General features: G+C 36.4%; 1 pseudogene; it reads left to right on the top strand.

Annotated features, from left to right (window-relative positions):
* The first annotated feature begins 12,050 nt into the window (after positions 1 to 12,050).
* Positions 12,051 to 51,538, top strand: LOC149143381 (glutathione S-transferase U17-like; annotated as a pseudogene).
* Positions 51,539 to 72,089: the final 20,551 nt, after the last annotated feature.

The following is a 72,089-nucleotide window of genomic DNA, read 5'->3' as shown; positions in this document are numbered from 1 at the left end:
CCAATGCAGAGACGGAAAACATGTATTACATGGGCACAAAACGACCATGGCAGCCAAGGCCAGCAACCCAAGGTATGTTTCCAAATCAAAATTTGCAGTTTCCTATGAACGATCAAATGTATGCACAAAACTCATGGAATGTACCCATGCCATGGCAGCAACAAAACCAACCACAACACCAATGGAGACCATCTCAACAGTACTCCCAATCTTATCATACATATCCTCAATCATACCCACCTTACTCACAACCATATCAACAATACCAACAGCCGTATCCATCACATTCTCAACCATATCAGCAGTATCCTCAGCAAGTTGTCTATCAGCCCCAACCTCCTCAACAAGCTTTGCCTGCTCCTCCACCAATAAATGCACCACAGCTGCAATTTCCAGCTAACTCACAACCTCCCAGACCCACTCAAATTCCTGCTCAAACTATCCCAAATCCGAATAATAGAGCAGAGAGGCCAGCCTATAATGTAGAAGAAGGAATCTCATATTCCACACTGCCTTTGCAAAACATTAATTTGAGGTCTGGTATGGTGCTCAACAAAGATTCTCCAATAACAGATAATCAAGAAGAAAACTCAGAAAAGGAAAATGAAATGACAAATCCAACAAAACCAATCAATGATACCAAAGAGAAACAGATGCAACCACTGCATCCACCTTTTCCAGACCGATTGGTCCAAGTAAAACCACCACTGTCTATACCACAATTTGATGTCTTAGATGAGCTTAAAAATGTCTACATAAAAATCCCACTGCTGCAAGCTATCAAAGACATTCCTATCTATACCAAAGCCATCAAAGACATGTGCCTCAAGAAGCCTGCTAGGAAAAGGATTGATCCTCAAACCATTCATGTTTTAGGAAATTTAGCAGGCCTTATGACCAATACCATCTCCATGGAGAAGTATGTTGATCCTGGCATTCCCAAAGTGACCACCATCATTAACAACATACAGATTCCAAACACTTTGATAGATCTTGGAGCCGCAATCAATGTCATGACTCTTGAAACCATGAGAAGACTCCAGCTCATGAATTTGCAACATACCACGATTGTCCTTGAACTAGCTGATAGGTCCAAAGTCATTCCTGAAGGGATTTTGGAAGACATCATTGTCTCACTGGACTCTTGGGAGTATCCAATGGATTTCCTAGTCGTTCAACCCAAATCCAATTTAGGAGGACACCCTATCATTCTAGGTAGACCATGGTTAGCGACTGCTGATGCATTTATAGGATGTCGATAAGGAAACATGATCATTTCAAGGGGGACCGAAAGAAAACAACTCACCCTTTATCCATCGGCACAATCACCAGCAGTAACACATAATTTGTGGCTTGATGATAAATTTAATGATAAAGAAGAAGTACAATCTGTTTTTAGCATTGACCAAATCTATGATTTCCAGGAAGACAATAATGATTTGGTAGAATTATTCCTTTCTTAACCTGACATGTCTGAAAATTTGAGAAGTGAACAATATCATGCTGCAGATGTACTTCTGGCCCAAAGCTTTCAAGAAACATGCACCATCCAATCTTTGCAAACTAAATTTCACGACATTTTTCCAGTTCAATCCATCACCAATACACAGAGTCAGATCATAGAGATTAGTCCAGGGAAAACTCTGAACATAGGCAATCACCTAGACTCATCTCAACAAGAGAAACTGATTAAACTCTTGAGGAAATACCAAAAAGCCTTTGCTTGGGACTATACCGACATGCATGGGATTCACCCCGACACATGCACTCACCACATCTATATAGATAGCACCATTAAACCAGTGAGGCAACCACAGAGAAGAATGAACCCCATGCTCCAAGATATTGTCAGAGAGGAATTGCAAAAACTTTTGAGAGTTAATTTTATATATCCTATTTCTGACAGTCAGTGGGTATCCCCATTGGTTATAGTGCCCAAGAAAAATGGTAAGTGGCGCATTTGTGTTGATTACAGACAGCTGAACAAAGCAACGCTCAAAGACTATTTCCCACTGCCATTTATTGACCAAGTGTTAGACACCCTAGCTGGCAAATCATCATTTTCTTTTCTTGATGGTTTCAGTGGCTACAACCAGATCAGGATAGCCTCTGAAGACCAGGACAAAACCACATTCACCTGTCCTTGGGGAACCTATGCCTACAATGTTTTGCCATTTGGACTTTGTAACGCACCAGCTACATTTCAGAGAGCTGTGTTAGCTATTTTCGCTGATTTAATTCATGATTGTGTTGAAGTCTACATGGATGATTTTTTAGTATATGGCAATTCATTTGAACATGCATTAGAAAATCTTGAGAGAGTTTTGAAAAGATGTATTGAAGCTAACCTGTCCCTCAGCAATGAAAAGTGCTTTATGATGTTAAACGAAGGGATAGTGTTAGGCCACTATATTTCTTTTGAAGGCATCCAGGTTGACCCAGCCAAGATCCAGATCATGGCTGATTTGCCAATTCCACAGAATCAAAGAGAGGTAAGAAGTTTCCTTGGGTATGCAAGCTATTACCGCAGATTTATTGAAAATTTTAGTAAGATAGCTTTACCTTTGTTTAAACTTCTAACCAAAGATGTACTTTTCAACTGGAATGAGAACTGCCAACAAGCATTCGAACAGCTCAAAAAGAAGTTATCAACCGCACCAGTCTTGAGAGGGCCTAATTGGAGCCTACCATTTCATATCTTTACAGATGCATCCGACACTGCAATAGGTGCATCCTTAGGCCAAAAAGAGGAATCTTGTACTTATGCCATTTATTTCATTAGTAAAAATCTAACACCGGCAGAGTTAAACTACATAGTTACAGAAAAGGAAACACTTGCCATCATTTATGCTATGAATAAATTCCGACATTACATAACTGGTTATGAGGTATTTGTACATACTGATCATTCAGCCATTAGACATTTAATGAATAAACCAATAACTAGTGGCAGAGTTACCAGATGGTTACTATTGTTACAGGAATTTAACATCACAGTGTTAGATAGACCAGGCAAAGAGAACCAGGTGCCAGATTTTCTCTCTAGACTGCAAAATCCAGGGGAGGTTGTTCTAGTTGAATATTCTTTTCCAGATGAAAACTTATTTGCAATTTCCATAGTAACTCCTTGGTATGCTGATTTGGCCAATTATTTTTCTACAGGAAGGACACCTCCACACTTTACCGCAAAGGAAAGGAAGAGACTAGTCAAACAAAGTGCTAGATATTCATGGCTTAATGCCGATTTATTTTACACTGGTTATGATATGATTATTAGGAGATGTGTAAGAAATGATGAGGTAATTGATATTTTAAAATCTTGCCATGATGAACCGTGTGGTGGGCATTTTGCAGCGAAGCGGACAACATTCAAAGTTCTTACTCTTGGATACTACTGGCCATCCATTTTCAAGGATGCCAAGAAGTATGGAAAGAGTTGTGACAGCTGCCAAAGAATGGGCAGGCCCACAGCTACCGATGAGATGCCCCTTCAGCCCCAAGTTCACTTAGAGCCATTTGATAAGTGGGCTCTAGACTTTATAGGACCCATTAACCCAACCTCCAATGGTAAGAAGTACATCTTAGTATGTACTGATTACGTCACAAAGTGGGCTGAAGCAAAAGCACTGGTTAGAGCAACCGAACACACAGTAGTCAATTTCCTTTTTGAGGAGATTTTTGTGAGGTATGGGGTACCAAGGGAAATTGTGACTGATCAAGGTACCCAATTCACCTCAAAGCTAGTGAAGGACATCACAGACAAATGCCAAATCAAGCATAGGAAAAGTACCCCTTACCATCCACAGGCCAATGGGCAGGTGGAATCCACAAACAAAACTTTGGAGGGGATCATTACTAAAACTGTTGCAATGAACAGGAAAAACTTGGAAGAGAAGCTCAAAGATGCACTCTGGGCTTACAGGATTACCTGGAAAGATACTACAGGATTTACAACATATCAATTGGTGTACGGCAAAGAGGTAATGATTCCTATTGAGTTCCAAATACATACTTTTAAACTGGCTGCAGATTTACAAATTGATTTGGACCAAGCACAAAAAGAAAGAATTCAGCAGTTGAACCAGCTGCATGAAATGAGGCAGCAAGCAGAGGAAACCACAATCCTCATGCAAAAACAAAGGAAGCAGTGGCATGATGCACATATTAAGAAGAAGCAGTTTAAGGAAGGTGACTGGGCTTTACTTTTTGACTCAAAATTGAGAGATCATAAAGCCAAGTTCACCACCCATTGGATGGGCCCCTATGAAATTGTTTAGGCTTATGACAATGGTTCGGTCAAGCTCAAAACTATTGATGGAGAAGGTCACTCTTTCACAGTCAATGGTCATCGCCTAAAACTCTACACCAAGCCCATCAGCAAGCAAGATTTTCTCCATACACTATCTCAGCAAAGAGAGGTTGAGGTATTGCAGCCCTCAGCTGCAGTACCACTGCCTTAGTTTCATTTCCTTTCAATTTCAGAGTAAAAAAGAAATAAAAAAAGAAATAATAAAAAAAATTAATATACAATAAATAAAAAAATTATTAAAATATATATATATATATATATATATATATATATATATATATAAAATATAAAAAAATAATAATGGGTTAGATGTGAAAACCAGTCTCTGGCACACTCTAACCTCAAATTCCTACTTGAAAACCAGTCTCTGGCGGGTATGAATTCTCTTTCTTTTGTTTACTGTTTGATTTATCAGCTGAATCATGACTTGAGGACAAGTCAAAATTTTAGTCGGGGAGAGAGGCATCGGCACTTTATTCTTTTATCTCTCCATTGTAAATTCTTAAAGATTTCTTATTCTATATCTTCAATGTAAATTTCCAAAGCAGCTTGTTCCAGCATTCCAGACTTCAATAAATAAGTTGTTTTGTCATTGTTTTATCTCAGAGGGACCTGGTTATAAACATTATGCAGGGGGACCTGTTTTGTCCAGACAACTATGCTACCAACACCAGCAGTAAGGGACCTGTTTAAGACATTCAGAAGGGACCTGTTAAAGAAATTGACACCAAGGGCTACTTCAACAAAGTTTCATCAAGCTTCTACAAGGATTTGGGCACCAAGACTCCATCAAATGCCCAAGCTCAGTGAACCTGTATCAATATAAGGAGCTGCATGAACATTTTCAATCTTTCTCAAGGGACCTGTTATATCTTCAAATTTTTCTCAAAGGACCTGTGCATTCAATCTTCCTTAGAGGACCTGTTACAACAAGCAAAAGAACAGTCAAAAAGGGACTAGCTACTCAGCATGTCAATACAATAACGACCAACAAAAAGAGTAATATGTTTCTTGTTCTTAAACATTTAATTTCTTAGATTGATTTTTAATGTAACTTTGATGACTGTGAACTGTTATGATTGATTTCAAGGATATCTACATTTCCTATCATCCCTTATTCCACCGATTCTCATTATTCTCACACATTAACCTATTCATACATCCTACAGTCATACCAACATCCTCCATCTGACCGAATACCAACTGAAATGGGACACGTGGCGGATTGTGTTTTTAAATACAAGGGAAAGAGACAAATGTAAAGCGGCCTATCTATTTCATTCCACACAGCCAAATCATAACTCCACCACCCGACGTACCCAATGATTCAAGGGACTTCCCAAAACCATACCCAACATTATATATACATGCTCCCAGCGCTCATGTGGTGACATCTATGTAAGCGTACAGCTTGTGGTGACATCTAAGCGTACAACACTCCTCTGTTTTAAAATGAATGAATACGTTGTGAAGTGAGTACAGCCGGGTATCCATCATTTCCGCATTCGATTCCCATAACTTTCAAAGTAAAATCAGAAGTAGTGAGCGCCGAAAGAAGTATTATCATTTGGGTCGATTTACACAGTGAGGATTGAAGGCAGTGAGCGCCGAAAGAGGGAAGTATCACCACTCTGTTTCGATTCCCACCACAGTCATAAGACAATCGACCGGCTGAGCATCATCTTGAAGACTAAGGAAAGCGATACACCAGGTAACCAGTTTGAAATTTCTTTGTTAAAATTGTAAGAACATAAACAGAGAAGGGTTAGAAGCATGACCCTCTGTCACTATGACTAATAGGGTCGAACCGAGTGTGTTCGACAGTTCACAATATCATGAGGATTGCATTGAAATTCTTAGAGAAATACAGTGGTTACCATTTCTAGAGAAATTTCATGGAAGCAATGAGGAGGTTACCAAGCAATTTGCCTTTACCTTCAATGGAGAAAAAGCCCTTATAGGTAACTTCTCATTCAGGGTTTCAGAGGATACTATAGCTCAGGCAATAGGGATTAGTCCAGAAGGGGAGAAGTATTTTAAAACCAAGCAATTTAAGGAGAAATCGTGGACACAGTTTATGTCTAGATCTAGAGTCTCATCAGTGAACTGGAAGAAGGGTGTTCCAAGAAGTTGGTTGATGCATCCCTGGGATGAGATGGTCTACATCCTTCAAAAATTCATAACTTGTGAAGGACGCTACAATATTGTCTATCTATACCACATTAAACTACTCCTCCATTTGAAGAAACAATGTGTTATCAGTGTACCATATTTTCTGTTACAAAGCTTAACCAAGATGTCCAAGACTATCCAGAAGCAGAAGGGGAATGAAGACAAAAGCCTGTATCACTTTGGCTTAATTAAAATCCTTATTGAGCATGAATTGCAGAGAAGAGGGAAACCATGGAAAGAATTTCTAGCTGTTAATCAAATTAGAGATGAGGAAGATAAAGAAGAAGTGCAAGAGGACTCAGGGTTCATGAAGGACATTGATGAAGAAATCCCAGTATCCAAAACCAGCAAGGCACCTCTACCTGTGGGCAGCATAAAGACTAGGAACATGAGAAAGGAAGATGCTAAGAGGGCCGAAAAAGATAAAATTTTCACCACTTACTCACAAAGAACAAGGAGGACACCAAAAGCCCAGTTACAAGAGGACCAGCTTGAATCCAATGCACCTGCACAAATGGATGTTGAGAGTGGTGACCACTCACTACCAGGACCAGAAGTTGACATAGAGGTAGAGAGCAATAACAAGCAGGAGAAATGTTCACCACCTCCCATCAAGAGACAGAAGAAACTGGAAAAACAAATTGAAGAATTAAAGGAAGAGCTCATGGAGGCTAATATGCTAGAAAAGGTTATCAAAAGAGAAAATGAAATGCTCCGGGCGCATAGTAAAGAAACTCAGAAGAAGAATGAAAAGTTAAAGGAAAGAATCAGTGAACTGGAGGCTGAGCAAACTGAGATCTCTAACTGGGCCACTAAGTGGTACAATCAGAAGAAGACCCTCAAAGAAAAATACAAAAAGTTAAAACAGGAGCTCAAGGGTCAAAACGATAACCAGGTGAAAAAGAATGTGGACACATTGCTCAAGGCAGTGGAGATCCAGGCAGGGACAGACTTCAAGGGAAGCACTTCGGGGATAGCATGAGGACATGCTAATTCCTTAAGTCGGGGAGAGATGTTGGTATCATCCCAAGACCCCTTTTTCCTCCTAAATACATATCATTTACCCATTCCTTTTCATCATATATCCCTTAGAATCCTTGAAAATTAATTATTAATAGTCTTATAGTTATTAAAATGCATTGGAATTGATTTAGGGATTTTATGTTGAAGAATTAGAAGTTTTTGGTGAAATGGTTGCAGGAAGTTCCAACATCCTGTAATTAGCTCATTGTTTGACATGTGGCACAACAGCTGGGCGAGAATAGAAGGCATGGATGAAAAGTAGAATGTCCAAGCATGGACAAACACCTATCTTACAGCCGGATCGACTCTCCTACATGCGCGGTCAACTCAGGTCAAAGCATGGCACACTGGCGACAAAGGCAGAAACAGTAGCTCATTCTATCTTGATTTAGTTTTTGTTCTTTTTGATCAGTTAGGATAGAAAATTTTTGAAAAGCTTGATGTAATAAAAGCGGCAACAGCCAAATTCCGAATGTACATTCATTATCGAAATGACATGGTTATGTAAATACAGTCCGAGTAATGGATAGGAGGTTAATCGTTGTATCATTCTAAAAACTCTGTTTTGAAACTTAATACTAAGAACCAGTTACAGTTCCGATTTGTGCCTCATATATTGATTTGATAGCCGGTCGAATATAGTCGAGTGTACCTCTGGAACGCGGACGGGCCCTGCGTTCAACCGGTATACTGTTCTTTTCTATTTTATTTACACTTAGGTTATCATATGGTTTGATTTCGAGTTCAATAAGTCTTATATGGTTTGCACAGCAGTTAAAATTACTTGGGTTTCGATTTCCATAGCTTTTGACTTCCATTGAATGTATATGGTTTGCGTTTATGGTTGGTTTGCATTTATGGTAATGCTGAACAGTCATCACTGAGATCTGGAAGTGCGTCCTGTAAGGGATTCGATCCCTGTGTTGTTTCTTAAAAGCACCATCATAAACTCTGTTTTCATTTCACAATTCATTTATGATCTCTGTATATTTTGATATTGTATAAATGTTAGCGAATGTTGGGTGTTTACTGAACAAGGGTTTTATGTGTAATGTCTTTGTAAGGAGATTGAGATCATTGTTGCAGTGATACACAATGTTTAGTTTCAGTGTGTAATTTGGTAAATGCATTTAACGACAGCATTGTAATCAGTTATATTAGCAAGGTGACCTGAGTGTTTGGATGATAGGTGACATATCCCAGTCTTCCGTAAAGAAGCCCTGTGACCTACATCATAACCACTTAGTCAACAATCCTTTATGTCTATATACTTTAGACGCATGCCTCTAAGCTTACGCATCCTGGTCGATAATTAATATAGTCTAGTCTAGTACCCTAGCTAGAACACTACAGTGATCATGGTACGCACTTTCTGAATGAGACAATCAACGTGCTGATAGAGGAATTTCAGGTATATCACTAGAAGAGGACACCTTATCACCCGCAGGCTAACGAGATGGTGGAAACATTCAATAAAGTACTAGAGAATGCACAGACCAAGGTTTGCAATGCTCAGTAAATTGATTGGGACCTACACATACCCGCAGTACTATGGGCCTATCGGACGACATGCAAGAAGTTGACTGGACAAACACCCTTTAGGCTTGTATATGGTGTTTAAGTAGTGATTCCCATGGAATACATCGTGCCTTGTCTGCGTGTAGCGGCACTCATGGATATGACAGATCACAGAGCCCTGGAGGAGAGGCTCGTGTAGCTGGCTGAGCTTGAGGAAGAAATATTTTTTAGCTGGATTTCACCAACATGTCCAAAAGCAGTGCGAAAAAGCATGGCATGATCGGCACATTAAGCTACACACCTTTCAGGTAAATGACCTGGTTTTGTTATATGATATTAAGTTTGACAAATTTCCAGGGAAGTTCAGAATGCACTAGTTAGGGCCTTATGTCATCAAGCAGATTATCGATGGAGGAGCGGTCCAATTGGTTAATTGAATTGAGATCCCTTCCCAGGAAAGGTGAATTGTAGTTGCTTGAATCCATACATCAGTGGTCCAGCCATGTGACTATCTGAAGGTAGCACAATATTAGCGCTCCAGACAGCTGAAAGGAGGCGCGGTACTATAAACTACACTACCCGGGTTGGGGAGCTACACGACTGGAGGATTGTGTGAACCAAGGAAGTGTCACAGGGTTTGCAGCACTGCGAAGGGAACTGTGCTACCCAGGGAGAAATCCCATAGTTTGGATAGAAAGTGATCATTAAAGTCACTGTTCATGATTTGATGGTAGAAATGCGGCCAAATGGAGTGGGTAGCCAGCATTTAAGACAGAATTTATGGGCCAGATCCTTGAAAATCTGCTGCTAATCCAGCATTAATGAATTGACTTTGGGGGGAATGGTCGAATTTGAATTCAAACTGCCCTATAAATTACAAGTGGATGTCCAATGAAAAACACATGGCATTTTGAGAATTGAGTTGTTGAGCTCTCAAGAGCACATAAATCACAAACATTACGAACTTTTGATAGCCAGTTCAGTATTTGAGACATTACCGAAGGAGACATAGGAGTTCTTACAGAACATCATGTCGGTGCCCACAGAAGCTATAGATACTAAAGCAGAGGAGTCGGTGCCGGAAGTAGTTATGGAAGCCAAAGAAGCTCCTCCCGAAGTGGCCGAAGCATTAGTAGAAGTCACTAAATCCCCAAGGACGCTGAGACCAAAACCGACCCCAACCAAGGAGAGTGCAAAGGATAAAAAGGGTAAGAAGCGTGCAATACCGGTGTGCGCATCACCAAGAAGAAACCCGCCGAAGCCTACCACACAAGAGAAGGGAAAAGCCATCAATCTAGAACAAGAGGAGGAAGAAATTGATGACACCCTGATGGATGATGAGGATGTGGGGATATATGTGGAGGAAGTTGAAGCCCACGGTGCTGACCCTATGACCTGGTTTCTTGAGTATGTCCCTTCGTGCAAGGGTAAGACCAAGGTGCCGAAAGATATCGATAAGAGCAAGGTCCCCTTGCAAACCCCTATACTGCCAAATGAAATTGTCTTCGAAGGACCGTGCTTGGGACGGGTTCCTCTGCTAAAACTCGAAGACTGGGACTTGGTTGATCATGAGAAGTTCCCACACTTTGTAACCGAGCAACTGATGCATCACATTATTGATACAACCATAGGAATGACCACATTGGAGCCGCAGAGGTGGCTCGTAGGAGTAGACAAGGTAGGGTTTCTCAACTTGCTATGGGTGCCGCACTACAATCGCACCCTGGTTACTATATTGGTCATCAAGAAGCTACTATGCTTGGTGCATGATGGGTGTTTGTGGCTAGAGGAGCTGATACCCATCACTGACAGATTGATCCACAGGATCACGTGGTTTCCTTACACTGGAGAAAATTTGGCCATGATATTTGGTGGAAAAGTTGGTGGGGAGGCCCTCACGGCGGCCATGAAAGAGAAGTTTAAGTTGGTAAAGAATCTGCGTGGATATGCCATATCTAGCATCTATGACCCTGCTGTAAAGGTGGCTACGCAGATTCTAGTAGGGAAGGTAATGAGGAAGTGTTACGTTGATGAGGTGTCGGCACCTGTCATTCTGCTAGCAGCCCAGTGCACCGAAGGAGTTCAGTTCTATTGGGCAGACTATCTCCACGGTGAGTTCCTTACAAACTGCCGTGAAGCACAGGAGCTCAGCAAGACATTCCACTATGCGTGTCTCTTGCCGTCGATTATGCTAGTAGCATGAGAGCTGCCAGAGGATAGCCAATTCCCTTTGGTTGTGCCAGACCTACCAGAAGCAACGAAGTATGCTTCGCTATGGGCCACTAAGAATGCGCAACGAATTAAGGATAACAAGATCTTCTAGATCTCGATGGAGATGAACATCCGCATGGCCATCAATTGCAAACTGCGATTGTTTCCTACAGTGTATGCCAACCTACAAGGCTATGCAGAGTTTAAATTAGATTTTCACCATGTGTCCATCAGGGCACGGAAGGATGCTGCACAGAAATTGTATGACTTGCCTTATCTAGCAATGGATGACACCATTGATGCAGTACTTGATCAATGGCCCGTAGAGTGGCACACTACATCAGACTTGGTGGTGGGAGGGAGAAAGTTCACCACACAGAGAAAGAAGGAGGAGGCCAAGCTAAAGATGACGTAGCTGGCCAAAAAGAGAAAGAAGGAGGCCATTGACAAGGCCCAGGCGGAGCGCGATGCCGCTCAGAAGGCAGAGAAGAAAATAGGTGGAACAGAGTGAGGCTCTGACAAAGGCACGAGGTCGCCTTCACCTGGGACAGAGGAGGAGACGGACGAGCAGATAGAACATCACGATACGAACCCATAGGCGAGGTCTGCCCACATCAAGCGTCCAAGGGAGTAGGAGAAAGGAGGGTCCAGGAAGAAATCAAAGGTTACTAAGACATCACTAGACCCAATCACGGTAAAAGAGGGTGATTTGCATGACATTGGTGACACGGTGTGGGATGTTACCGCGGAGGCCCTACAATAGTTTGAGGAGCAACAACAAATAATATTGGGGGATATCCAGATAGGTTTGTAGGAGATGAAAACCCGCGCATCACAAGCTGGCACGGTGTCCAACAGCCTTTTTATCGACACTTTAGAAGCAGCCAAGATGCTATGCGTGAAGGCCTCCAGTGTGATAGTGCTGCCTTATGGAGCACTGACTACAGAGAATGAAGCTGACAGGCCCACTATCAGTGCCCTTAAGGGAGTAGGGTTGAATTTGGCAGCGCTCCCTAGTGAAGCACTCCACCTCTTGCAGGATGGAGTGATTGTAGAGCTGAGGGCCCGTGAGCACCGCGCCCTCCAGGTGATTAGTGAACAACAAATTAACAATGAGCAGATGGCACTACAACGCGACTCTTCCATCACCACTGTGACAGAGGCAACCAATCAGAACAAGCGTATAATACAGGTCATCAAGGAGGCATGTCGAATGGTACTAGAGTTGGCCATTCCTGAGGAAGAACTAGTTGAGGTGCATGTCCACAAGCTGGTTACAGGGGTGCACGATGTTCGTATAGAAATTACGAGGGTTTAGTTGGAGTTGAACCTGAAAATCAAAGAGTTACAGTTCAAGGCCCAGCCTTCAACTCCGCTAGAAGTAAAGGAGCAGTGGGTGATCACTGTCACAGAAGCAGTAGCGGCTGTTGACAGTGAAGTAGCAAACTGCACACAACTTTTTGAGCAGTTGTTCGAGGTCCTAACAAGCTTGCAGGATGACCCTCATGTACAGTGACTGGAGACACAAGCGTGTGAGCTAGAACAATGCTATGATGAAGTCAAAGGCATAACGCGAATTGCCACTCTCACACAATGACTAGCAAAGCTGTAGGAGGCCAAGCAGCTAAAGGAACAGGTGGATGTAGCGCTGCATAGAGAAGTAGTGCTAAAGGCATGACTGAAGCCCTGACTAGATGAGGCATACACAGGTGACAACCTCTATTGAAGGAAATCTTGTGACTCTGTAAGCAACTCAGCAAAAGCTTCAGGCTGACAGTTCAGCAGCAGTGACCGAGCAAATGGTCGAAGACGCGAAGCAGGCGGCCACATAGTGCACTCTTGAGGTTGCAGTCATACAAGTCGAGCTAGGAGGTCTTCACGCTAAGATATCTGTGCCTATTGAGTGACTCGAAGGCGAGTCATGATGTTTGTGTTGGGGGCTTGTTGGGAACAGGATCCCCCAAGGACAGTTTTGGGGCTAAAATCTCATGTTTTAAGTCAATTTTTGTAATAAATTTGTATAGACTCTGCATTTTGTGGTTACAGAGCGCGAAGGTGTCATGAGTCATAAGAGGTTGTCCACCCTTATTTTGTAAAGTAAAGTTGATTGTAGAGGTCTACCCTTGGTCCGCGGACCATGGGATTGTATAGAAAGAGCTAAGTAAACTCTAAGTAGTTCAAATGAGTCATATTGGTAGATGAAGTCTTGAGCAATAAAGAGAGAAGTCTAAGTTGTAGGTCTTAGTGTAAGTAGAGGCTCTACAGCTGAGTGCGCATAGGCCTAGGGTGTAAGTCCACAGTTGAGTGCACCGACCCCTGCAGCTGTGTGTGCAGGGTGGATAGAGTCTGTAATCATCTAAAGATATCAATAAAGAGAAGTATTCTACAAATTCTGTGTTTGTATTTCTTGTTAATGCATCTTGTCATATTGTGTATGAATTTGATTTATAATGCTTATGTGATGCGCAAATGTATGTAATTACGTTGGTTAATTGAACGCAAGTAAGAATACCTGTTTACGCAGTGCTGACTGTGATTGTTTAGCAAGATAATTAACCACTTAAGAATAACTTGGAAATCTGTTCTATATGCTACTTCAGCAGCGCAAAAGTACCTGAACTATAGGTTAGGGCCACATGAAGCTGATCGTACCCCTTCGCGGAGGTACTGAAGGGCAGAGCAAGGGGTTAGAGAGGCATAGCCCTAGAAGTATACAACCTACGCGAAAGCAAGAATATAAGGAATAAACTGACATCATGACCATTTGAGGGTGCGGAAACTTGGTTCCAGCATCTCCCCATACTACTTCAGGTGAGACTTTGGTTTGCGCTCCATGTGTTGATGCCGAAATGGCCAGTAGTGTAGGTATTTGTTTGGCTAACTAACATTGAACCTGGGTCAAGCCCCACCAAGCCAACAGATAGTCGTTGTTGCAGCGACTCGCTTCACACACATGCATGTTTTCCTGTTTTTTGAATCCTACACTTTTTGTTTCCATGTATTAGCATTCACTCTTGTTTTCACTCATCTCAACATGCATTCAGACATCTCATGTTTTCAGTCACCCGTCGGCTAGTCTAGGTTGCCTTGGCTCAGACTGTGCCTTGCCTGGCTAGCACTGTGCATTTCTGGAAGAGAAGGCTCTACCTTTTCTCTAGAAATTGCGCAAGTCTAGCCCAGCACTGACCTCTAGGCTTACATTGCACAATTCTTGGAGGCAGTGTCCTGCTGGCCCCAGAAACTGTGCAATGCAGTTTGCTGGTTGCATGTCACTGCTGAATGAAATTATGCATTGTGCAGTTTCAATCCTCAACATGTCAGGCTAGACTTTGCATTGCATAGTTCCAGCACTCAGTTAGCCTCCTGCAGCCTGGATTGTGCCTTGTGAAGTTTTGGTAGTCAGTCTCTTGACCTCCTGGTGGAAATTGCGCAACCTTCATGATCAAGCACATAGGTATGTTGCAAGTCAGTCCTCAAGTTTGTTTTGGTTTTCAACTAACAGATTGCTTTCCATGAGTATTTCTATGCCACCAAGCATCACAGGTGTTTGTCTGTCTCTCAGCAACACAAGTACAATGGCCTTAAGGAGAGCAAAGTCAAAGGACATCGTTAAGAGCACAATGGGGGTTATAGCCAAGCAAGTGTCTATGAGCTTGCCTACCTATGAAGACATCAAGTTGTTCGTAGACAAGGTAATCAAGATAAGATGGTGGCAAGATCACAGTGAGAAACACCATCAGCAACAACAGAAGGCAACACACTCGCATGTGGCGAGTGCAAGAGGAAGGTTGTTGACAACATAGAGGCGAAGCAAAGTTGCAAGTTCAAAGCAGATCTACTCATGACGAAAGTAGCTTTCGATATTGAGGCTATGAGGTGACGTCGTGACACGAAGATCATGCAAAGGAAGAGAGAGAAACAGAGAACGAGTTTCATGTGCTGAAGCGGTAACTGAAGGAAGAACAGGAGCTGCACAAACAAGAGAATGAGTTGCAGCAGGAACAGGTACAGAAGGGGGGCAACATGCACAGACGGATGAAACTACGCCCGTACAAGTTATAGATCCATCCTAGCAGCTGGCATAGTGCAGACAAGGCGAGTAGTGTTGTTGATCGCATGCAAGGGAATTCAACAGCATGCATGTCATTGTGCACATGCATGCGATACCACCCTTTTGCCGCACTCACCAAGGCGAAGACAAGAAGCAAGTCCGACTAGAGCTGAATGTGTATTTTGACAAGTTTATGTGCATGGCCACCAACACATGCTTGGAGATCAGCGTAGACACTATGCATCAGTATGTTGTTGGTCTAGCCACGCCCAAGAAGACCATGTGCATGCTATCAGATGAGTTGGATGAAGAAGCTATATAAGTGTACTCGGATGTAATGGAAGCAAGAGTTCGTTTCAGCAAGATGTCACTGTTGAGCACACGAACACCATCACGGATGACCAATCTTGGCATCAACTCACCACCTTTGACCATCACAAGGATGTCAAAGAGTTGGTCTCACCACAATTGTTCGAGTGTTACTGATGTCTTGCATGGCTTGCTCAAGCCATTTTATCTCACAAGGGCACATGTGCATTATAATGTAACATCTTGTCAAGTGGAAGTTCAAGTGTCGATAGTTGAATGTAACAGTCATAGAGTAGTTGAAGAGTCATGAGGATAGATGAATGGTCACAAAGGGGAATGTCAAGGGTTACCCCACCCTTTGCTATAAATATAACCTCATAACTCATTGTAGAGGCTTTTGGTCCGCCAAGCTTCCAATAGGAGTATCTTAGAGAAATCTTGGACAATATTGCAATGATCCTTGGCTTCTCCACTGTGCAGGGCTAGTATATATCTTTGGAGGAGTAGAAGGTTGTGACTGTAACGTTCAAGTATTGGAACTACTGGTTGGACATGGATGTATTGTATGACTGGAACTTACACTTCTTAATATAACAAAGCTAACACGTTTCATGCATATGTCATATTGTATTCCAACTATCTTGTTTACACTAAATGATATATGTATTTGTTTCCTTACGCATGCATCTATGGACTATTCTGTATAAGTATGTATGAATCTTATTGAAATGTGTTGATTGGTTAACCATCACTTTGGATTTCTTGTTAACCTTCTTTCCAATTTGTGATGCATCTTTTTTCTTGTGTTCCCTTCCAAGCTACGTACTATTACAAGTTTCCAAGGGGTGCACTCACCCCACTTTCTTTGTGTTAAAACCATTCATACACCTTCCTTGAATCATCGCATCTGTCATACCCTTGCTACCAACATTGACATCTTACTTGCCTCTATGTGAAACCGTGGTCAAGGCGATACCGTACGCCCCACTACTGGGACTCCTACACTAAACGGTCTAAGGCCTAATTGGGACTTCCTACCAGGTAGATCCCTTGACATGTTGGTGGGTCCAACACCATCAACAATATGGTATACATTATAGGTTCTATATTTCTCCATATCATTCCTTGAATTAGCTCTCATATCATACCAGTCTCTGAGATTTGCAGCCTTCACATACAACCTCCTGCAGATTCGCAGCCTTCACATACAACCTTCCATAGTTTCCAAGCCTTCACATACAACCTTCCGCAGATTTGCAACCTTCACATACAACCTTTCGTAGATTCGCAGCCTTCACATACAACCTTATGTAGATTCGCAACCTTGACATACAACCTTTCGCCTCTCAAGTTATCATGTTAGTTAATTTAGTTGTTGTTGCCTCCTACAACGTTTACACTGTAAGGCATTCCCCTCTGAAATCAACTCCCCCAATTTCCTTTCTGTCCTAACCTTGACTGTCACATCCATTGTTAGACGATTAAACAATGGTATGCCATCAAATTTGATGAAATATTAATTATAAAACATTAAACGATGTTTAATTAAAGATTAGTTAATTAATTAAATTTTTGTTACCCCTTACCCAGCTTGTCATGAGCATGTGAATAGTTGTGTTTACTATAAAGGAGGGGAATTCGTGAATACCTTGTTTGCTACATGAGGAGGCACAGGAGGAGGATTACTCAGTTTTCACCTTCCCCTACATCCGAATTTGATGGCCTCTGCACCAGAACTGATTATGGCCCAGTTATGGCTGGGTAGTTATTAGGTATGGTGTACATTCTAGGTTCTAGCTTGCTGCTTATCACTCGTCGAATGTAGCACTCATTTCATACCAGTGTCTGAGATTCAAAGATTTCACATACAACATTTCGCAGATTTACAACCTTCACATACAACCTTCTGCCTCTCAGGTTATCATGTTAGTTAATTTAGCTATTGTTTCCTTCTATAATTTTTATGTCGTAAGGCATTCCCCTCTGATATCAACTCCCCCAGCTACCTTCCCATCCTAATATTGGCCACCAGATCCATTGTTAGATGATTAAAACTATGTTCTGCTGTAAAATTTAATAAAATATTAATCATAAAACATTAAAAACATTTAATTAAAGATTAGTTAGTTAGTTAATTATTTTTTCGTTAAACCTTAACAAATTTATCATGCAAGCGCGAATTGTCACGTTTGCTACAGCGTAGAAGCAGGCTTGAATACCTTGTTTTATGAATGAGGAGGGTTGCGTTTACTACAAGATGAGGAGGGCCAGGAGGAGGATTACTCAGTTGCCATCTTTCCCCTGTATCCGAATCTTGTGGCCTCTGCATCAAAACCGATTATGGTCCAGTTATGGTTGGGTAGTTATTAGTTATTACGCATGGCATACATTATAGGTTTTAGCTTTCTACTTTTCACTCCTTGAATGTAGCTCTCATCTCATACTAGTCTCTGAGATTCGTAGATGTCACATACAACCTTCAGCAGATTCACGGCCTTCACATACAACCTTCCGCAGATTTGCAACCTTCACATACAAACTTCCACCTCTCAGGTTATCAGGTTAGTTAATTTAGTCGTTGTTGCCTCCTACATTTTTTATGCTATAAGGCATTCCACTCTGAAATCCACCCCCCCAGGTTCCTTTATTTCCTAATCTTGACCATTAGATCTATCGTTAGATGATTAAGAAATGGTGTGCCATCGAATTTAATAAAACATTAAAAAACATTTAATTAAAGATTATTTAATTAATTAATTAAATTTTCATTACCCCTTACCCAACCCATCTTGCACACGGAAATAGTTGTGCTTGTTGCAGAGGAAGGGTAGGCATCAATACCTTATTTATTGCATGAGGAGGGCCACATTTCCTGTAGGATGAGGAGGCTCGAGAGGAGGATTACTCAACTGCTAGCTTTCCCCTACATCCAAACCTGGCGGCCTTTGCATCAGAACTGGTTATGGCTCAGTTATGGCCTGGTAGTTATTAGTTACTAGCTATGGTGTACATTCTAGGTTCTAGCTTGCTGCTTATCACTCCTTAAATGTAGCTCTCATCTCATACCAGTCTCTGAGATACACAACCTTCACATACAACCTTCCGTAGATTCGCAGCCTTCACATATAGCCTTCCGCAAATTTGTAGCCTTCACATACAACCTTTCACCTCTCAAGTTATTAGGTTAGTTAATTTATCTACTTTCGCCTCCTACAATTTTTACACCATAAGGCATTCCCCTGTGAAAACAACTCCCCTAGCTACATGTTTGTCCTAATATTGACCTTCAGATCCATTTTTAGACGATTATACAATGGTCTGCCATCGAATTAATAAAATATTAATTATAAAACATTAAAAAATATTAAATTTAAGATTAGTTAATTAATTAATTAAATTTTCGTTACCCCTTACCATACCGTTGTGCGCGTGCGATTAGTCGTGTTTGTTGTGGAGGAGGGGCAGGCACTAATACCTCGTTTGATGCACAAGTAGGGCCACATTTCTTACCTGACAAGGAGGGTTAGGATGAGGATTAATTGGTTACCAGCTTTCCTGTGCATTCAAATCTGGCAATGTCTACATCAAAACTCGTTATGGCCTAGTTATGGCCTGGTAGTTATTAGTTATTAGGTATGGTATACATTCTAGGTTCTTGCTTACTGCTTATCACTCCTTGAATGTAGCTCTCATCTTATACCAGTCTCTGATATTCGAAGCCTTCACATATAGCCTTTTGCATATTCGCAAGCTTCACATACAGCCTTCCGCATATTCACAACCTTTACATACAACCTTCCGCCTCTCAAGTTATCAGGGACATAATTTAACTACTATTACCTCCTATAGTTTTTACACCGTAAGGCATTCCCCTGTGAAATCAACTCCCCCAGCTACCTTTTTGTCCTAATATTGACCCTCAAATCCATTGTTAGACCATTAAAAAATGGTTTTCCACTGAATTTAATAAAATGTGAATTATAAAACATTAAAAATGTTTAATTAAAGATTAATTAATTAATTAATTAATTAAATTTTCGTTACCCCTTACCCAGGCCATCATGCACGCACGAATAGCCATGCTTGTTGCAGAGGAGGGGTAGGCACGAATACCTTGTTTGCTACAGAGGAGGGCCACGTTTCCTAGAGGAAGAGGAGGGCTAAGAAGAGGATTACTAAGTTGCAAGCTTTCTCTTGCGTCTGAATCTGGTGGCCTCTGCATTAGAGCCGGTTATGGCCCAGTTATGGCCTAGTACTTATTAGTTATTAGGTATGGTATACATTCTAGGTTATGGCTCAATTCTTATCACCCCTTGAATGTAGCTCTAATCTCATACTAGTCATTGAGATTTGCAACCTTTTTCATACAACTTTCCACAAATTTGCAATCTTCACATACAACCTTCCACAGATTCAAAGCCTTCACATACAATCTTTGCAGATTCATAGCTTTCACATACAACCTTCCGCCTCTTAGGTTATCAAGTTAGTTAATTTAGTTGTTGTTTCCTCCTACAGTTTTTACGTCATAAGGTGTTCCCCTTTGAAATCAACTCCACCAGTTTCCTTTCTATCCTAATCTTGGCCGTCAGATCCATTGGTATATGATTAAACAATGGTATGCCATCAAATTTAATAGAATATTAATTATAAAACATTAAAAAATGTTTAATTAAATTTTAGTTAATTAATTAATTAAATTTATGTTACCCCTTACCTATTGCATCGTGCTCGCACGAATAGTTGCGTTTACTGTAGAGGAGGGGCAGGTGCGAATATCTTGCTTGTTGCACGAGGAGGGTTGTGTTTCCTGTAGGACGAGGAGGTCCAGGAGGAGGATTACTCAGTCACTAGCTTTCCCCTGCATCAGAATGTAGTGGCCTCTGCATTAGTACCGGTTATGGCCCATTTATGGCCTAGTAGTTATTAGTTACTAGGTATGGTTACATTCTAGGTTTTGGTTTGTTGCTTATCACTCCTTAAATGTAGATCTCATCTCATACCAGTCTCTGATATTCACAGTCTTCACATACAAGCTTTCACCTCTCACGCTATTAGGTTAGTTAATTTAGCTGTTGTTGCCTCCTACAGTTTTTACATCGTAAGGTGTTCCCCTCTGAAATAAACTCCCCCAGTTGCCTTTCTGTCCTAATCTTGACTGTCAAATCCATTATCAAAAGATTAAAAAAGGGTTTATCATCGAATTCAATAAAATATTAATTATAAAACATTAACTTTTTTAATTAAATATTAGTTAATTAATTAATTAAATTTTTGTGACCCCTTACACATCCTGTCTTGCATGTGTGATTAGTCGCGCTTGCTGCAGAGGAGGGGCAAGCACGAATAACTTGTTTGTTGCACAAAGAGGGCCACGTTTGCTGTAGGACAAGGAGGGCCAGGAGGAGGATTACTCAGTTTCCATATTTCCCCTGCATCTAAATTTGGTGGCCTCTGCATCAGAACCAGTTATGGCCCATTTTTGGCCTGGTAGTTATTAGGTATGGTATACATTCTAAGTTATTGCTTGTTTCTTATCACTCCTTGAATGTAGCTCTCATACAATATCAATCTATGAGATTCGTATCCTTCACATACATATTTCCTCAAATTCACAGCCTTCACATACGGTCGTCCACAGATTCGTAGCCCTCACATATAACCTTCCGCCTCTCAGGTTCACAAAAAATTTGAAGGATGGAAAATTATCTTGAAGTTTAAAAATATTGGCGAATCTCACTAGTCCTTAATATGCAAACTATAAAATGTTTATTGATGTATTTGTAAAATTATTTAAATTTGTAATGATTATATATATACCCTATATATAATGTTGGCTAGTTTTAAGGTAAAATAAGTTTATATTATAAAATTTGGGCGCATAAATTTGATAAAAAAATGGAAATTGGCGAATCTGTTTTTTGGAAAAATCATGGAAAATTAGCCCACCTGTAAATATTAACCCCTAAAATTTCCATGCTCAGGTTATCAAGTCAGTTAATTTAGTTATTGTTTCCTTCTACAGTTTTTAGGCTGTAAGGTGTTCCCCTTTGAAATCAACTCCCCCAGCTGCATTTCTATCCTAATATTAATCATTAGATCCATTGTTAAATGATTAAACAATTGTTTGTCATCAAATTTAATAAAATATTAACTATAAAACATTAGAAAACGTTTAATTAAAGATTAATTAATTAATTAATTAATTAAAATTTTCTTAACCATTACCCAGCCCGTCGTGCATGCGCGAATAACCACGTTTGCTGGAGAGGAGAGGCAAGCATGAATACCTTTTTTTCTGCATGAGGAGGGTTGTGTTTCCGACATAACGAGGAGGGAAAGGAGGAGGATTAATTAGTTGCCAGCTTTCCCCTACATCCAAATCTTCCGGCCTCTGCATCAAAACTGGTTATGGCCTGATAGTTATTAGTTATTAGGTATGGTATACATTCTAGGTTTTGGCTTGCTACTTATCACTCCTATAATGTAGCTCTCATCTCATACCAATCTATGGGATTCACAACCTTCACATACAACCTTATGTAGATTTGCATCCTTCACATATAACCTTCCGTAGATTCGCAGCCTTCACAAACAACATTCTTCCTCTTAGGTTATCAGGTTAGTTAATTTAGCTATTGTTGCCTCCTACAATTTTTAAATCATAAGGCATTCCCCTTTGAAATCAACTCCCACACCTTCCTTTTTGTTCTAATATTAACCGCCAAATCCATTGCTAGACAATTAAACAATGGTCTACCGTCAAATTTAATAAAATATTAATTATAAAACATTAAAAAATATTTAATTAAAGATTAGTTAATTAATAAATTAAATTTTGGTTACCCATTACCAACACCTTTGTGCAAGCGCGAATAGCCGTGTTTTCTGTAGAAGAGGTTCAGGCATGAATACATTGTTTGCTACACGAGGAGGGCCGCGTTTCCTGTGGGATGAGGAGGGACATGAAGAGATTACTCAGTTTCCAGCTTTCCCCTACATCTGAATCTAGCGTCCTTTGAATCAGGACCGATTATGGCTTGGTAGTTATTAGTTATTAGGTATGCTATACATTCTAGGCTCTCGCTTGCTACTTATCACTCCTTGAAAGTGGCAATCATCTCATACCAGTCTCTGAGAATCATAGCCTTCACATATAGCTTTCCACAGATTTGCAGCCTTCACATACAACCTTTCGCAGATTTGTAGCCTTCAGATACAACCTTCCGCCTCTCACGTTATTAGGGTAGTTAATTTAGCTATTGTTTCCTCCTATAGTTTTTACGCCGTAAGTTGTCCCCTCTGAAATAAACTCCCCCAGCTCCCTTTTTGTCCTAAGCTTGACCGTCATATCCATTTTCAGAAGATTAAAAAATGGTATTCCATCAAATTTAATAAAATCTTAATTATAAAAAATTAAAAAATGTTTAATTAAAGATTAGTTAATTAATTAATTAAATTTTCATTACGCCTTAACCATCCCATATTGTGCATGTGAATAGACGCATTTGTTGTAGAGGAGGGGTAGGCACGCATAACTTGTTTGTTGCACGAAGAGGGTTGCATTTCTTGCAGGTCGAGGAGGGTTAGGAGGAGGACTACTCAGTTGCCAGCTTTCCCCTGCATCTGAATCTGGCGGCCTCTACGTCAGAACCAGTTATGGTCAAGTTTTTCCCTAGTAGTTATTAGGTATCATATACATTCTAGGTTCTGGCTTGCTTCTTATCACTCCTTGAATGTAGCTCTCATATCATACCAGTCTATTAGATTTTTAGCCTTCACATACATATTTCCGCAAATTCGCAGTCTTCACATACAACTGTCTATAGATTAGCAACCTTCAGATACAATATTTTGCCTCTCAGGTTACCAGGTTAGTTAATTTCACTATTGTTGTCTTCTATAGTTTTTACGCTGTAAGGCATTCCCCTCTAAAATCAACTCCCCTATCTGCCTTTTTGTCCTAATATTGACCGTCATATCCATTTTTAGACGGTTAAACAATGGCTTTCCGTCGAATTTAATAAAATATTAATTTTGGATTTGAGAGATCTGTGGTTTTTATCTTTTGAATCATTGACCGGAGAATCCACAGTATGAACATTTTTGTACCAACGTTTCAAATCCCAAATGGGATCCATCATCAGGGTTTGAGAATGATGATAAAAGAAGAGCAGAATGGATAGAATAAATACCCATGAGGATAAAATTTTAAGGAAAAGCACAGGTCGGCTTGAATCTGAATTTTATTTTAATTTTAATCTTATTTTTATTTTTATTTTTCTTTTTAATAAATTACTATTGTTTTATTGAAATTTTATTAAAATTTTTATTTTATTTTTCATTTTTAATAAATTACTTTTGTTTTATTGAAATTTTATTAAAATTTTTAATCTTTTAATACCTAGGTTTATAACCTATAGATTAAAAAGGAAATAGAGTTGATACTAAAAAAAATTTGGATAATAGATTAAACTAAAATATATTAATTTCTATATAAATTAATTTAATCTATTAAACCAATTCATATTATTAATTATAAATAATAAATGTTTATAATTGATCAATATAATAATTAATATATTAATTATTAAATCAATTCATATTAATAATTATAAATAATAAATATATTAATTAATTAATATATTAATTTTTAGATATAAATATATTAATTAAATAATATTAAATAATTTATTAAATATATTAATTTTTAGATATAAATATATTAATTAATTAATATATTGATAATTAATATATTAATTTTTAGATAATAGATTGAACTGAAATATATTGATTTCTATATAAATTAATTTAATAAATTAAACCAATACATATTAATAATTATAAATAATAAATATTTATAATTGATCAATCTGATAATTAATATATTAATTAATAATTATATTTATAATTGATCAATATAATAATTAATATATTAATATATTAATTAATAATTATATTCTAGCATTAAAAAGTTAATTATTAAGTTAAAGGAGCTATTTTAATAAAATGAAGGGATGATTAATTATTATAGAAATACTAGGGAAATATATCAATTTCTAAATAAATTTGAACCAACTTATATTAACAATTATAACTAATTAATATTTATAATTAATTAATATAATAATTAATAAATTAATTAATAGTTAGGAAGAAATTAATATATTAAAGTATTTTAATGTTAATAATTCTAATTATGATATAAATAAAAGCACTGACCAATAGAATAGGATAGGGATAACTTACCTGCTGAAGGCTTACCTGGGGATGGGTTGACACTTTTTGATTTCCCTGATCAGGGGAAGCCAGCTCTCACTAATCTCCATACCATTGTCTCTGTTCAAATTACAAGGATGCTTAATAATTTCGAGTGCTTCTCTGATCTTTCGTCTCTGATGTTGTTTTTCCCTTGCGATAATTGATGTGTTTTCCAGGCAGATGTGGTGCTTAGTCTTTGAGGAGTGTTCTGCCAATGCTGAGGTACGAGATCTTCCATTCCTGATGTCAGCGCCATGTTCCTTGAGTCTTGTCTGGAGGGAGCGACCTGTTTCACCTATGTAGCTTTTTCCACAAGAAGAGTCTATTTTATAACTCATCTTTTACAGACTTCAAACTTTGCCTGATAGTACCAGGAGCTGAGAATTGTGTTATAATGTTTTTCTTTTTTAGGATTTTAGCGATTTTGTCTGTAACCCTATGGATATAAGGTAGAAAAACCTTACCACATTGAGGTTGGTCCTGATCATTAGGCTTGGGAGATGACAACTTTCTTTCAGCTTTCTCCATGGCTTTTTTAATCTCATGATCTTTGTAGCCTATATTCTTAAAAGTTAAAACCAAATGCCTCTTTTCTTCGTTTATATGCTCTGCGTCAGAAATTCGAAGGGCTCTAATGGCAAAAGTGTTTAGAACACCAAACTTTTGGGCTGGGTGATGGTGGGAATCCGCATGGAGGTAACTTTCTGTGTGGGTTGACTTTCTGAAAACCTTATGACCCAAAGAGCCATCCTCTTTTCTGATGATAAGAATGTCCAAGAATGGGATGCTCATGTTTTCTTCAAGCTCCATAGTGAATTTTATTTCAGGGGAGATGGAATTTAGGTGAATGAAAAACTTGTCAAGTTCTGCTTTACCATGTGTCCACTTTATATTGGTGTCATCGACAAACCGCTTCCACCAGGCCGGCTTTAAAGGATATGATTCCAGGGCCTTCTTTTCAAAATATTCCATGTATAGGTTGGCCATGATTGGCGAGAGGGGTGATCCCATTACTACACCAGATGTCTGCTCATAAAATGCTCCTTGGAAGGTGAACACAGTTGACCTTAAGCAGACTTCAGCCAGCTTTGCAGTCCCTGGATCAGTAACATCTTTTATAACCTGAATGGCTTCATCAAGAGGAATCTTCGTGAATAAGGAGACCAAGTCAAAGCTTACAAGGATGTCATCCCTTTCCATCCTTTCATTTTTAATAAGATTCACAAAGTCCTGGGAGTCTTTGATGAAGGAATCAGTATTTCCAACAAGGGGTTTTAGAATTTTAGCAACGTATTTAGCAAGCTCATAGGTTGGGGAGCCAATAGTATTAACTATCGGTCTAAGGGGCACCCCTTCCTTATGGATCTTGGGTAATCCATAGATTCTAGGGATGGTTTCACAAGAGGGGGTTAATTTCTTCTTTAATTTTTCATCAAGGTTGGAATCTGAGATTATCTTTTTTACATCCCTCATGATTTTTGGCATGGGATTACTGCTCAGCTTCTTATAACTGCCACAATTTAGGTGATCATTCATTTTTCGAATATAGTCTTCTTTATCCAAGATGACTGCTGCTCCTCCTTTATCTGCTTTAAGAACTACCACCTTGTCATTATTTCGCAAGGACTTGAAAGCTTTTTGTTCTTCCTTACTCAAGTTGCTTTTGGGAGTTTTGGCTTTTCTCATGATGAGAGAAAACTCTTGCCTTAATGTTTCTTTGTCTTCCAGAGGGAGGTTGCTAATCCCATCTTCTATGCTACAAATCATCTTTTCAATGGGGAGGCTTTTAGGAGCCATCGCAAACCCCATACCTTTGCTGAGAACATTAATGGCTACCGGGTCTAATTCCTGGGAAGACAGGTTGACCACTTTTCTTTTTGATATTGACTCACATGTGTTTTCTGAAGACATACTTTTTTCTTCTTGGAAACTCATGCCTAAGTCTTGATTGCTAATGACTCCCGTGCTATCTATGGAGTTCACTAAATCTTGATTGCTTTTGATGTCTGGGGTATTATTTTTGCATTCATTGTCAACACAAACCCCCTGGCCACCCTTGTTTGGCGCATTACTTTTTACCCTTTCATGTTGGATAAATCTATCCTTTTTAATGTTTAATCTATGAATTTTCGCACCACCATATAAATTATTAACTAGGTCAGGAGCACCATCCCTAGAAACCTGTATTCTATCCATAGTATCCAACCCAACTGCGCTGTCATGAGCACCATCCTTGGAAACCTGCATTCGATCCATAGTATCCAAGCCAACTGCGCTGTCATGAGAACCATACCTGGAAACCTGCATTCTATTATTTATCCTCATGGGTATTTATTCTATCCATTCTGCTCTTCTTTTATCATCATTCTCAAACCCTGATGATGGATCCCATTTGGGATTTGAAACGTTGGTACAAAAATGTTCATACTGTGGATTCTCCGGTCAATGATTCAAAAAATATTAATTATAAATCATTAAAAAAAGTTTAATTAAATATTATTTAATTAATTAATTAAACTTTTGTTGACCCTTACCCAGCCCGTTGTGCACGTGAGAATAACCGCGTTTGCTAGAGGGGAAGGGTAGGTGTGAATACCCTTTTTGCTGCATAACGAGGGTCATGTTTCCTATAGGACGAGGAGGGCCAAGAGGAGGATTACTCAGTTGCCAACATTCCCCTACATCCGAATATCATGGCCTCTACATCAAAATTGTTTATGGCCCAACTATGCCCTGGTAGTTATTAGCTATTAGGTATGTTATACATTCTAGATTCTAGCTTGCTGCTTATCCCTCCTTTAATGTAGTTCTCATCTCATACCAGTCTCTGAGATTCACAACCTTCACATACAACGTTAGGTCCCTATAATACTTGTGATTCCCCATTACTATTGTCATTGTAGCCCTTATTGTTATTGTTGTGCCCCTATTGTCCCCATATTGTTATTATTGTGCCCCATAGAAGCCCAATATTGTTATTTTTGTGCCCTTATATTATTATTGTTATGTCAACTTTGATTATATTGTGACCCCTTTGACTCGTATATATAGAAAATAGGTTTTGTCATTTGTAGCATCCAAGAATTGTTCATTTTTGTAATGTAAAGGAGGTTTCGCCCTCGAAGAGGCTGATTTCTAAGTCATTGATATATCTTTTCTATATTTTGTGAGCTGGTTTCATAACATTTGGAATCAGAGGTTTGGATTCTAGGGTTTCACTACTCCAAAATAGGTCATTGTGGAATTTTCGCTATAATTTTTTTCCTGTGACGTCTCAAAAGCTGCACAAAAAAACCATTTGATATGAAATATCGATGATCCTCAGGCCAGAATTTCAAATCTTGTCTCGCTCTATTTTCATAGATATGATCAAAGGAATTGAGGGTTTTTGCAGGCTCTCGAATTACATCCCAAAAGGGTGACCTTGGGAACATCACCATAACTTTCTCTCGGAGTATCAGATTAAAATTTCAGAAGAAGTTTCATAAATAGGATGAACTATAGTTTTCTGTGCATCGGTTTCAGCTCCAGAGGTTGAAACAGTGACACATAGCACTTTGTACAAGTTTGTTGTATTGAAAAAGTGTATAATCAGGCCATCTTGGGAGATTGGTCATAACGTTTTCTTGGAGAACCCAATTTTGATCAGACTTGTGGCATTGGAAATAGGACTTAGAGGGTTACCATAGTTTGCAATTTTAGACCTTGGAGATCCGAAATTTCAGAGATACATCAGATACAATATTGAGCTCCTACAAAGTGTAAAAAGGTGTGTAGTTTTTTCTTAAATTTTGCATAAGCTTGGTTTGAAAAATTAGTTTGAAGGAATTCAAAGGGCATAGTGAAGTATAATTATCATTAATTGATGCCTCAAAGAAAGAAAATGGAAACACCTAGTAAGCAACCTAAAAGCTCTAGCATGACTCATGAAGAAGAGGAAGAAATGCAACATGATATATCAAAATTACGAGACCAAGTGCAAAAAAATTCACTCTCACAAAAGGTAACAAAAGCTAAGATGGATGGTTTAAAGAAAGGCGTGGAAGCTAAGATGGATGGCGTGGAAGCTAAGATGGATGGTTTAAAAAAAGGTGTGGAAGCTAAGATCGATGGTTTAAAGAAAGGAGTAGAAGCTAAGATGAATGAAATGGAAGCTAAGATAGATGGCGTGGAAGCTAAGATGGATGGTTTAAAGAAATGCGTGGAAGATAAGATGGATGGTTTAGAAGAAAGTCTTAATGGCAACATGGAAGATTTGAAGACAAATTTGACAAAGTTTCTACAAGAAATTCTTACTAATGGCAAAAGGGTAGTAAAGGAAACTCATGATGAGAAAAAAATAAATGTTAATCATGATTTCATAGACTCTAACATTGGATCGAAGACCCTCCATGTTCCAAAGATAGATTTGAGGAAGTTTGATGGCAAGGACCCTGTAACATGCATACTACAAATGTAGCAATATTTTGATCTTCACAATGTGCAAAACACACAAAAGGTACGCATTGCAACTTTAAATTTGGAACCAAATCATTTTGCATATTATTGATGGCTTTGCTCTTGTAAACAAATTGTCACTTGGGAAACTTTTATGGATGAAATGATAGCACATTATGAGGATACAAAAAGCAACACTTTTTTTTATCCAATTGATAAATCTCAAACAAAAGGGTTCAATGATGGAGCACATTGAGGACTTCCAAACATTGAATATAAGGGTAAAAGATATTCCAGAGGAGCATAGAATTGTTGTGTTCATAGGCACTTTAAATGATAACGTCCAACATGAGGTTCACCTTTAGGAACTTGATTCATTGGCGAAGGAATTCAGGTTGGCAAGAAAAATGTAAAGAAAAATTATGGCTACAAGGAAGTCTACCACTCACAATTATAAAAATGGAAGTGTTGTTACCCCTAGCCTTGCACAACCTACAGGGTTGACACCACAACAATTGGAAGAAAAAAGAGAAAAAGGGCTTTGTTACAGTTATGATAACAAATACACTAAAGGTCATAAGTGTGCTGAGAAGAAATTATTTTACATAGATTGTGAAGAGGAGGAAGAAAAGGACCAAGAAACATCAAAAGAAGAGGATATACACTAGGAACAAACCCTGGAGAAAGAAGAAATGAGTTCGACCATATCTTGTAATGCATTGGCCGGAATTACCATTCCTCAAGCTATCAAGATAGAAGGACATATCAAGAAGAAAAGGGTAATAATGTTGATTGATTCAAGCGGTACCCATAATTTTATTCATTGTAAGATAACTAAGGAATTGAATTGCTTCCTATAGCCAGCACCAAAGTGTCAAGTGACGGTTGCAAGTGGAGGAACCATAAATTTCTTTGGAAGGTGCCATAATATCAAGCTATCCATTGGAGAATATGTATTGAATAACCCAATACTTTCCATTCCAATGGGTGGTGTTGATGTTGTACTAGGAGTCCAATGGCTACAATCCTTGGGTACAATAGCTTTTAATTTTCAAGAACTTTTCATGAAATTTTCTTCAGAAGGAAAGCAAGTTGAATTAAGGGGTATCACAGGGAAACTAGGAAAGATAATCAACTCTGATTGAATGAAAAAGATTTGAAAGAAAGAACAATGAGGAATAATTGCATGATTATGTTCGCTACAAGTTCTCACATCGAAATCATCTATTTCTTTAGATCTCCAAAAAGTATTGGACAATCATTCCAAGGTATTTGAGACTCCCAAAGGCCTCCCACCTATTCTTGATCATGATCATGTTATTCATTTGATTCCAGGAAGTGTTCCTCCAAACAACAGGCCTTATAGATATCCGTATGCCCAAAAGAGTGAAATTGAACATATGGTTGCAAAAATGTTAGAGGCTGGTATAGTTCAACCTAGGCAAAGTTCTTTCTTTGCTCCAATAGTATTGGTTCACAAGAAGGATGGACCATGGCACATGTGTTCGGATTATAGGGAGCTCAACAAGCTCACTATTAAAGGTAAATTTCCCATTCATGTCATTGATGAATTATTGGATGAATTGCATGGATCAATTTACTTCACCAAGTTGGATCTTCATTTAGGATATCATCAAATTAGAATGAAGACTGAAGACATTCTGAAAACAACATTTAGAACTCATGAGGGTCAGTATGAATTTTTGGTCATGCCTTTTGGCCTTAACAATGCACCTTCTACATTTCAAGGTTTAATGAATTCCATTTTCAAACCCTTTCTCGGAAATTTGTGTTAGTATTTTTTGATGATATACTAATGTACAACAGGTCTTGGAAGGATCATGCTCAACATGTTGACAGGGTGCTCAAACTATTATAGGAGAAACAATTATATGCAAAAAGCTCCAAATGTTTCTTTGGAGTACAAGAGGTGGAATATCTAGGTCATATTGTATCTCATGAAGGTGTTAAGGTAGACCCTAGAAAAATTAAAACCATTAAGGAATGGAAAATCCCCACATCCATAAAGCATCTACGAGGATTTCTAAGGTTGAGAGGGTATTATCACAAGTTTGTTAAGAATTATGGGATAATAGCAGCACCTCTAACAACATTATTGAAGAAAGATGCATTTTCATGGACTCCAGAAGCAACGAAGGCCTTTGAACATCCTAAAGAGGCAATGTGCCAAGCACGAGTCTTAGCTATGCCGAACTTCACAAAAAACTTTATTGTGGAATGTGATGCCTCAGAAAATGGAATTGGTGTTGTTTTAAAGCAAGAAGAAAGACCCATTGCTTTCGAAAGTCATCCAATCAAAGGAAAGTATTTACACAAAGCTATTTATGAGAAGGAAATGTTGGAAATACTACATGCACTTAAGAAATGGTGACCCTACCTAATGGGAAGACACTTCAAGGTAAAATTGGATCATGATAGTCTTAAATAATTTTTAGAACAAAGATTATATTTAGAAGAGTAGCAAAAATGGGTCACAAAGATGGTGGGTTATGACTTTGAGATCGTCTACAAAAAAGGGAAGTAAAATGTTGTGGCAAATGCACTCTCAAGAAAGGATGAGGATGTGGAAGCATTTATTTGTGCCATATATATTATCCAACCAGATTGGTAAATGAAGCAAGGGATGAATGGAAGAATGACAAAGAAGTGTGGGCACTCATGCAAATGTTACAACAAGATCCCAGTACATATGATACATTTAGGTGGAAAAATGATTTGTTATGGTACAAAGATCGCTTATACCTATCTAAGAATTCCCAACTCAAACAAAAGATTCTTATGGAATTGCACACCTCTCACTTAGGAGGGCACTCAGGATTTCTAAACACTTACCACACGGTTAAGAAGAAATTTTTTTGGGATGGCCTTAAATAAGTTATTCAAAATTTTGTGGCAGAATGTTTGGTTTGCCAACAAAACAAAGTTGAAACAATTAAGACCCCAGGTCTATTACAACCTTTATCCATTCCAAGCCAACGTTAGGAGGAGGTTTCAATGGATTTTATCTTAGGTTTACCCAAGTTCAAAGGAAAGAGTGTTATCACGGTGGTAGTTGACAAACTTACCATGTATGCACACTTTTGTGCATTATCTCATCCATTTAAAATGAGTACAGTTCCTTCTAAATTTATGGAAACAATTCAAAATCTACATGGAAACCCAAAGATTATTGTAAGCGACAGAGATCCCATTTCACTGGAAATTTTTGGACAAAATTATTTTCTTATTTTGGTACTCAGTTAGCTCATAGCTCATCTTATCATCCTCAATTTGATGGGCTAACTGAGATAGTAAAAAAAAAATTGGAACGATATCTTCGCTGCTTTATATATGATAAACAAACATAATGGGTCAAATGGTTGCGTCTAGCTGAATGGTGGTATAACACTTCCTTCCATGCTGCAGCGAAAATGACCCCATTTATGGAACTTTATGGATATTATCCATTGTCCATCACATCATATTTAAGATAAAATTCTAAGGTTCAAGCAATGGAAGATCACATCGAGCATCAAAAATAATCTCAAACTCTTAAAGGATAACCTCGCTTTGGTGCAAAATATAATGAAACAACAGGTAGATCAAGATCAGAGCGAAAGAAGTTTTGATGTAGGTGATTGGCTATTCTTACGGCTACAACCATATAAACAATTGTCCCTCAAGTAAGCTAAGAAGGATAATAAATTATCACCAAAGTATTATGGTTTTTACAAATTGTTGCAAAAGATAGGTACTATGGAATACAAATTGGAGCTTCCTGCATCTTCCCGAGTGCACCCAGTTTTCCATGTTTCATGCCTAAAGAAGGTTATATGTGACAAGCTCCCAGTTCAAATAATATTGCCAAAACTTGATGAGGAAGGAAAAATAATATTGGAACTTGAAGCAAACATAGAGACAAGAACTCAACAGCTATGAAATTGATCAATTTCAGAGTATCTCATTAAGTGGAAGAACTTACCCGCTGAAGATTACACATGGGAGGATGAGAATTTTATACAGAAGCATCCAAAACTACTCAAACATTGAGCCGGAAAACACCTTTTTGAAGGAAATGGGCATGTTAGGTCCCTATAATACTAGTGATTCCCCCATTACTATTGTCATTGTAGCCCTTAATGTTATTTTTGTGCCACTATTGTCCCCATATTGTTATTATTGTGCCCCATAGAAGCCCACTATTGTTATTTTTCTGCCCTTATATTATTATTGTTATGTCGTCTTTGATTATATTGTGACCCCTTAGACTCCTATATATAGAAAGGAGGTTTTGTCATTTGTAGCATCCAAGAATTTTTCATTTTTGTAATGCAAAGGAGGTTTCCCCCTCGAAGAGGCTGATTTCTAAGTCGTTGATCTATCTTTTGCATGTTTTTGTGAGATGGTTTCATAAGATACAACCTTCCACAGATTCACAACCTTCGCATACAACGTTCCACAGATTCACAACTTTCACATACAACCTTCTACCTCTCAGGTTATTAGGTTTGTTAATTTAGTTGTTATTTCCTCCTACATTTTTTATGTTGTAAGGCATTCCCTTCTAAAATCAACTCCCCCAGCTTCCTTTCTGTCCTAATTTGACCATCAAATCGATTGTTAGACAACTAAACAATGGTCTACCATCGAATTTAATAAAATATTAATTATAAAACATTAAAAAACATTTAATTAAAGATTAGTTAATTAATTAATTCATTGAAGAGGCTTATTTCTAAGGCATTCATCTATCTTTTCTATCTTTTTGTGAGCTGGTTTCATAACACCTCTACAAATCAATGACTAAAACATGCAATTTGCACAGTCCGAAAATATGCTTTGAAGATGCATTTGAATCTCCTGATCCATGAAACTTGTATAAAAAATGGAAGATTTTATTGTTATTTGGCCCATACTTGAGAAAAACCCCTTTTCGTTTCCCAAAATTTTACTCCATGTGATAGGAAAATGTTCTGCAAAAGCATGACTAAAACAAAGTATTTGTGCAGCACTGGGTAGCGAAAACAGGGGTTGTGTAGCACTTTAGAAAGAGTGGTCTAATCACGACTCTGTTGGCATTATGAGACAAGTATTGTCCTTGATGGCAAATCACATTGATAACAAATCATAGTGCAGAAGGATAGCAGCAAGGAATTGATGATCAGTCTACAAGTATGAAGAAAAATATATACACGCTGGTTCACTATATACCAAGTCGCGTATACAAGCAGGTTCACTATACACCAAGTCGCGTATACGCAAGTTCGCTATATACCAAGTCGCATGTACACGCCGGTTGGCTTCAGTAAAAGCACGTGTATGTGGAAAACTTATCTTTGGTCCACGTCGGTTATTCCTTGGAAGTTGTGCCTATGGTTTTGGACCTTGGTGTCTCGACGGACGTGTTGATCCCTAGTTTTGAAGATGATGGTATTGGATTTCTATGGTTTTGGCTCTTGGTATTGAACAAGGCCTAAGGCTATATAAGGAGAAGGAAATCATTAGGCAAGAGCATCTAAAAAAGTCTTGAATATCTGATGAAGTATTAGATCCAGTATGCAGGTTATTGGTTGATGATGTATTGCTTGATCTGAGCTAAGGAGAGATCTCATCGGTTGATGGAGAACAAGATCTAAGGAGAGATCGGGATCAAATGGTTTGAAATGAACTATATTTATATGGTTGATTATGTGTATTTCTAGATCTGCATACTGACGCAATGTTATGTTCTGGGTATAACTGAAATCTGGTACAGCTGCAAGTTATGAAAAATTATTTTTAGATCTGTACGCAGGTTGTCTTCGGTAAAACCGTGTGTATACGCGGGTTGCCTTCATTGTAGTAGCGTATATCTTTTGGATCTTGATTTTTGGGTTGCAGCTAGGTCTGACTGTTATTGCAGAGTTCTATAGTCTGCTCTCTGTTCTGGTGACTGGGTTTGACAGGGTTTCAGTGGTTCAGTGATTCAAAGATTGATGATGCTAGTATTGGTTGTCTTATGCTTCAATTATTTGTGAATGAATCATGGTCTTCAGATTGTAATGTTGTGCTTCAGGAGTATCCAGTCTGAAAATTGATGAAAAGTGGTACCTGAAGGAAAGAAGATTGTAGGCCAGCACCTACGTACTAGTATCTTAGCTAGTACAAGAGCAAAGGGGGATGGAGCTCCCTTCCAAGGAAGTTTGGAGAACGAGAGAAGGTTGAAGCCTTCTGCAGGTTGTAGCCTGCGTACTGGTATAAGGCTGCACCAATACAAAAGATTGTAAACTGAAGTTCTTATTAAAGAAAGATAGAGACAACTTGCAGCAGGTGGTTTTCACGCACATTGGGTTTCCACCTTATATCATGGTGTTCATGTGTGTGGCTTTTGTGTGATGATCTGTTCTGTTATACTGCATCTATTTACTCTTAATATGATGAATAATGTCCTGATGCATTTAACTGAAGATAAACTAACTGAATTATAAGATTTATGGTTATACGCTGGTTTCTTTAGACACAGTAGCGTGTACACGCTGGTTCACTTAACTGAAGTAGCGTATATGTTTTTGAGCATTGAAAAAGTTTTATTAATCTGATAATACTGATTCACCCCCCCTCTCAGTATTATTTCCAACAATTGGTATCAGAGCAGGTCCTTCAGAGAAGCTTGATCGCTTGAAGGTAGATCGTTCATCATGAGCAACTACGAGAGAGAAGCATCAATCAGGCCACCGGTTTTTGATGGGACAAACTTCAATTATTGGAAGGTAAGAGTTACTGCCTATCTTCAATCTCTTGGTACAGAAGTTTGGGACATCGTAGAGACAGGCTACACTTTTGCTTCAGCTACTCCTACAGATGCTGCCGAGAAAAAGAAATATGAAACAAATGCGAAAGCAGTCAATACTCTATTGGGATGTATATCTCAATCAGAATTCATGAAGGTAATGCACTATAAATCTGCAAAAGAAATATGGGACAAAATTGTCACGAGCTATGAAGGAGACGAACAGGTAAAGCGTGCTAAACTTCAAACTCTCAGGATTAAGTATGAGAATCTCAGAATGTATAATGATGAAAGTGTGGCTAACTATTTCCTTAGGGTAGATGAGATTGTTAATTGCATGAAAAACTTGGGTGAAGAAATAAAAGAGGCTATTGTGGTTGAAAAGGTTCTAAGATCTTTGTCCCCCAAGTTTGAATCTAAAGTGTCTGCCATAGAAGAAAAGGAAAATCTGCAAATTCTTACTATGTCTCAGCTTCACGGGATTCTAACCGCTTATGAAATGAGAAAGGGAGGTCCATCAGACAGAAGAGAAGCTGCCTTCAAGGCTTCAAGCAAAGAAGAGTATTATGAAGCAAGTCACGTGCCAGAAGATGAAGAAGAGGAATCAAATTTTGTCAGAAATCTTCAAAGGGGTTCTGGAAGGTTCAGAGGTAAGTTACCTTTTAAATGCTTTACTTGTGGAAGAGTAGGTCATTATGCTGCCAGATGTCCTCACAAAAATAAGAATGACAAGGGAAAGGAACCTGTTAAATGGAACAAGAAACAAAATGAAAAGAAGAAAAGCTATTACACTCATGAAGACAGTGATGGTTTTTCAAATAGTGATGAAGATTGACAAGGTAATAGATATAAATTGTTAATGGCTCTTGAAGATGATGACTATATGGATGCTATAGATGTAGAAGGCTTTTGTGAAGAAATGAAAGATCTCAAATTTTGCTTAGAAGAGAAGAGTGCTATTATTGATTCTCTACAATGTCAACTAGCTGAAAAGGAAAAACATCTTGAAAAATTGGAATGTGAGATTGCTTGTCTTAGAAAGGAGATTGAGAAAACAAAAGAAATTAATCTTAAATTTGTTAAAGGATCTGAAACCTTGGATGAGATTATCAATGTGCAGCGATCTCCTCTGATCAAGACAGGTCTTGGATATAATGGAGAAACATCTCAAGCCTCTACCTCTAAAAGTTATCTTGATGCAGCAAGGAGAAGCGAGCAAAGGCCAAATAAAAGTCATCAGGTGAATCAGGGACAGTTTACCTCAAGAACAAATAAAGACCATCAAGAAATTCGGGGACAAACTGCCTTAAGGACAAACAAAAGCTACAATCAGCCTCAGGTAAAATCTTCCCAATTTGCTCCAAGAATGAATGTGAATAGAAGCTACAATCGGTTGGATGATAGATCTGATTATCGCAGAAGTTTCTTTAATGGCCAATGCTTTTCTTGTCATAACTTCGGGCACAAAGCAGCTCAATGTGTTGCCTACAAGACAATCATGACTAGAGAAGCTCAAAAGCAAGGGAGAATGACTGGAACCATGAAAAGGACTTATAACAACTTTTCGGTTCTTGAAAATGAAGTTGAATGCTCTGTTTGTAATAACTTTGGTCATGAAGACTCTGAATGCAGGAGTAGGTTCCGGAAGACAACTCAGAAGGAACAAACCTCAAATGTCAGAACATGGAGAATAAAGGAACCGCAACCAGAAAGATGTGGGATAGCTTTTTATGCAGAAGGTCAAGAAAGTCTATGGTACATTGACAGCGGATGTTCGAAGCATATGACAGGGGACAAAGAAAAGCTTGAGTCATATACCGCATTAGAAAAGGGGAAGAAAGTTTCTTTTGGAAACGATATCTCTGCAGCCATAAAAGGAAAAGGTGTTGCTCCATTGAAAGAGAAGGTCAAAGCTGGAAATGTTTTGTATGTTGATGGATTGAAGCATAATCTTCTGAGTGTCAGTCAGATGTGCGATCAAGGAACAGAGGTAATATTTAGATCAAATGGATGTTGTGTTCGTGACCTTGATACAGGTAAAACAGTGATCAAAGGAAGAAGGAGTCCAAATAATCTATACATATTTGAAGAAGGACCACAACAATGCTATTTGAGCAAGGATGATGAACACTGGCTATGGCACCGGAGGTTGGGGCATCTAAGCTTTTCACAAATAAGGAAAGCATGCAAATATCAGGCAGTTCGTGGTCTTCCAGATATCAAAATTCCAGACAACACTATATGCAAATCTTGTCAGTTTCGAAAGCAAACCAGAACTAACTTTCCAGAGAAGGAAGGATCAGCCAGCATACCTCTTGAGCTAGTCCATACAGATGTATGTGGTCCATTTAGGAAAAGGACACCTCGAGGAGAAGAATATTTGATATTATTCATTGACGATTTCTCCAGGTTTGTCTGGTTAGGGCTTATGAAGCACAAGGATGAAGCATTCGAAAAATTCAAATCCTTCAAAGCCTTGGTTGAAAATGAATCAGGACAAAAAATTAAGTGCCTCAGATCTGACAGAGGTGGGGAGTTTACCTCAAACGAATTTTTAGATTTCTGTGAAGAACATGGGATAAGAAGAGAATTCTCTACAGCTAGAACTCCTCAACAAAATGGGGTTGTGGAAAGAATGAACAGAACAATCCAACAAATGGCTCGTGCTATGCTTGATGAATCAGGTATTCCCGCAACTTTCTGGGGTGAGGCTGCACATGCTGCGGTTATTATTCTTAACAAAAAAAATGTCCGAGTAAACAACACTCAAACACCTCATGAGCTTTGGAGTGGTGAGACTCCTTCAGTGAAGCATTTCAAAATCTTTGGGAGCAAAGGTTATATTAAGAATACTGATGAGCAACTTGGAAAACTTGAACCAAGAGCAGATGAAGGCATTCTTCTTGGTTATTCTCCACACAGCAAAGCTTACAAGTGCTACAACAAAAGACTTGGCAGAATTGTTGACAGCATTGATGTAGTGGTTGATGAGAAGGGATATATTCCTAGGCAAGTTCATCATGAAGACATTGAAGAAGATGAAGGCTACCCTCAAAGGCAGAATGATGAAGAAGAAGAACCTCAAGAAGAAGAAGAACCTCAAGAAGAAGAAGAACCTCAAGAAGAACCAGAGGAGCAGACAAGAATAGAAGAGAAGACTCCATCCAGATATGTTCAAAAGAATCATCCAGAATCTCAGATTGTGGGGCAGAAAGAAGCAGGAATACAAACAAGAAGAAGAATTGCAGAAGCTTCAAGCTATTTGGCATTACTCTCTTCCACTGAACCACAAAATGTGAAAGAGGCATGCAAAGATGAATGTTGGGTCAAAGCAATGGATGAAGAACTTGAGCAGATCGAAAAGAACAATACTTGGGAATTGGTTCCTAGACCAAAAGATAAAAATGTCATAGGGACTAAATGGGTCTTCAAAAATAAATTGAATGAAAATGGAGAAGTAATTAGAAACAAGGCCAGACTTGTTTGCAAAGGGTATGCGCAGCAAGAAGGAATAGATTTTGAAGAGACCTTTGCTCCTGTTGCAAGACTTGAGGCCATCCGAATGTTCCTTGCTCTCTCAAGCTTTCAAAACTTCAAGGTATTCCAAATGGACGTGAAATCAGCCTTTCTGAATGGAGACTTAGAAGAAGAAGTATATATTGAGCAGCCAGATGGTTTCATTCTTGGGAACGATCCAAACCTTGTATGCAGATTGAAAAAGGCTCTCTATGGTCTCAAACAAGCTCCAAGGGCTTGGTACTATCGTTTGGACAAATATCTTCACAAACAAGGTTTTTCAAAAGGATCAGCAGATAGCAATCTCTATATGAAAGTTGAAAATAACAAATTGCTAATACTTGTTGTGTATGTAGATGATATTATCTTTGGTAGCAATGAAGGGGCTATGAGTCAGAACTTTGCCTTGGCTATGCAGAAAGAATTTGAAATGTCATTACTTGGAGAATTGACATACTTTCTTGGATTGCAAATCCAACAAAATGAAGGAGGTATTTTCTTGTCTCAAACCAAGTACCTCAAGCAGATCTTGAAGAAGTATGGCATGGAAGATTCAAAGCCAGTTTGTACCCCCATGGTTACAGGATGCAGCCTCAATGCAAATGACGAATCAGCAGCAGTTCACCAACCCACTTATAGATCCATGATTGGGAGTTTGCTTTATTTGACAGGTACCCGACCAGATATTATTCATGCAGTAGGAATTGTTGGAAGATTTCAAGCCAACCCAAAGGAAACTCATCTTCAGGCAGTCAAAAGAATCTTCAAGTATCTTCAAGGGACCCAAAACTATGGCTTATGGTATCCTAGAGATACAGATCTCACTCTTCATGCTTACACAGATGCAGATTGGGTCGGAAGTGTGGATGATAGGAAAAGCACAAGTGGTGGTGCTTTCTTCATGGGTTCCGGATTAGTATCTTGGTTCAGCAAGAAACAGAGTTCAATTGCCTTATCTACAGATGAAGTTGAATATGTGGCTGCGGCATCTTGTTGCACACAACTTCTTTGGATGATGCAGACCTTGCAGGATTTTCAAATCACTTGCACTCCACCAGTCTCTATCTTATGTGATAATACAAGTGCAATCAGCATTTCAAAGAATCCAGTCATGCACTCAAAGACCAAGCACATACCAATCAAGTACCATTTTCTTCGGGAACAAGTGCTTGAGCAGAAGGTCAAGCTGGAGTATGTTCCTTCTAAGGAACAAGTTGCTGATATTCTCACAAAACCACTGCCCAGGGAAACTTTTGAATATCTCAGACAAAAGCTGGGAGTAGTTGATGCTTCATCCTGCTGTTGAAGCTTGTCTGTTCTGCAGAAAAGTTGGTATACGCAAGTTACGTAAGGGATATCCGCGTATATACGTCGATTCATGCTGGGAAAGTCGCGTGTATGGTGTACGCGTGTTGCAGAAAGCATATCCGCGTGCATACGCTGTTTTATGCAGGAGAAGTTGCGTACATGGAGTTCTGAACAGCAAGGGCAGACTCCGGTTGGAGAAGGTCTGAGATGGGTATGCCAGAATTCTTCAGGCATAGTTTCAGGGGGTGCAGCAGGCACAGGTTCAGGGGGAGCAGCTTAAAGTCTGATAAAGCATTGTTGGCATTTAGATGCTTTTGGTTCTAGTACACAACTGTTGTTGGTTTCAGGAGAAGGAGCTTAGAAGGAAATCTTGGTTGCTGATCTAAAAAGATGTTTATCAGATGCTGCTTGTGATCTTCATAAGTCTTGGTCTAGATCTGTTGTCTCTATGTCATGTATTTTTTTTGTAATATCTCTTTTATGGTGTCAAGGTCATGTAACGGCCTATGTTGGTTTCCCCACTATGCCTGGGATGAATGATGTAATATAATTGGTTGTTTTTGATGTATCTCCTCTTGGTTGGGAATATGGATTGAGTCTTTTGGTGATAGGGAGGTCCCTTATGGTGTATAAGTCTTGGTTCTTTTGAAGAACATCTTTTGCAGATATTGCCTACAGTCAGGGGGAGCATGTTTCAGCACAGCCAAGCAAAGATATCAGCATGTACTCAGGGGGAGCACAACCCTTTTCCCTTGATGACAAAGGGGGAGAGTGATTTGATTTGGTGTTGTTGCCATCAAGTCCAAAGGGGGAGATTGTTGGCATTATGAGACAAGTATTTTCCTTGATGGCAAATCACATTGATAACAAATCATAATGCAGAAGGATAGCAGCAAGGAATTGATGATCAGTCTACAAGTATGAAGAAAATTATATACACGCTGGTTCACTATATACCAAGTCGCGTATACAAGCAGGTTCACTATACACCAAGTCGCGTATACGCAGGTTCGCTATATACCAAGTCGCGTGTACACGCCGATTGGCTTCAGTAAAAGCGCGTGTATGTGAAAAACTTATCTTTGGTCCACGTCAGTTATTCCTTGGAAGTTGTGCCTATGGTTTTGGACCTTGGTGTCTCGACGGACGTGTTGATCCCTAGTTTTGAAGATGATGGTATTGGATTTCTATGGTTTTGGCTCTTGGTATAAGGCCTAAGGCTATATAAGGAGAAGGAAATCATTAGGCAAGAGCATCTGAAAAAGTCTTGAATATCTGATGAAGTATTAGATCCAGTATGCAGGTTATTGGTGGATGATGTATTGCTTGATCTGAGCTAAGGAGAGATCTCATCGGTTGATGGAGAACAAGATCTAAGGAGAGATCGGGATCAAATGCTTTGAAATGAACTATATTTATATGGTTGATTATGTGTATTTCTAGATCTACATACTGACGCAATGTTATGTTCTGGGTATAACTGAAATCTGGTACAGCTGCAAGTTATGAAAAATTATTTTTAGATCTGTACGCAGGTTGTCTTCGGTAAAACCACGTGTATACGCGGGTTGCCTTCATTGTAGTAGCGTATATCTTTTGGATCTTGATTTTTGGGTTGCAGCTGGGTCTGACTATTATTGCAGAGTTCTATAGTCTACTCTGTGTTCTGGTGACTGGGTTTGACAGGGTTTCAGTGGTTCAGTGATTCAAAGATTGATGATGCTAGTATTGGTTGTCTTATGCTTCAATGATTTGTGAATGAATCATGGCCTTCAGATTGTAATGTTGTGCTTCAGGAGTATCCAGTCTGAAAATTGATGAAAAGTGGTACCTGAAGGAAAGAAGATTGTAGGCCAGCACCTTCGTACTAGTATCTTAGCTAGTACAAGAGCAAAGGGGGTTGGAGCTCCCTTCCAAGGAGGTTTGGAGAACGAGAGAAGGTTGAAGCCTTCTGCAGGTTGTAGCCTGCGTACTGGTATAAGGCTGCACCAGTACAAAAGATTGTAAACTGAAGTTCTTATTAAAGAAAGATAGAGACAACTTGCAGCAGGTGGTTTTCACCCACATTGGGTTTCCACCTTATATCATGGTGTTCATGTGTGTGGCTTTTGTGTGATGATCTATTCTATTATACTGCATCTGTTTACTCTTAATATGATGAATAATGTCCTGATGCATTTAACTGAAGATAAACTAACTGAATTATAAGATTTATGGTTATACGCTGGTTTCTTTAGACACAGTAGCGTGTACACGCTGGTTCACTTAACTGAAGTAGCATATATGTTTCTGAGCATTGAAAAAGTTTTATTAATCTGATAATACTGATTCACCCCCCCTCTCAGTATTATTTCCAACAGACTCTATTAACCTTGAATTAGGCTCATTCACATATATTCAAAATAAATTCCATGGCCTCCTACCTCAGGACCCACAGAAGTTGAAGAATCAAATTGTTTTGTGACTGTGTAGCACAAATGAATTGTTGCGCAATGACTGTGCAAAACTATGTGCAATGATGATATCCAGTGGTTGGAACTTCATTCTAGGTGTTTCTATGCTTGGCTAGAAACTGGAATTGGTATCTGATAAGGTTTGATATGAGGCCTCCAATTTTGATGATCATCGCAACATGACTCAACCTGAGGACACTGTATGGAAATTAAGGCGGCCACTTCATTCAATTTGAATTACGTTGATTTGTATCATAGCCACTCATAGCGCCATAATGTTTAGAGAATAGAGATTAACCAATGATGCATGCAGATCATTAGAATGTTAAGGAAAGTAAATTTCATTACTTAATGTGGAGTGGGATTATATGGTAATGGGATTATGGGCTTTAGGAAAATAGATTTAAGAGTAGAAGGGGGATAAATGAAAATGATATGTAGTGGAAAAGGAGAAATATTATGGGCAAGTGTATCTCTTAGGAAGGGTTGCTAATAAATGAACATGGGGGAAAATAGGTTGTTAAATTAGGGAAGTAAGGGTAGTTGAAGAGTAGGGAATGAGATGTAGAATCCCTATTTAGAATTGACTATTAGTTTACGAGGATTTCGAGTGAACAACTCTGATAGACCTAATTGACACCTACCCCTTAACTTGACTGTTCAGAAATATGTAATCATGAGTCCCAATGACTCAATGCTACTTCATGCTTTGACTGGGACACTTGATGACTAAAATCGTGAAGATAGCAGACGACGACTTTTCGAAATTATGACAACAACAATGACTATAAGTTTGACTTATTCAAACTGAAAATTATAAACAAAAATCGAAGACATTCGACAAATAAAAACTACGCATCCTAAAAGAATAGATTGAAAAAGAAAACATAATAAATGATAGCTAAAGAGCACAACTTGAAAAATGGATAAAGGGGAACGAATAATTAAGAGCAAGCCAACATAGAAAGGGACTAGAAATGATAGTTGAAGAGCATGAATAATAGAGGATAAAGGGAAACTAACAAGTAAGAACATGTCAACAGGAGAAAGGCGCTAGAAATGACAGTTGAAGAGCATGAAGAACAATGGGTAAATCAAAATGAATATGTAAGAGCAAGTCGGAAGGGAAAAGAACTAGAAATGAAAGTCGAATAGTATAAATAATAAAGGATAAAGAAAAATGAACAAGTAAGAGAATTTTGATAGAGAAAGGCACTAGATATAACAACTAAAGAGAATAAATAACCAAGTATAAAGTGAAATGAACAAGCAAAAGAAAATTAAAAGAGAAAGGCACTAGAAATGAAAATTGATGAGCATGAAGAACAAATGATAAATCAAAATGAAAAAGAGAAAGTTGACAAAGAAAGGCACTAGAAATGGTAGTTGAAGAGCATGAAGAACATAAGATAAAGAAAAATGAACAAAGAAGAACATGTTGACATAGAAAGGCACTAGAAATGATAAGTGAACAATAAAAAGAAGAGAGAAGAGAACATGAAAAATAATATCAAAGATCATATCGACAAAGAAAGACAAAACAAATAAATAAAGAAAATGTACAACAAAGAGGAAATCAACAAAAAAGTGAGAGGAAATGAAAACTAAAGAGTGTAAAGTGCATAGGAAATGAAAAAATGAATAACAAAGACCACATCAACAAAGAAAAAAGTATATAACTAACTCAATGATGGTACAACATGAATAAGAATATCCTATTAAAAAAATATGTTTAAAAGATATATATGCCTAAGCTCAAAATAAAATTTGCGTTGATATGAATATTACACATTAGAAATTTCATGATAGGATTGATCAATTGAATTAATTTCACATTTGTAATGTGTGTGAAGAGTCATATGTTGGAGTTCAAGTACATAAGACAAATACAAGTCCAATGTGCATGAGATGTAGAGAGAAGAATGTCATCATAGATTTTTAGCTGAGAACAATATGAATCCAAGAGTACACCTAAATTTCTTGTAGTGCTTACACAAGTTGAAAATATGTTGATATCACATGAAAGTACAATTTTGTAGGTTATGCATTGAATAAGTAGATTGTATAAATATAGAGGACACACCACTAGTTTCCACAAGAGGTTACCAATATTTCCATGAAATTACCTCGACATATTAAGGACTTGGATTTGATAATTGTTGTAAAAACATATATGAAAAAGGATAAAATTATGATTTTACAACTACAAAATAAATTGTATTGCATGCATTATATTATAAGATTGATAATGATCCATATTATTGTGGAGTTGAAGTTTATAATGTCACACTTCAATAATTACTTGAAATTGCAATAGATGTACCACACATGATTAATGTTGTTAATCTGTTAGGGACAGATGATAAAACTAAATTTAAAATATTGGAAGGGGTTCCAGGGATTGATGATGCATTAGATGGCTTACAAATATCTTAGTTTGCATCAAATATTTCAAATTCCTAATGATATATTGTTATTATTCGAAATTCAATAAATAATCCTAATACAAAAGAACAATCTAATTTAGAGGAAGCTCTTAGTTGATATAGCATTGGATAATCTCCAATAAATGAGTATAACATTGTGGGATTATTTGATATGGCATTTCCATCTTTCTTCCCAAAAGGTGAAGCAAATTGGTTACAACCACGATGGAGAAATGTCCATCTTCATGAGTATGTAAAACATCTTCTCTGATATCGTGATAATAAGTTGGGAAGATACTCATGATTTAGATATTTTATACTCAATATCATCATGACACATCGTGCTTAAGCTTCCTCTACAGTATTTATAAAGAAGAATATCATACTATCTACCAAAAACAATGGAGGATTTACGAGAGCATTTGAAAAACCTTCGAAATTCATGACTTAGAGAAAGATTAATGTGATCTGGAATTGTACTAAAAGACACACATGCATATTGGAATAAGTGCCGTGTTGAGTTATCTGACTTGGTTTAACAAATTGGGTGTCCTACAATAATATTTACATTAAGTGTAATATATATGAAATGACTAGATTTACATAGATAAATGTTAGGTACATGTCCTCTCTATCCAGGGGAAGCAAGGAAATGGAGAAATCAAAATACAATTGATAATCCTCATATTGTAGAACAATATGTGCGCTTAAGTCATACAAGGGGACCCACCTCCACATAATATATGGTGTTTCTTTGGAATAGAGATTTCAAAATTTTAATTTAATTATTAATGATATTAGTTGGATGGTGAGGATTTAACTTCAGTGGAATATTCTAGAATTTTTTGTGTGCTAGTCACAAATCAAAGGTAAAGTAGTTATGCCCCTTCTACCCTTTAATTAAATTGATTAATTAAAAAATATGCCATATGAACATTATTTTTTTAGACATATGGTAATGGTAAACCATGATATTGACCTATGGTGTTGTGACAATGTCTAGTTATAGATTAAAAATCTCCATGATAAAATGGAGATAGATATCTTATCAAATTATAAACTAAAAATCCCTATAACAGATATCATGATTATATATATATATATATATATATATATATATATATAAAAATAATACTATTTTTTATGATTTTATTTTATTGTTTAATTTTAACCATGTGAATGTATCATGATATATATAATTACAATCGTTTGAAAAGTAAAAACTACCTACTGCTATTACCATATTCACCAAATTAATATTATCCACCCATTAATAAATAAAGTTCTAAAATCCATATTCCAAAATAAAGCGCTACAAAATATAATTAAACAATTATTTTAATACATAATATAATATTTAATTCTTTAATTTTAGATAACCTTTTCTACCATAGCACTGAAAACACATCTTTGTACGTTGCTTCAAACCAAGACATATGTGGCATTGCTGGGCTGTAGACGTTCTCCATGCAAGCCAAGCTAGCTATTCTAAAGCTCTGCAAGGATTCGAAGGTACCAGTATTTCAATACATAGCATTACAGTTAGCCAATATTAAAAACAGAAGAATATTAATAAATCCGATTTTTACTATCTCTATGCGGCTCCCATCTGCGGGATCATACAAATAGTTACGTGGGCCATTTCGTCAGTTCCATTATCCAAATATTCTCGTCATTGTTCACAGTTTGAGATGAATGATGTCAGGTTAGCATCCGATGCTGCCTGTCATTATGAACCAAACCACTCACTACGGACTCTCGGATATGAAATTCATTATTACCAAACTTTATATGGAAAATAAAGATGAACAGCAACAATATCTTTTATCTTTTCATAAAATATGGATTTCAAACTCTAATAATATGGGTACGAGTTCCTACCTTGTACAATAATATTTGATGATAGAACAAGGGTCTGTTGGGCCTCCACATTCATCATAGAAACTACAACATCTGTATCGATATTTCCTTACATCGCTTTTAGTGCATTCATTCCTACAGACCAGAATAACTGTATCGATATTTCCTTACATGACTTTTAGCGCTGCATTCGAATATCGATTTAGTGTCACTTAAAATCTGAGATTACTTTGATTTAAATTGTCGGTGGGTTGCTAAAAAGCTTAGGAGCCCAAAGGAATCCTTGTTTTGGACAATGAGTTCAAATCATTCATGGAGAATATGAAGCTATGTATAGCATGACCACTTTTCCACTGGAAAAGGAAGTCCAGGATTACTCTTCACAATTGGTCGATGATATTCTTAATAAATCTGTATGGTTAGGATAATCCTTTGCCTAAATTGGATTTGTCTTTTAAGTGAAAATCCAGATCACAATCATGGCTCCATCAGCATGTAATCATGTTTTTATCATACAACCCATTACATTTATTATTTATACTTATTATAAATTGAACATATCTGATGTAACAACCATTATATTTATTCATATATTCTTATTCTTAATAATTTATGTATGTCTAAGATTCACGATTTATTGAAATTTAAATTAATATTTTAAGTTTTAGTTTGGATTATTTTTATATTTTTTTAATATTGTATAATTATATTTTATTCATTTTTTTAATAATATATAATTATAGATTAATATAAGCCAACTAGTGCTATTTCCATATATGGATCTGTATATAGCAATCAATGTTGTACTAATTTATACTTATTATCAATTAAACATGTCACATGTAATAACTACTATATTTATTTATATATTCTTAATAATTTTATACATATATATTACTCTAATTTTAATTTCTCATTACCATGTCACATAGTTAATTTAATTCTCATACTCTAAGATGCACATGCATGTTATCTTAAAATTACTTCTGTAAGATATGTTAGTTAATATAATTTTTTTATCATTTGTATTATTCATAATGCCATAACTATCATATTTAATGGTAAGTAAATAAACAGGTTACTTTTTAATAGTGTATGAGTTTTAAATTTAGATGTAGTTATGATTGGAACTCTTGAAAAATGATTAAGAAAAACATGAAATCCCTCTATTTCATGTATAATACATACATAAAAATAAAATAAATTATAGAATTCGAAATTGAGGAAGTTACTTTTGAAAACAATAGTGCAAACAACAATTTTGCATGGTTGTCTTCTTTAATCTACGAAACTGTCCAAAAGCTTAGAGTTGGAAAATTGAGGAAACTACACTCTAGAAGATTAGTGCAAACAATAATTCTATATGGTGTTCACTTTAGCCTCTCAACCTCTTCAAAGAATCATGAAAGGAAGTTTAAAGAACTCAAATAAGGGTTTATAATAAAAACTACATGAAAAGATGAGATCTTATAAATATGACAACCAATATATAGTACTTCCAAGAGAAAATCTCTATGCCAAAAAAAATATACATGTATTCATATTAAGAAAAGCTCTAGGTAAAAGAAAGAAAAAAATGTTCACTCATATTAAGTTTTAATCACTTGGATTTAGAATGGGGAAATAGAAAAATTATAAATGTCTATGTAAATTATTTTGAAACAATGAGAAATTGAGGACAAGGTTCATGTGATAATGCATTATCTCATGTATAAAGAAGTAACAGAAAAACACTCAATTCAACATAAATATCTAAATAGCTTTTCAATTTTCTAGTTTGTTATGAATTATATTAAGGATATCTTAGAACATCACCATCTAAAAATGAGTATATTTCATATTGAGACATCCTTAAAATAAAAGGCACTGGATTTATTGCAATTCTTGATTCTATATATACTACAAAGTCTCCCATGGATATTAACAAAAATACTTTATACTATTTTATTATATTATATTGCATACATGCTTAAGCTTTCATTATTATAACTTTCTTTATGATAGGAAATATTGTTGTTGAATGTAACCTCAACACTACCGTCTAGCTAAAGTTTAATATTCATTTATCCACTATGAACACAAACTTTCCTACTAATCTTGATCCTAATAATGAAAATGCATACAACTTTATCAACATTATTTACACCAACACATATCTATAGATATATTACCTTCAAAGTTAATTTCTTTCTACTCCAACTAATCTCAAGTGTTAACATCATCTCTTCGACTTTTAGAAGAAGAATCACCTATCCTATTACGATTAAGCTAAAAAAATATCCTTAGCCCTAATTTACTTAGATAAATGCTAAATTCCTCTATCCCATCCTAATTTCCTTTTGAGATCACACTTACAATTTTTAAAATAAATAAATACTTCCATATTCATACTATCCACTATATTATAAAAAAATGTGTTTGAATATTATCATTAGTTTCACTTATTTTCAATATCGTTATATGTCTATTTTAAAACAATATTACTAGCCTTTACTTAAATAGTGACTAATCTACTCACTTAATGTCATTAATATTTAATTTTTGAATTCCATATAAAATTCACCCAATTATAAATTTTAATAATTTTCTTTCAACATTTTTCGACACATATTCATTAATAAAATGAACTTAAACTTAACTGTATGATTAATTTATATCAATATCTTTACACTCAATACAATAATTAATATCAATAATTCCCCACCCTTCATGCAAATCTAATGAAATGGAAATGGTATCTTAACTCTATTAATCATTTCCATTTTATACATTTAGATTATTTTCCATTATTAATGTCAATGATTACTAATTTTGTAAAAAAAAATATTATTTTATTTTTAAAATCATTTTCTTTAAATGAATTTATAAGTCACTAAAATCTCCATGATGCTTTTTAATTACGCCGTAAGGCGTTTCCCTTTGAAATGAATTGCCTTAGCTGCCGCCGTGTCCTATTGTTTGAACGAATTTTGATTGTTGATCGAAAACTGAAATAAAACTGAAATATTTGATCGTTGATCGAAAACTGAAATAAAAATGAAATAAAAAAAAGGGGAGAAAAGGGGCAGGTAAAGCGGTTCGGTATGACTCTGAGTCCCTTCATTGCACGGGTTCGCATAGCACTTGCTCTTAAAGGTATCAATTACCAGTTCGCGGAAGAGAATCTCAGAACTAAGAGCAAGACGCTGCTGAAATCGAACCTTATTTGCAAGAATTCCCAAAGATCCATATGACCGAGCCATTGCTCGCTTTTGGGCTGCCTTTGTAGACGATAAGGTAATTTAATTCATTCATTAGTAATCGCCTGCATTCATATCTCATTGATCCTTTCCTTATCTGCTATTTGTGTCTTCGAAAGTTAAAAATATTATTTTTCTATTCAATAACCAATATACTCGTGGTTTTAATGTGTGCCCCTCAGTTCTATCCATGTCTGCGAGGAGTTTTTGCTACCCATGGCGAGCAGCTACAAAAAGCAGTGGAAGATAGCATTACAAACTTTCTCTATTCAATAACCAATATACTCCTGGTTTTAATGTGTGCCCCTCAGTTCTATCCATGTCTGCGAGGAGTTTTCGCTGGCCATGGCGAGCAGCTACAGAAAGCAGTGGAAGATAGCGTTACAAACTTTCTTTTGATAGAGGAAGCGCTGCGAACCAACCACTGCTTCGCAGGAAAACCGTATTTTGGAGGGGATCAGATCGGCTTGATTGACATCGCATTGGGTGGTTTTTCAGCGATCTTGAGAAGGCTACCGATAACGTTTTAATAGATCCACAGAAAATCCCATTGCTAAGTGCATGGATGGATCGATTCTGTAAATCCGATGGACTGAAAGAAGTGATGCCTGATTTTGCCAAGCAGGCGGCATTTATGTCCACTAGCAGAGCCAGTATGATCACCGCCTATAGCTAAATAGGGCAAACTTAGCACAGAAAGAGGTTATATTTGTTAAAATACGTTAAATTTAGGTAGTCGAGTCAAGTTAAATTTAGGCAGTAGCCTGATCCAGCCAAGCAAGCATAATCTATATCCATTAGGAGAGCGAATCTCTTGGGTATGATATCACCACCTACAGCAAATTAGGGCGAACTATGCCGGCCTTATAAATGGAGTACAAGTAGAGAGATTATATTTAAGATGAGTTTATCACCTACTGCAAATTAGGGCGAACTATGCCGGCCTTATAAATGGAGGACAAGCAAAGAGATTATATTTAAGATGAGTGTTATTCATAGTCTTTGTCTTTTTATTCATTTGGTCAGATTCAACTTTTGAGTCTAGCTGTTTTATGTTAATTAGTCTGAATAATGTTTTGGTGAATCTCGCGGGTACTATAGAGAGCTTTCCTGTCTTCAATGTGTATTGTTTTATTCTAAACAATTTTTTAATGAATCTCTCCAATACTGTAGCTGTCATTCCACTTTTCAATGTGCGTTCATTACGAATGTAACCGAAACCATAATGAAAAGGAAGCGTTGATATAGAATGTAATAGAAACCAGAATGAAATGCAATTAATTTTTGGAAAGATCCTTTATAGCTAGCACTGGCTATAAAGTGTTGCATAAAATACAAAACTTGTGAAGAGTAATTTTATACAGGACCTTGTTGTATTTTGGAAAATAATCTGGAATGTGAATGGTTCTCAGGACCATTTCTGTTGTTGGTTCAATATTATGAGTTATCTCGGAACCATTTTTTTTTAAATAAAAAAACGCTTCTGTATTAATAAAAATTAAAAAAACAGATAGTAAATATAACATATTTCTTGATTACAGGTGGCTTCCACAGCATTCATTACCTCGAAAAAAAAAGTGAGGTCTTTTTCCTCCTAGTCTTAACGTCTAGTTTTATAATCTTAATCTCTTTAGTTCACTATCCAACCTACTTAGTTCAGAAATTTTTTATGATAAAAAGAAAACTCAAAATGTGTTCATCTTCTTACAGTATTTATAATCCCTTTTGTCCTTCTTATCCGAGCAGTGGCATTAGCATCTAACTCTTTGAGAAGTTGATACTTCCAGCATTTACCTTAACTCCATGTTCAAGTGTGATAAAAAAAACTTACCAGGATTTTTCCCAATACCTCTTTTGGACACTAAATCTATAGTCCAGTGAAAAGGGGATGAAACCCCAATATATATATATATATATATATATATATATCTATATATATATATATATATATATATATATATATATATATATATATATATATATATATACATATATTACAAAAATGTTGAGCAAATACATAACCAACCTACAACGTTGCAAAGGTATAACTATAACTTAGAACCCTCTGTGAAAAGTAAACAATCGTAACTGTTGGGTAAGCGAAACCTGGAAAAATGGTAGATTAATTATTAACAAGTGCAGAGTAGCCGAGACCCCAATCCTTCAAAAGAAAAAAGGTGTGGTTGAAAACCTAACCTCTGACAAAAAAAAACAAGGCACTGAATTAATAGAGCTCCGGTGAGGGTAGCAATGAAATGAAGGGTTCGGGGACAAAACCACTAATTGAGTGGAGCCTTTAGGTTGTGCCATGCCAACGCACCTCCCAGGTCCTGAGTAAAATACCTGATATCAATGTCTTCCACCCAATGTGTGCAATGGGGTAGGAGTTACCTAAGCACACAAGCTGAATATGTCTCTCCCTCACGTGATTCAGGAAGAGTCACCTGCACAGACAGGGTAATTAACCAAGTAAATGCATAAACTCTCAAACAAATCACCATCAAACTCTCAAAAAGGGAGGTTGTGCACTTTGAATACCAGCAAAAGGAAGCAATTCTAGTTGTTGAAACCCTCTATCGCCATGAAGTTGCAGAGTGTCCTAACACTAAAGCACACGACAGAATGAGGCACAACTCCAGTACCAGGAAAGGAATTCGTTACACAACCTACTTATGTTTGCTCATGACCGTCAGATCTAGATTGATTGATCGCATGACTAATGGGAGCCCAAGTGTCCAAGCTTGGAGAACTTTCCAGATCGTGGCATAAAAGTTTAATAAAAGTTCAATGGAAATGTTTCCAAATCATATGATCGATATATTACAATTATAATGAGAATTCCAATGTAAATTTATGTTTCTAGTTCAAGCTCACATGCTTGGGAAAATGGACATTAATAACGTGGGCCATGTGGAGAACCTACATTAACTTAGTACATTGGAACTTAATTATTTAGATCCTCCTGGTGGCAATCTAATTATCATATGTACCGTTTCCATGGATAAATCATGTGATTGATGTGATGTTATTAATTCTAAATGTAACTATGTACCGTTTCCATGGACAAATCATATGATTGATGTGATGTTATTAATTCTAAATGTAACTAAAGTGAACTATAATTCACTCGTGTATTTAAGTCAAGATTGAGTATATGAAAAATTTAAGGGTCATGTATTAAATACTAATAAAAGAATTCGCTGTGGAAAAATGGCATTGCCACAGTAATATAAATCATAGCAGAGACCTTCATTCATATATATATATATATATATATATATAGATATAACGAGTATGTACTATAGAGATTTATTTATCTCAATGATAACTTGAGATTCTTCTGTATGTAAATGAAAAATTAATAGATCAATTTAATCTTAATTTTGACAGATTTGATTATTTTTAATAATGAAATATTTTTTTATTATTTCTAATAATGAAATATTTTTTAATTATTTTTAATAATGATATATTTTTTAATGATATTATTTTGAATTTAAATTTAAATAAAATTTATATTTTCATAATATATATTTTTATACATAAAAGGTTGAAATAAAAATATTTTAATTAAAATAGAAATTAAAATATTTTCTCATTACTATTTTTTTATTAATATTTATAGATATTCTATTTAAATTTCATATTAACATTAAAATAATTATACATGTTTAATTACTTTATTATTTATACAGAATTATGAAGGAATTATATATTTCTTTCATATTAGGTTATAAAAAATATATTTCAATACAATAAATAGTTAGAAGAATTAATTAATCTACTTCTCTCTTATCAAATAATGTAAAGTTAGTTAAAAGAATTAATTAATCATTCTCAATAAAATATCTACTTTCCACTTCCTCTTGGTACATGACTTGGAAATTATCTATTCGAAACCCTGGGTGAGAGAGAAGAGCTTTTTAGCTCTGCACAGATGGTTTATCAGTTTTAATCCGCTTCGTTGCACGCCCCAAAACAATTACATTTGGCCAAAATTACCTGGCCTGCCTCTTGAACTGTGGACCAAAGAATCTATGGAAAAAATAGGAACTGCTATTGGGCGATTCATATACATCGATCCTAGGTGTATTGGGGCAAAAGACAAGCAGGTGGCCTAGATTCTCATAGAAAAGGAATTCAAAGGGGGTTTTCTAGAGTCTATTGATTTAACTTGGGAGATGTCCAAAATTCAACAACGGTTAGATTACTGGGGTGTCCAATTTAGGTGTTCAAATTGTCACAAAATTGGACACCCTTTTTGTAATTGTCCTCGTCGCCCTGGCGATAAACAGAAGAAAAAGTTCCATGCTGTAAATATTCCTGTTTCGACATATGAAAGAGAAAATTCGGCATATGATGGCCTAACACCATGGAGGTCTATCAGGCTCCAGTCATAACCAATGACGTCCTATCCTTGCCGAAAGGCCATTCCCTAGATTGATCTATGAGTCTTCCGCAATCTCGATCTGTATTTGTGGACCCTACAAATCGTAATTCTAACTATTCTGCTGATCGACCCCGTTCTTCCACTATTTCTAAGACTCCCTCGCTGTCCTTTGTTGACCTGTTGGCCAGAGTAACAGGCTTCTCCAATATTTCTCCACCTCATGAATTGGAACCAGACCCTCCTGCATCTTCTAAGCCTCCATGTATTGATCCTACGTCCACCCATATTGAATACATATCTTCATCACCACAATCCCCTTCCTTTCACATTCCACCCATCCAAAGATTCCTGTCTTCCCCCTCACTTGGTCACTCTTTTGATATAAATAATAAATCTCCATATATAGCTCACTCCCCTAAACCTCCATCCCTTGGACATGTACCTAACCACAAAGGTAAGGCTCCATATATCCCTATTTTTCCTCCACTATCCCCTCGAACCTCTCCCCGTAATTCTTTTGATCAGGATATTGACCTCCTTCTTAAAAAAGCATCTTTAAAACTTCAGCCATTAACTATCCATCGACCCAATCGTTCCCCCTCGCCCAATATTAGCCCTAATTTGGCTGGAAACATAATTGTCTGCCACAAAGAGAGGCGTGGTAGTAGACACTTCCGAGGTAGGAAGGGAAGACAGGAATCGTCAACCCGGGATCTTTCCTTAATTGACATTCCTGTTACAGAAATTGTAGCTGAATATATTCCTGATAAAAGGCCTCTTAGAGCATGTTGGACTAATGGTGTTCCCAAATGATCGACATTCTATCAATGAAAATTCGGGGCCTTGGAGCTGACCCCAAATTTCTGGCCCTAAAAAATCTTTTTGTCTCTTCAAAATCTAAAATGCTTCTTATATAGGAAACCATGCATGATAGCTCACAAACCATTTCTTACTTTAGGCGGATGCTACCAACATGGCATATGGTCGCTTCTCCGCCTCATGAATTGGAACCAGACCCTAAGATTCCCCTCCCTCCTGCATCTTCTAAGCCTTCATGTATTGATCCTACGTCCACCCATATTCAATACATATCTTCATCGCCCCAATCCCCTTCCTTTCACATTCCACCCATCCAAAGATTCACGTCTTCCCCCTCACTTGGTCACTCTTTTGATATAAATAATAAATTTCCATATATAGCTCACTCCCCTAAACCTCCATCCCTTGGACATGTACCTAACTGCAAAGGTAAGGCTCCATATATCCCTATTTCTCCTCCACTATCCCCTCGAACCTCTCCCCATAATTCTTTTGATCAGGATATTGACCTCCTTCTTAAAAAAACATCTTTAAAACTTCAGCCATTAACTATCCATCGACCCAATCATTCCCCCTCGCCCAATATTAGCCCTAATTTGGGTGGAAACATAATTGTCCGCCACAAAGAGAAGCGTGGTAGTAGACACTTCCGAGGTAGAAGGGAAGACAGGACTCGTCAACCCGAGATCTTTCCTTAATTGACATTCCTGTTACAGAAATTGTAGCTGAAGATATTCCTGATAAAAGGCCTCTTAGAGCATGTCCGCCCAATGATGTTCCCAAATGATCGACATTCTATCAATGAACATTCGGGGCCTTGGAGCTGACCCCAAATTTCTGGCCCTAAAAAATCTTTTTGTCTCTTCAAAATCTAAAATGCTTCTTATATAGGAAACCATGCACGATAGCTCACAAACCATTTCTTACTTCGGGCAGATGCTACCAACATGGCATATGGTCGCTTCAAATGCTGTGGGCATGTTTGGAGGACTAGCTGTATTATGGGACCCTAAATGGATTACGGTTGTTGCTTTTCAATGTTTCGTTGGCATTCTTATGCTGGACCATTTCCGTGGATCTTCAGACCCCATTCACATATTGAATATTTATGCTCCATATAAAAACCGATTCCCTTTCTGGAATTATCTTCTTTCTTCTGAACTACTTGAAATTGACTCTTTGATAATTGGTGGAGATTTTAATTGCACCTTTTGTAATGACGAAATATGGGGCAATGGCAGGAAATATGATCCGATGGGGAGATTCATTCGGGAGTCTATTATACAAAATACTTTTATTGATATCCTGCCTGTTGGTCAGGGACCAACATGGGACAATGGGCGATCCAACAATTCCTTTCTGGCGAAAAGATTAGATAGATTTATCTTCCATGAAAGACTGATAGAAAGATATGGGCCTCCTACAATGAACATCATACCATCTTTCATATTTGATCACTGCCCCATTTCTTTTCAATGGAAATATGTTGGACGCAAATTTGGATATCCTTTCAAGTTCAATTGTACATGGCTTGCTGATGGTCAATTCAACAAATTTATAAATGATACATGGAAGCTATCTCCCATGCAGGAAAAGGACTCCTCTCGGCAATTCCTTGACTGCCTACAATTTCTTCAAAAGGAGGTTAAAAAATGGCAAAAAGAGAAATCGGCCTCCAACAAAAGGAGCTGAAGGACATATGTAGGAAACTGGAGTACTTATCTACACTTTTTAAAAATCCCTCCAGGATGTCCACCATCATAAAACATATATGGGATTTAGAAAAAAGAAAACAAAAGATATTAGAAGGAGAAGAGGCCTCTTGAAGGCTCAAAAGTCAAGCAGTATGGCTCAGGGAGGGAGATAAAAACACCAAGTTTTTTCACAGGTTTGCAAATAAGAGAAGGGATACAAACGCTATTTGGGAGATCAAGGATGAGGAAGGAAATTATCACTCCTCGCAGGAGGCTATTTCTATAGAAGATGTGAAATTTTACAAAACGGCTTACAGTGAGGATTCTGTCTACGATATTGAGGATATTCTATGGGGAATAGACCCATACCCCACTATGATTGATGAAATTCTAAACAGAGATCTATTTGCTGAAGTTTCAGAAGAAGAATTATTGGCAACAATGAAATCATTCCAGAAAGACAAGTGCCTTGGGCCGAATGGGTGGACCATCGATTTCTTCATCCACTTCTTTGAATTATTTAAGACAGATATTGTAAAGATGGTTGAGGAAACGAGAAAACAGGGTTTCATAACCCAGAAAATCTCCTCAACATATATCACTCTAATTCCAAAGAAAAAGCTCTCCTCCACAATTTCATATTATCAGCCAATCTCATTGTGCAACATATTATACAAGGTCATATCAAAGATTATAGCTATTTGAATTAGAAACACTCTATCTCTACATCTATCTCCAGAGCAACACGGGTTTCTTAAAGACAGAAATATCTTAGAAGCGGTGGCTCTCACCCAAGAATGCTTACACTCAATGCATAGCAGGAAAATAGAAGTTACTCTTTTAAAAATTCACCTTAAAAAGGCATACGACTGTGTGAATTGGGGCTTTATTCGATGCCTACTAGCTAGGATTGGCCTAGATGTCAGGTGCATTAGATGGATCATGGCCTGTGTGGCCAAAGTAAATTATGCAGTCCTAATTAACGGTGTCCCAACTCCTTTCTTCAAAGCGGCCAGGGGCTTACGTCAGGGTTGCTCCCTATCTCCACTCCTTTTCATTCTAGTTATGGAATCTCTGAGTCTACACATAAAGAAAGTGATCCAACAAGAGAGATACAAGCCTCTCCCCATTTGCAGGGATATATTCATGTCGCATAATCTTTTTGTTGATGATATCCTTCTATCAGCCATAATGTGCAAATCAACATGGATATGTATCTATGAATCTTGGAGAGATTTCAAAAAGCCCCCAGCATGTATATCGACGATTTAAAATCCTCATTCCATGTTGCTGATGTAAATGGAGATATAATCACATTTCTAACAGATCTTTTCAATGTTAAAGCATTTCCTATCCTAAAGGGCTTCAAATATCTGGGATTCAATTTGAAACCTGTGGGTTACAGATTGGCCGACTAGTCGTGGATTCTAGATCGGTTCTATAAGAAAATATCTACACAGGAATACAGGTGCTTATCAATTGGAGGTCGCGCCATTCTCACACAATCCCTGCTGGTACAAATCATGGTTTATTGGGCACACCTTTTCTATATCCCTTCATCTACTATTAATAGTTTAAACAGAATGATAGCTAATATCATATGGGGAGGACAGAAGGAGAAGATAAAATATCACCTCAGCAAGCTTTCGAAGTTGACACGGCCAAAAAATATGGGAGGTTGGGGCATATTGGATTTACACTACTTTAGAAGAGACCTTCTATGTAAATCAATGTGGAAAGCGATTATGGGTGAATCCAACTGGAGCAAAACCATTAGAGCTAAGTACATGACATATTGGTATAGACAGCGCTCCACTGGATCCACCAACAGCTCATATATATGGAGAGGTTTTAAAAGATTGTAGCCGTTCTTTAGAAAAATTTTGATTTGGAAATTCCAATCCAGATCCAATATTATCATTGGATTTGATGAATTCGCAAGTGCAGGAGAAAAGATACATATCTCCTCTCAACTTTTGAGAAATTTACACAGCAGGGGATATTTCTTTTGGGCCAGTGCAATAAAAAAATGGGATGGTGCTATTCCAATCTAGAAAACTGCTACAGAAATGCAATTACCCGGTGCTCTGGAATCCCAATGGAATGCTATCACTATTTCACTGCAATCGCATGGATTTATCACTCGTCAGACAGGGATTGCCTCATTTGGAAAGGTGTCGATGGTGCATCGGCTATATATGAAAAGCATATATATCTCCAAATTTTATTATCAGAATCTGATACATGTGATAATATTTTCCCCCCAGTGTTCTGGAAATCTGGATTCCCTTTAAAAATCATTATTTTTGCCTGGCTGGTTTTTCATGATAGGAATCTTACTTGGGAGAATCTCCAAAAGTGCAAATGGTGTGGGCCTGCCATATGCCCCCTTTGTAGATCAAATTCTGAGAATAATTTGCATATTTTCCTACAATGTCCTCAATCCCAGTTGATTTGGCAGAACTTAACTGCTCACTTTGGTTTCACCATCGTCAATGCTCCTTCTATCTGTGAGGCTTTCAAAGCATGGAGCAACATGTACTGCAAGTGGAGGCCCATTTCTTTGTTAACAATCTGGGCCATATGTAAATGGTGAAATTGAATGATTTTCGATTCCAAAAGGGAACTGTTTTATAAAGTTTTTGAATCTATCCTTTGTTTATATGAAGCGCTAGCTCGGCCACGACATCCCAAAGTCAGACAAGGAAGGAATCAACAACCCAACGATGCCTATGGATATCCCTGTGCTTTTTTTGACGGTACTGCTCAACATGACACATGCACCTGTGGAGTTTATATAATCCCAGAAGAAGGACAAGCATTTGACATACATTGGAATGGAGGACCTGGAACTAACAACAAAGCAGAAATTATGGCCCTGGCTAGTCTCCTTTCTATCTCTGACTTCCTTGGCCTCAAATACCTTCATATTTTTGGAGACTCGAAAGTCATCATCGACCATGTACTGTCTAAACATATCATAAAAAATATACATCTCTCTGGCTGGTTGAACAGGCTTGAGGCTTTGTGGCGCAACAGGAAAGACTACACGATCTCCCATATTGTCAAGGATAAAAACCGGAAAGCAGATGCTTTATCAAAACAGGGGCTATCATCGTCACAGGGTATATGGAGGATGTCGATTACAGTGGACAACACCTCCCACCAGATCCAAGACTTTTCCATGCCAGGTACATATTTCTCTATTTTGTGAAGTCAAATCTAGTATGATTTTCCATTTCCCCAACATTTGAGTCATATTTTTGTCTTTTTTCCATATATAATCTTGGCTCAAGGGACTAATTTTCCGAATTCTATATGAACATATGTGCATTATGCAATATATTTCCTTAAGACCTTTATGTAACAAATCTGATAGGGCTACATATATCCTTTCTCTCCATGTAGTTTGGACCACATTACATTTTTCATATCAGATGGTTCCCATATCAACATTGCTATACATATCTGCTGGATGAATATAATACAACCATATAGCTTGTTTTTCGTTCTGAAAAAGTTGTTAAGCTGCTGAGTAGCTTTATTGATATATCTATTTTGTAGCTTTACTTTAAAATAATGTACAAAAATATGTTCACATAAACAAAAACAACTACATGGATAATGGATAACCTCTACATGGCATTACTATTATTTACAAAATGGCCATATTCGAATAGACATAACTAATTATTTCAAGTATAACTCATTATGATCCACCCTAGCTTTCAACAATGTCCATTCACATGTTGCTATTTTTCTACACACTACTATTATTTACAAAATATCCATATTCAAAATACACATAACTAATACTTTCAACTGTAACTCATTATCATCCACCCTTTCTTTCAACAATGTCCATTCACATGTCGCTATTCTTCCACAAATTATTATTATTTAGAAAATATCCATTTTCAGAATACACATAACTAACTACTGCAATTGTAACTCATTATCATCGACCCTTTATTTCAACAATGTCCATTCACATGTCCCTATTCTTCCCCACTCTATGCCTTACGACGTTTCCTTTGCGACATAAGATGCAAATGCTAGTTGTATATGGATCTACATTAACTATTATACACGGTTGCACCATATAATTATTGAAAATGTACATATACATTTATTTTAAATATGTATTAATGTTACACATACTTGACGCTTATACTCAATATACGAACCAAACCATATTAAATCATGATTAATAACATGTTATCACACCCTACTTCTCCTTGAGAAAAGAGAAAATCCGTTCCTTTTAAATAAAACCCCACGCCCGCAGTGGGTCGGGCATAAACAAGTGAATGAATACTTGAGTAATATATATGCTACTATGGTTGGGTTATTAGTCTCGATACAAGCTAGATGAGGTGTTCTACTACTCTGGCGGGTGCTTTAAATCTATTTAAACGATGATACATAAAATCAAGTGATTTAATTTATTTATTATTATTATTTATTTTAGTGGCTCAAATGAATTTAGTGGAGTTGGGTTAATAGCTTGGACACAAATCAGAGGAGGTGTTTTACTGTTTTGGTCGAGTACTTAAAATTTATTTAAATTGTAAAAACATAAAATTAAAACTGTAAAAAGTGATTCAATTTTTTATTTTTTTGTGACCCAGAGGAAGTCTAACACTTAATTATTACTAAATTTTTGGGGGGCTATGATCTGTCCCCGTAGTTCAAGTGGCAAGAAAAGAGATTTAAACCTAAATCTCTCAAGTTTCAAAGATTTCACATATATAAGATTACCAATTAAACTACCTTGAAACAAGAATGCTTCAAATTTATTTAAATAATAATATATAAAATTAAAATTAAACTTAAACAAGAATGCTTCAAATTTATTTAAATAATAATATATAAAATTAAAATTACAAAAAGTTTAAGTCCCTTCAAAATACTAAGGTTAACGGGATCTATACACAAGAATTTTCAAAATATGATATAATTCTTTCATTTCACTCACATTTAAAATATTTCAAAAAAAATCCTATAGATTTGTCAACTTCCTTCACAATTACCTATGAAACACTTGCAATGTTAAATTCTAATTTATTTACCTATTGGTATAGACTCCAATTAGATGGAGGAGACGGACGATAGTACCTTCTCAGAGTAATTTTAAAGGTACCAATGTTTCAAAACATACTTTAAACTAAAGTTTAGCGAAACTATGAAATAAGTGTCAATACTATGATCGCAAATAACATGAACATAATTAATTATTTTCATTAATCGAATTTCAACTTTTCCTGTGAGAACTGTTAGATCCGAAGATGAAAAGTATAAAACCTTCGTAGAAATTATTATTTGGCCCTCCTGCAACTATTTCCTCCCCTCCATTATCCAAAGATACCCCGGCACATTCCCAGCGAAAATTTGTTCACACTTTTTGACTAACTATGTCCGGCTGCTATCCGATGCCTTCTGTCATAATAACCAAACTTCAATTATTTCCAAACTTCAATTATTTACAATGATCGCTCGCATGGAGTTCAATTATTTCCAAACTTCATGAGTAGAGGATGAACAGCATCGTTATCTATAATAATATAGGTATGTGTACCTTTCTCTCAAGAAATGATATTTGTAGGACTTACATCCAATGAAGAGACAGAGACAGATCTTTTGGAGTTATGGTCTAATCTTCGATAGGATTATGTAGGTCTAAAGCTACTCCAGATGACAGAGACATGTCTTTTGGAGTTATGGTCTAATCTTCGACGGGATTATGTACGTCTAAAGCTATTCCAGACACTATATCTTTATTAAAAAAAAATTGGAGCTTGGCATTTACAATTTCTTTATTAAAAAAAAAAGCTTCTTGGAGCTTGGCATTCATCACACAGAGTATAACATCTGATTTATTTTATTAAAAAAAATCTTCTTGGAGGGTCTAATCTTCGACGGGATTATGTACGTCTAAAGCTATTCCAGACACTATATCTTTATTAAAAAAAAATTGGAGCTTGGAATTTACAATTTCTTTATTAAAAAAAAAAACTTCTTGGAGCTTGGCATTCATCACAAAGACTATAACATCTGATTTATTTTATTTTATTAGATTTTTGGACCCTTTGAATTTGTATTATTTTGTTGAGTTTTTGCAATTTTAATATGGCTATACAATTTTAAGTGATAATAACTATACTAGAAATATTAATCATGAGTTTTTGTTATTTAATATTATATTTTTCATAGTATTCCAACAATTTTTTACCTACTGAAGATATATATTCTATAAAATAATTAGACTAAGGTATTCTATTAATTAATGTTAGAATTAATCTTTTATGTTTGTTGAAGATAATGCATAATATGTAAAGGCTGATAAATTGTTAGCAAATTTTGATTTCTCTTAGCATAAACTAGAGTTCAATAGATGAGTATGAATTTAGAATTCCTATCTTCACTAGGAAGTCAAAATTAGTAGTGAAAATGATTTTTTAGTGATTAATTGGAATCAAATTCAAATTATTAGTAGAAATTTTCATATTTATAAAAATTTGAAGGCTATACTGAATGTATAGATTGTTCTATGCATATGAATGAGAATAAGGAGAATGAATTGTGAGGAGACAAAGGGTAATAGATTGTGTTATCCACAAACTCAAAACCTATTGGTTAGTTGCTATGTGTTTTTTGAAGAAAAAAAAATGATAGTGGAATCAATTTGTGCAATAAAAAATCAAAAAATTATTATACAAGAAGATCAATATTATTTTTCTAGAAATCCAACTAGTAATCTAAATACTTCGAGACTACATCCATTCCATGTTTTTCAACTTCAAATATTATTTAAAGTCCAAGTACTCATCCAAGAAAACATACCTTCCATCATATTTTGAGCTTCAAGCCTTGTTTCAAGTCCAATTATAAAATCTTTAAATGAAATTTATGGATATACTAATTTTGTTTTAATGTCTGAAATTGAAACAAAGCCACGATATTTTGGAGATGCATTAAAAGATGAAGCATGGTACAAAGCATTGGATGAAGAAATTGTAGCAATTAAGATGAATGAAACATGAGAACTTGTTGATCCTCTACTCAAAAGAAGTCATTATAGTAAAAGAAAGAAAGAAAAGAAGTATGTACTTGATGGCTCTATACAAAAGCACAAAGCAAAGTTCTTTGTCTCCTCATAATTTTTGTATTTCTAATCAAATTTGAGTAATTAATTAACTAGTTTCATAAAAATAACTTCTTCCATTCTTTTTCCGTTCAAGGAAATGATGATAGAAGAGAGCATGATATTTCTTTACCTAGAGGAGCGGATGTTGCAGCCATAAAGAATATCTTTGACTCAAGAACAAATGTTAACTCTATGGATTTTTATGGCCACATTTCCTTTCATGTCGCCACTTATGAGGGTCATAAGGATGTGGTCTCTCTGCTTATCAATAGAGGAGCCAACATCAATCCCCAAGATCGATGGGTAGTACGGAAAACCCTAAGTGGACAGAGAGTTGAGTGGTAGATGTGATAGTGAGGACATCTTGGTCCATCAAACCTCGATTCACTCCAACGAGCTTCATCTTAGGCTAAGGGAGAGACCCTCAAGAACAGAGTTGAGCATGAGAAAGGAAAAAGATGTAAGGCCCTAGATGTTACAAGGCCTGATGGAGCATCATTTTAGGGTAAGAGTGAAGAACACAGCTGAGCATGAGAAAGGAAAAAGATGTAAGGCCCTAGACGTTACGAGGCTTGATGGAGCATCATTTTAGGGTAAGAGTGGAGGACTAGATGGTGGTAAGGGACATGGCAGTAGTGGCTATGAAGGTGGTGGCTACAACAGTGGTGGAAGGTCATTACTCTGCTTTATTTCACTTTTATGCTATAAAGTCTCTCTTTCCTAAGGTGATAACATTACACATTGATCCAAAAAATTTACACACTGCATGGTATGTTTTCTTTCAAGGTAACTACATAATGTACCCACATATATGACTTTTGTTTATCCACTTAAGGTTTTTAATTGCAATTCCTTATTGGCGAGATCAAATCCTTCATAATTTTAATTACACTATCATAGAAATTGCTTTGCACTAAGATAGCCCCAAGTCCATGTATTCTATTTCCCGTCGACCATTTCTAACACATATGTACATAATCTCATTCTCAATAACTCACCACTATTGTGTTGTGGCTATACAATATTTACTAGGCTAAGCATAAGTGCATTTAACCTTTATGTCTCCACACACATATATAGTATAAATGAATGTATTGGAACATTATTTTATGCATGCAATATATATATATATATATATATATATATATATATATATATATATATATATATATATATATATATATATATATATATATATATATACTCCATGGCTTCGATCTGAATCTCACCCACATGATCATATTTGAAGTATTTCGCCTTACCTTAAATTTTTCCATGTTCATTATAGAGCTATGCATATGTAAGGGTTCTCATAATATGACATGTGAGACTTTCAACACTCATATTTCCTCCTAATACATAGGTTCACAATATAGTTTTTCCGAGTGTTTAAATACATTATCCCTTATAGTTTATAATGAGGAATGGTTTCTATTGTTTTCAAGTTATACAAAAAACACCAAAACCTTGGCTTCTTGTTGTCTAATAATAGTAACAATAACATGTGTAGATAAAAATGGCATGCACACTAGCACGTTTGTGGAAATTTCACTAGTTATAGCATTCAACGCTTGTTATTAATTCATACTTATGAATGACAGATATGTGTTAGGAAGGAGTTAGGGTAACCACCCTACTGAGACCCTCTAATAGAGTCTCATTGTTGGTGAAACTTCTAACGCTATGGAATTTTTCACCTCCTTTGATTTTCCTCCAAATCCTAAGGAGTTTTCACTAGATTTTCTTTTGTAAAGGGACTATTGCAACACAGTTATGAGATTATTTGGTATAATATTGAAATTCCTTTAAATATTTAGTTATCTTCTCTGGTTAGAGTTAATTATTTATTTTTTCTCGGTTCAATGTTATTCAGTTAGTCTTTCATAAGTTTTTCCCATATGACTGATTTTTCTAGAAAGTGCTAATATTATGCCAACAATTGTTGGCAGATGTGGCAAGCATGAGCTTACAAGGGTTTGATCTGGGCACAACATTTTGACACTAGAACTTGATATTTCTTTTCAATTTGGTCACTTCAAAAATTGGAAGGAACAAACTTTCCAATGTAATTTAATCCCTTTCAAACCTTAGTGACAAATTCTTTCCTCTAGGGTTTCCTTCCATCAAAGGTTTCAAATTTTAATATTGTTTTCCTCATATGCCTTTCTTCTTCGTTGGCTTCTCTTTCTCACCAAAAATAGGTACATGTGGAAATCCCACTATTCTCATATTTTTTATTTATTTATTTACTGATTGTTTATTTATTTACCTTTTTCCGAAAATATTTTTAGCTTTGAACCCTTATTAATCTCCTACATGTTTTTTGGTATGCTCATTCATGGTCCCTATGCTTGAGTTACCACAAGAAGGAATTTTTTTTGGGCTAAGCAATGCCTTGACATGGTTCTCGAGTGATGGTTACACAAGCTTATGCTTATTTCCTCTTATTTGCATATCAGGTTCCCTGGGCTTTACAACGGCCCTCAAGTTTCACTTAGCTCTAATGTGGTTATTCACTAGTATAAACTGAGAAATTAGTGACTAGGTGACTAAAAACATTAGTCACTGCAACTTTCCAAGTGAAATAATACAAAAAATGAGCAATATTAAGTGACCCAACTAAAAATGACTAACATCAATGACTAATTTAGTCTCGAGTTAAAATATACGACTAGCTAATAGGTAATACAACTAAAAATTACTAACGTGAATGACTAATTTAGTTTACGAAGAAAAACAAGACTACCTAACAAGTACTACAGTAATACAAATCACTCATTTATGTTAGTCATTTTAATTGTGTCACTTTATCAATCTAGAAAGCCATGAAAATTTGAACTTTTAGGGGGCATTTCTAACAACCGCCTCATAAACACTTAGAGATAATGGTTAAAAGGTAGTAATGGGGACACTTATATAGATTGGTCAAACATGTGGCATGCATAACACCTCCCACATACACACACACATGTCTAGTTGAATCCCACCTCCATTTTGTCCTTTAGGCTTGTCAATGAAATGTGTGCACACCACCTTAAGATAGCCTCAGAGTCAATTATTGAATGTGTGATAGATACAACATCCATTAAACAAACATACAGTCCAAAGTCAACTTCCATATCTCTTATAGCGTGTAATTTTTTATTCTAAAATCTAAAACATTTTAAAACAAATAATGAAAAGTAATGATTTTATCACTATTAACAAAGTTCCATTCTCATGAAAACTTATTTCAATATCATAAAATTAAAATTAAAAAATATTGTAAAATAAAATTCTATTTTGTCATATAAAAAAATAGTCTAATCTTAAAATTATATTATTGTAAAACAAATCTTATCAAGATGTTGAAGGGAAATTTCTAATACACTAGCAATATATATATATATATATATATATATATATATATATATATATATATATATATAAACTTACTCTTAGTGTTTTCAAAATAAGTGGGGGTTTGCATTTATCATTCACCATCATTTTTCCGATGGGTTGTTTTAGCAAAACACCGTAATGAATACTCCTTTGTTAAACTGGGCGAAGGGGATCTGCATTCCATGGATCTAGGCATAAAATATTTTGTGTTGTAAATTGTTGGTAAAAGAAAGAGTATGAAAGTCATTACACCTGGCATAGCCAAGGCTTTGAAAAGCTTTATTTACCAAATCAATGTATGAAAATCATTATGCTTAGTGCAACAATGGCATCAAATGCCACCATATTTGTGAGGATTAAATTTGTGAGGGCATCCAATTTTCTGCCAGGGGCACTGATTTGAGATGGGAATTTTTTATGACGTCACAACTCTCTATTGTAGGACTACAAATTTTCAGCATGTACATACCAAGTCTATGGACAGAACAAATGCATCAAAGCTTAAGAAAAGCCTCAATTTAAGGCATCTTCCTATTGTTTTTTCCCTTTCCATGGTTCTCTAGCCTCACATTTCCTTCTCACAATTGCATGAGGTAATATATATTTGGCTAACAAAAAGATTTTATTTTGTGAAATAAACCCTAATTGGTTGTTTCAAGGGGTATTTCCTTCATCAAATTATTGTTGACTACTCACTCTCTATTTTATTTGGAAGATGGAGAGTTCCATTCTTCTCTCAATGTACTTAATATCTCTTGCAAAGTTGTAGAAGTTTGGTAATTTATTGTCTGTCACTTCCATTCCAGTTCCAGTTTCTAATTACTGTGAAATTTATTTTATTTTTTTAGGTTAGTCTTTTGGTCATCCTCTAGAACTTTAGTGGAAGAGCATGGTCAAATTTTCCTTGTCAAGGATTTTACTTTATGCATCTCTAACATCCACCAAATAATCAATCTTTCATTTTCCATAGTTCACACGGGTTGCATAATTGGTATCCAAGAGCATTGGGGCTTGTGGGCACACATGCCCAAAAAAGATGAGGATTTTTCATTACTAACTTTTTATTTTACTTAGGATTTTTATTTGGTAGGATTCCCTCTGTGATCACTTCGAAATAGCAATATTTCTACATTTAGGGCTTTTTTAGTTATAAACTCAAAGCACATTGTCTTTTAATTTTTTGTTTATATCCTTAAAATAATAACATGGATGAATATTTTTAATATTTTGTACATAAATGGCTTATAGTGTATAAATTTTTACTCTGTGTATTTTTCCTTATCGCAAAGAGTACAAAATCATGGCAGGATTTGTATACTGTATCTTCTAGGTCAGTTTATATGTATTACATTTATTTATGTTCTATAGTTATTCCTTACATGCACAAGAATTTGATTATGCTAATACTTCAATGTATGTTAATCCTTAATCTTTATTCAAAAAATTTGTACCTACATAAACACTATATTTATGAGCTATGTGAACAATAAAGTCTAAAGGCTAGGGTTCTTTTACACTCCTATCATGGGTTTCTACTCAAGGATTCCCATTGAGGCATTATTATTATGAGCAAGGATTGCATGCACTTTGCAGGTTGTTTTGTATTTTTCTTCCTTGCCAATGAGTTGTGGCATGTTAATCTTAGCTCCACTTTTTTTTTCTTTTTCTTATTCCACTTATAGATGCTATTTTGCAGTTTGCTTTCCAAACCTAACCAATATATATATATATATATATATTCTAGTCATATAGCCCATTTGTACATAAAAATGCATTTACTATTTTTTTAGGTAAAATCTAATAAACCCGACTCCCTTTTTCTCTCATAGCATCACACTAATCATTAATCTACTTTTCTTGTATAGTGGAAACCGTGTTGTGCTCCTGGTTTGGCTTTTCTCACTCGAATTTTCCACAGTTAGAGGATTCTTTAGAGCTTGAGTCATTTTTAGTTATCCTTGAGCACCTTGACTTCCCTTTTCATGATGCACAATGGTGGGACTTGGAAGCCTATGTTATGCTTCACTTTTACTGAAAATTATCAACACTAAAAATATTCCAATATGATCATTTTTTACATATGAAATGAAAATATTGGGACATGCAAGTAGATATTCCTATAAAATTTTTGGAATACTCAAAATTACGATTAAAATTTGTAAAACTTCCTTAAATATTTTAAGTCTAACAAGGTTAATATTTTTAACTATTTCCATTATCCATCTTGTATTTTCACTGTCAATTATCAAAAAGAGGCACTTGAAGAAAAGATAACCCTAATATCTACTTGCTTCAACAACTTCTAGGCTTAATGAAACCACAAGATAATAAAGTCATTTTCCAAATAAATACTTAAGTGTCCACAATCATCAAGAAAAATTCATATATTAAGAACTTGATATGTACTTAATTTTGTAGTAATCAACATCGCCATAATCTTTTTGATGCCAAAAGCATTCCCAATTTGATTTTCACTCTAAAAGCTAAAAATAATTTGGCTCCAACAAGTTGTCTTGCCTTCTTGCTTCCCATCAACCAAATAATCACCTATCTCTTTTATCTTGAAAGTATTTGTATTACTATTTACAGTTTGGTCGTCGGATTTTACCCTGTCACTATGAAGCATGGGTACTTGAACCTAGTGGTGGGGTTATTGTACCCATACTCGATTCATGCACCTAAGCACCGAAAACCTATTTGGGTTCTTTTCAAATGCAACCTTCTGAACCTAGTTCAGGTATGGAGAACTCGATTATCTGAAAATTAAAACCGGGTGCTTTCTTTGTGATGGGTACTCGGTATGTCGTAAAAGGGTGTGTGGTTCCCCAAAAATGAGTACTTAATCTCTCACAAAGTTCTTTCTTGTGTTGGATTCTTAATAAAATATAAAAAAAATTGATAAATGGCTTTGTGGTCCCTCTCTCCCACTAAACCCTAGAATTTGCTAAACCAAAAAATTGTGGTTGCTTTGTTTAATTTTTATTGCTTATGAGCTATGGAATTTGCAGTTGGGCGAACAGGATCATGATGACATGGATGTTGATGGGTGATGCCATGGATTAAGGAAGCCAAATCAATTATCTTAAGACTTGTTCATTGTTTAGTTTCATTTTTTTTGGAATTTTCTATTTCATGTGTGGAAATGCCTTAAGGAAATCTTTGGATGTAGTATAAAAATGGAGTCCTAGAAATATAATATATATCTATTATCATGATTAATTTATCTTTAATTGATATTAAATTTGAAATTTCCATTTGAATGTTCAATGTTTTATTTTTCTTGTTGTGAATTGGAAGATTTCAAAATTGAAAACTCATAATTTGGTTTCAAAATTGAAAATTCATAATTTGAATTTCATAATTCAATTTTCATACATACATACATACATATATATATCTATATATAGATATATATATATATATATATATATATATATATATATATATATATATATATATATATATATATATATATATATATATATATATATATATATATATATATATATATATATATATATATATATATATATATATATACATATACATATACATATACATATACATATACATATACATATACATATACACACACACACACACACACACACACACACACACACACACACACACACACACACACACACCCATAGTGAACCCATGCACCTTGCTTCAAAAAGAGACATCCCTGTCCCCATACCCATACCCGCACCTGCATTTCCTAGCAACTTAGCCCTTTGATTTTCATTTTCTGGAAATACAGTGGTTTGGATATGCAAGAAGATCCCAAGAATTA

The sequence above is a fragment of the Pinus tabuliformis genome, chromosome X (assembly GCF_031772625.1).
Source record: "Pinus tabuliformis cultivar Carrire ecotype Pingquan chromosome X, CPIR1, whole genome shotgun sequence".
Classification (NCBI taxonomy): Eukaryota; Viridiplantae; Streptophyta; class Pinopsida; order Pinales; family Pinaceae; genus Pinus; species Pinus tabuliformis.
Note: the sequence above shows the minus strand (reverse complement) of the source record. Positions and strands in the feature narration are given on the sequence as shown.